Source organism: Peromyscus leucopus, chromosome X (assembly GCF_004664715.2).
Source record: "Peromyscus leucopus breed LL Stock chromosome X, UCI_PerLeu_2.1, whole genome shotgun sequence".
Taxonomy (NCBI): Eukaryota; Metazoa; Chordata; class Mammalia; order Rodentia; family Cricetidae; genus Peromyscus; species Peromyscus leucopus.
In genome coordinates, this window is record NC_051083.1 from 66305136 (window position 1) to 66371920 (window position 66785).

General features: G+C 37.1%; 1 protein-coding gene across 4 annotated transcripts; it reads left to right on the forward strand.

Annotated features, from left to right (window-relative positions):
- Nucleotides 1-41177: 41177 nt before the first annotated feature.
- On the forward strand, nucleotides 41178-59991 carry P2ry10 (P2Y receptor family member 10). 4 transcript variants are annotated; one of them, XM_037198999.1, is made up of 5 exons: nucleotides 41178-41254; nucleotides 43538-43580; nucleotides 45246-45342; nucleotides 45471-45646; nucleotides 56013-59991. In XM_037198999.1, the coding sequence occupies exon 5, from the start codon at nucleotides 56062-56064 to the stop codon at nucleotides 57046-57048; it is 987 nt and encodes a 328-aa protein (XP_037054894.1). In that variant the 5' UTR covers nucleotides 41178-41254; nucleotides 43538-43580; nucleotides 45246-45342; nucleotides 45471-45646; nucleotides 56013-56061; the 3' UTR covers nucleotides 57049-59991. The 4 variants fall into 4 exon arrangements, with proteins under 4 accessions (XP_037054894.1, XP_028742240.1, XP_037054896.1 ...); XM_028886407.2 differs by lacking the exon at nucleotides 45471-45646; XM_037199001.1 differs by lacking the exons at nucleotides 41178-41254; nucleotides 43538-43580; nucleotides 45471-45646 and having other exon boundaries at nucleotides 45188-45342.
- Nucleotides 59992-66785: the final 6794 nt, after the last annotated feature.

A 66785-nucleotide genomic window follows, 5' to 3' on the forward strand; every position in this document is an offset into this window, starting at 1 on the left:
TGGCTGTTGTATATTATTATGCCATAAGAACATGAATGTAGGTGCCTCTTTGATTTTAAGAAATCACTATATTGTTGTTTATACTGTCAATAATAATTTATATCCCCACAGTGGATGGTAGTTTTCTTCTTTCTATATCTTCTCCAGAAGTAGGGAAATCTCATTGGGCCTCACTCCTAGATAAAGAACTATAGGCAATTAACAATAGTGGCTGAGAGATGGAAAATTAGTGTTCTTCAAGGATGAGACTCCTATTGATTATCCAATACCAAATGGCCAGCTCTGAAACCATATATATATATGGTTTATATATATATATAAAAGCATCAGTAAGTAAACTCAGCACTTTGTATATATCTAATGATTCAAAGATAGCATCCATATATGAGAGAAAACATTTGGCATTTATCTTTCTGAGTCTGGGTTATCTTTACTTCGAATGATTATATCCACCTTCATCCATTTACATCATTTTTCTTGATAGGTGGATAAAATTCCATTGTGTATATATAATCATCTTTTCATTGCTATCAACTGATGAGTGATAATGAAAAGGTAATTTAGATATTCTTTTCTGGGTAAATACTTTGTGAAAATTTCTCCTATTTTATAGTTTATCTCTTCACTTGTTTTCTTTGCAATACAGAAGTTTTTATTTGGCTATAGTTCAATTTTTCTATTTTCAGCCCATGCTTTAGGAGGTTTCATCCAAAGAAGAGCTTGTTCATATTGATGTTGTGAAGGTTGATAGAGACTGTCAATTTCATATGACTTCAATCCACATGAGAGGCAAATCTCATGGCTTGTGTGAGCATTAACTTAATTAGGTTAATTGATGTAAGAATACCCATTCTTTTTTTTTCTTTTTTAAAATTATTTTATTTTACAATACTATTCAGTTCTACATAACAGCCACAGATTCCCTTGTTCTCCCCCTTCCTGCCCTCCTCCCCTTCCCCCCAGCCCACCCTCCATTCCCACCTCCTCCAGAGCAAGGCGTCCTCCAGGACTGAGATCGACCTGGTAGACTCAGTCCAGGCAGGTCCAGTCCCCTCCTCCCAGATTGAGCCAAGCGTCCCTGCATAAGTCCCAGGTTTCAAACAGCTAACTCATGCAATGAGCCCAGGACCTGGTACTACTGCCTAGATGCCTCCCAAACAGATCAAGCCAATCAACTGAGAAGACCCATTCTTAAAGTGGATCTTGGACTGAATAAAAAAAAGAGAAGGCCCCATGCATGTCCCCCAGCTGACAGGCCAGAGTCCACAAGCTCCCATCAGCTTGGTTCAGCTGTCTCTGTGGTTTTCCCCATCATGATCTTGACCTCACTTGCTCCTGTGGTCCCTCCTCCCTCTCTTCAACTGAATTCTAGGAGCTCTGCCCAGTGCTTGGTTGTGGATCACTGCATCTGCTTCCATCAGTTACTGGATGTAGGTTCTATGATGACAAATAGGGTAGTCACTATATGGATTTCTGGAGCCCATTCCCTATGGTGAGATACCTTGCTCAGCCTTGACACAGGAGGGAGGGGCTTGGTCCTGCCTCCACTTAGTATGCCAGACTTTTGTTGACTCCCCAAGGGAGGCCTTACCCACTCTGAGGAATGGATAGGGGTAGGATTGACAGAGGAGGGGAGGCAGAAGAAGGGAATTGGAACTGGGATTGGTATGCAAAGTGAAAAAAAACTTAAAAAAATAAATTAAAAAAAAGAGAAGGTTAATTGGACATCAAAACTCCTCTCTTTGTATCCTGTCTGTAGATATAATTTGACTAGCTGCTTCAAGTTCTTACTGCAGCAATGTCCCTTCTGTGAGGAACTTTCCCTTGAACTTTAAGCCAAAATAAACCCATTCTCAAGTTACTTTGTTAGATATTTTGTCATAGTAACAAGTAACTAAGGCAGTGTGTAGAAGTAGTCTCTTTTTTCCTGGTAATTTCATTGTTTTGTATAGCTAGAGTTTTCCTGCCTTGCCCACAGTCAGGACAAATCTTTGTCACCCGCTAGTCCCACAGCCGCTGCTCAGACCCAACAAGTAAACACAGAAACTTTTTTTTTTTTTTTTTTTTTTTTCGAGACAGGGTTTCTCTGTGTAGCTTTGCGCCTTTTCTGGAACTCACTTGGTAGCCCAGGCTGGCCTCGAACTCACAGAGATCCGCCTGGCTCTGCCTCCCGAGTGCTGGGATTAGAGGCGTACGCCACCACCACCTGGCTCACTTTAAGCCTTTTTAGATGGGAAATGATTGAAGGTGTCTAAGAGGGGAGTTGGCTGTGAGGATAATACTGGCAGCAAGATAAAGTGGTGAGATCCTGAACTAGATGAAAAGGGGATCTGGAGATGACATGTTACAGAGAATGAAGCTATGAATTTTGTGGTGACTTACTAGACAGTAACAGTGACAAAGATGGAGAAATTCAAGTAGTAATTCACTGCATTGAGAAACCTCAGAGTATTTCTATGGTGTGGTGGAGTTTGAATTTAGAAGTGCAAGAGACTAGAAGAAGGAAAGCAAGAGTTCAGTTTTCGACTTGCTTGTAATTGCTTGTAGGACATCCAGGTGGAGAGCACCAATAGACAGAAACAAGGGCTTGAAGCTCAACCGGGAGATGGGGCTGCAGATAAATATTTGCTAATCCTCAGCATCTAGGTGGTAGCCAAAGCTGTGTGTGTGATGAGATCACCCACTAAGAAGATACAGAGAAGTGCAGCGAGTTGAAGGGCTGACTTAGGATTCCAGTAACAGGGCTCTGAGAACCTATTACCTATGTAGCAATGCTCCCTGAAACCAAACAACCAGCTTAAATACTTTGGTTCTCACCCCTAGACTCTATCTCTGGAACTAAAATAAAAGACAAACTAAAAGCCATGCAAAACATAAGTAATTGCTCAGGTTTTCAATAATACTTTAACGTTTCCTCAGCACTTTCATACTTGTTATCTCGTTATCGCTATAACATTCCTGTGGAGATAGTCAAGGCAGGAACTTCTCTTTCATCCATTTTAATGATGACTGTGTATCTTTAAATAGAGTCAACTTCTGTTGTTTCTTGACTCGTTTCGGGGTCACATATTAGATGTCCTGAATATCAGATATTTACATTGTGATTCATAATGATGGTAAAATTACAGTTATGAAGTAGCAGTGAAATAATTTTGTGATTGGGGGTCACCACCACATGAGGTACTGTATTAAAGGATTGAGACATTAGGAAGATTGAGCACCACTGGGCTACACTCTTAAGAAAACCAGTTCAGGGGCTGGGAGATGGCTCAGAGGTTAAGTGCACTGGCAGCTATTTCAGAGGTCCTGAGTTCAATTCCCAGCAACCACAGGGTGACTCACAGAAGGGGCATGCAGACACACATGCAGTCAGAACACTATATACATAATAAATAATTTTAGAAAAAGAAAAGAAAACCAGTTCAGAAGTAGGACGGCTTATGGTGATCTTACCTTATATTAATAACACTCTTTGTGTTTCATTTTGATTTAAAATAGTGACCCATTAATTAGTAATTATTTTTAAGTTAATAACCAAGCTACCATGTTTCATTATGGCATTTTTATACATAGATGTCATTTTCCTTGTTTTCTACTGCCTTCTCTTTAAAAAATTGTCTTTTGCCCAACCCATCCCGCTTGGGAAGATGTGACAGAGGTGGTTGTGGTGATGTATTGTATTCCCAGTATACTGTGTCTCAAATAAAATTTACCTGAGGATTACAGGAAAAAGCCAGCCACTACATTAACATAGAAGTCAGGCAATGATAGCACACTCCTTTAATCCTATCACTGGGGAGGCAGAGATCTGTCTGGATCTCTGTGAGTTCAAGGCCAACTGGGAACAGAGCCAGGCATGGTGATATACGCCTTTAATCCCAGCACTAATCATAGAGGTCTGAAGATCTGTACAGACAGACAGGAAGTGACAGACCTGGGCAGGAAGAGGAAGTGATGTAGCTGGGCTGAGAGAGCAAATGAGAGAACAGAACAGAAAGGCATATAGGTGTGGGCAGACAGGAAGTAGCTCACTTTGGAAGCTGTGGAGTTATTGAGGTGAGGTTAGCTGTGGCTTTTTCTATTCTGATCTCTCTCAGCTTTAACTCCAATTTCTGGCTCCGAGTTTTTTTTTTATTAATAAGACTGTTTAGCAATTCATCTACAGGTGGTTATGCTGCAACTGAGGTCCAGATATATAAGACATCTTCCTGAGGATACATTCTTTGGTTTAAACAATTAGCACTATAATAAGGGCTTATCAAGTTCTCACATCACCGCCTTTTTTTTTTTTTTTTTTTTTTTTTTTTTTGGTTTTTGGAGACAGGGTTTCTCTGTGTAGCTTTGTGCCTTTCCTGGAGCTCACTTGGTAGCCCAGGCTGGCCTCGAACTCACAGAGATCCGCCTGGCTCTGCCTCCCGAGTGCTGGGATTAAAGGCGTGCGCCACCAACGCCCAGCCTCACCGCCTTTTTTACTGAACTATCTGCTAATAGATGAGGAAAATAGAGCACTATGATGAGATAGCTTTATTGTTGTTTATTCAAAAAGATTTTTTTTTTAAAAAACACGAAAAAGTTACATTCAGAAAATACTTAGTCACATTTCATTCATCTTTATTGAAAAGAAAATAACACAAACAGGTTTTAAGATAAAGAAAAGACAGAAAAGAACTGACATCTCAGTTCCAATTCTAAATCCACTGTCAAATGTATACAAATATTTCTCTTTTAAAAAATTTAATTTGTTCTTTGAACATTTTGTACATATTTTGAACATATCCACCCATCCCCTACTCTTCCCCGAGTCACTTCCCTTTCCCTACCCACCCAAAATTTGTGTTCTGTTTTTAAAAATTAATCCTTCATGACCAAGTTATGCTGCCCAAATATTCTTGAATATGTGCTCTTCCACTGGAGAGTGGTCAATTTAGCGGAGGCTACACTGGTGATTCTCAACTTCTGGAGTCATATATCAAATATCCTGAATACTTAAATTATGATTCATAATGGTGGCAAAATTACAGTTATAAAGTAGCAGCAAAATGATGTTATGGTTGGGGGTCAGCACACCATGAAGAACTATATTAAAGGGTCGAGGCATTAGGAAGGTTGAGAACCACTGGGCTACACTCTTAAGAAAACTGTATGTCCTTCTCTCAGCAGCTAACAATTGCCAATAATGTCATGGCTTCAGGTGGGATTGTGTGCCTAGCTCCCCTCTCAGGGCTATCACTTGGTCTACCTTGGGCTTGCACAGGTTTTGTGCATGCTGTTCCAACTGCTGCGAGTTAATCTGTGCAGCTGCCTTGTTGTGTCCCAAAGATAATGTTTTCTCGTGGGTGTTTACTGCCTCTGGTTCTTACACTCTTTCTCCCTATCAACCTCAATGATCCTGGAGCTTTGAGAGGGTGCTTTTAGGGTTGAATATTATGCATTCCCTTACTCTCTTCATCTTGGCCTGTAATGGGTCTTAATCTCCACCTTACTTTATGGTTAGTGTTGCTTATCTTGATGTGAGTGGAAGAAGGTTCCTTTTAAGAAGACAAGGAGGCTGGGGAATTGATTTTGACTCCTGGCATCCAGTGTAAAAGATCTGGGTATGGTAGGATATGCAGGACGTAGAGAAAGGGCGCTCCTTGGGGCTTGATGACTAGTCATCCTAGGCTAGTCAGTGAGTTCCAGGCCAGTGAGAGATCCTTTCTCAACAAGAAAGGTGGATGTCTCCTGAGCAAAAATACTCTAAGTTTACCCGAGGATGCACGAGAAGGTGAGGGAATAGTTCTCCATTGTATTTTGATGTGAAGAGGCTGGGTAAACTTTCACAGTATTGTGTTCTGATGTAAAGGCTAGACTTGGGTAAACTTTCATTGCATGTGAAACTGACCTTTGCTATTCTCTAGCTTTCTGTCCTTTCTCTTCTCTCCCAGCCTCAGCATGGAGGAACCTAGTATTTTTAAACTGCTTAGAACTCTCCATAGAGTGACATAGAGTGACGTGTAGGGGTAGAAGGAAAATAGAGGCCCTCTGTCCACACCTGAAGTTTATATAGTCAGGAATTCCTCCTGCCCTTCTTACTTTCAGGATTTCTCTTGCTGTTCCTTTACTTTCTGCCCTCAGGAGGCAGGTCTCAGTGAGGAGGTAGTTTTGGAGGAAAGCAGTGTGAGTTAATGCATTCAGAATTGCAAGTAAATGATGGCTGGCTGGTGCCTGGACCTTCTCAGAGGTAACTGCAAGGGAGTGCTTTGTTAGATCATGTGAATTTCCATTTGGTAGACTTTCTGACCGTGTGACAAAGTGAAGTGAAAACAACAACAACAATGGAGCAGCTTGAGAGAAGCTATTTTTAGTTCAGAGTGTCACCAGAAGCAGTTCTGCCTGGGAGTGGGCCCCAGTCAACTCCCTTAAGTTGTTCCTGCTTTTCACACTTTCTTCCTTTCTTTTTTTCACATCTTGAACTTAGAAACCTATAGATTTTTTTTTCAAAACAACCAGATTAAAAATACAATAGAAGGGAGGAGGCCTCCCGTGGGATGGTGAGAAGCTAGGTTAACTGATTTAAAGCTTTGTACTTATTTATCTAAATCAGGGTCTTTGGGAAGGGGTGTGTGTGTGAAAAGTATGGACTACTACAGAGTCCTAGAAACTATTTATTTCTGCATAACTGGATTAGATGGCTAAGACTGAGTTGAGCGTCCCAGAAAGTCATTCTAGAGGTGGAGTTGTTACAAGGCTTATTTTCTTTAAGAGTGACAGCTAACTTCTCTAAAATAACCATGGGACTTTTCACATGAGCAGTGACAGATCTCTCTGTATTGGCCCATCAGCAGTCTGCAGGATTTCATACCCTGACTACCCAGAGGAAAAGCAGCAGCAAGGTGTGTTGGGATGGATAAATGGTGTCTTTTTCTAGTGAAATCACCTCATAGCAACACATTGAGGCCATCATTCTGCTTCCATATCTGACAGAAGCGTAAAGTCAGAGATCCTCAGGCTGCAGTGATGGAAATGTTTCTGATCATGCTTCACCTGTAAAAACAAAGCAGCTCATCAGGATCTGTCCGTGGTGCATGACCAGGCTTTTTGGAGTCCACTACCTATGGTGGGACGCCTTGCACAGCCTTGATGCGGAGAGGGGCTTAGACCTGCCTCAACTGAATGTACCAGGCTCTGCTGACTCCCCATTGGGAGGACTTACCCTTTTGGAAGAAGGGATGAGTGATGGGTCTGGGGAAAACTTGGCAGGGAGCAGGAGGAGGGATGAGAGGGGGATTTGCGATTGGTATGTAAAATGAGTAACTTTTTTAATTAAAAAAATTAAAAAAAAAAAACAACAGAAAAGCTCTCCAACTTCTTCACAGGATTGATGGCTAGCTGTTTGTGGGTGAATGGATGTAGTCTACTTAAGAAGATCACGCCATGGCCTATTGGTCAATAAGTCCATAATTTGTTTAGGAATAGAGATCATTGTGTTTATGATTTATAAGGCCAGTGTTTAGCATCATTTTAGTCTCCATACTTTCAAGAGTCTTGTCTATTTATTTGAGAATAGCATCCACCTAGTGTACTGGTTGGAAGACTGAGCTGCATTTCAAAAGACCTTGGTTTTTTATTCTAGATTTATTCACAGCAGTAAAAACCTGGTGGTAGTAGTAATAACTGTTATAATTAAATTATTTTTATACTATTTCAGAATATACAGTCTTTTATCCACATGCCTTTAGATAAGCTACTTTTCTTCTTTGGGTTTTAATTTTCTTTCTAAATGGAGATGGGTAGGAGTAAAAATATGTGTGAATATGACCTAGGACCTGCATATTTACATACTCTAGTTATTCTTGTTTTATGGCATGAATTTATGGACAAATGCTAAAAAAAAATCTGCATTTTAATGTGAGATGCCAGAATTTTTTTTTTTTTTTCGAGGCAGGGTTTCTCTGTGTAGTTTTAGTGCCTTTCCTGGAACTCACTCTGTAGCCCAGGCTGGCCTCGAACTCACAGAGATCCTCCTGCCTCTGTCTCCCTAGTGCTGGGATTAAAGGAGTGCACCACCACCAGCACCACCAGCACCACCAGCACCACCAGCACCACCAGCACCACCAGCACCACCAGCACCACCACAGCCGCCTGGCTGAGATGCCAGAAAATTTAAGTTATTTCTAGGTAAAACTATCTAGAATATTATCACACAACATCACAACAACTGTGATGTTGATTGCTTTGATAAAGACATTTGATATTTTAGGATAGGCAACCTATACAGAGCTCTTTAGACCAAAATTTATAGATTTCCATTTTTTGTTTCTGCATAAGGACTGGCTCTGACTGATAATAAAGGCACAGACAAGTTTGTCATTTACTCATTCATTCACAATTACTATATGTTTTTTGAACTGCTACTGTGACATTATTATGCATGCACCAAGGGTAGAGAGATGAATAGATAGTAAGCATCACCTCAAACAATTCAGAACTTAGTCCTATTTCTACTTCTATCAGATCAGCAAACTGAAGCTTCTGTTAACTGTTGAGACATGTAATTATTTGTTAATTATTTTGAGAAGTTGCTAATCTAACAATGGACAATTATCCTACTTGCTTTGCTTAAGGTGCTTAAATCTATTGACAGTTTTCTATCCAGTTTCTCTGAATGTCAGTAAACATCCACAAAGGAAAAATAAAGGCAAGATATGATCCCAAATCTTTAGTATAGTCATTGTTACTATGAGCTTAATGTTTCCATAAACTTAGCATGTTTTTCTAAACATTAAATATTTCCATTCATATGGAACCAAATTCGTTCCAACAGCCACAGATGAATGATACTCTGATTTTGGATGCTATTCTTCACTCCATACCACAATGTATCAATTCAGGCTACTTATCTTGCTCATAGTTTCCTATTGCATAAAATCACCTGAGGATTCTTTGACTGCCCTTTGTGAAAAAATAGCTTATGTTTGTAGCAGGAATATTAAAAGTTCTTATTAATAAAATCAAACCTGAGGCCAGTTATTGGGGTCCATGCTGGTAGATCAGAGAGACAAAACAAGCCACAGCTATCTCACCTTGGCAATTCCTCAGCTGGTCTTGTTTCCTCAGACTGGAAGCCTCTGAGTCCTCATCCCAATAGCTCTCAGCTGAACTGTGTTGCTCCAAAGCCTGAATGCTTAATCAGCCACATGCTTAACCAGCCACATGCTTAACCAGCCAAAAACCTCTAGTTTCTGGTCCTCACGCCTTATATATCTTTCTGCTTTCTACCACCACTCCCTGGGATTAAAGGCTGGCTTTCTGGGATTAAAGGCGTGTGTCACCACGCTTGGCTATTTACAATGTGGCCTTGAACTCACAGAGATCCAGAGGTATTTTTATCTCTGGAGTGCTAGGATTAAAGGTGTGAGTGCCACCATTTTCTAGCCTTTGTATCTAGTGGCTGTCTGTTCTCTGACCCCAGATAAATTTATTAGAGTACACAATATTTTGGGGAATACAATACCACCACATATGTTGGTTCATTGGAACTAAGAAATTCTCTATGGCTTGGTACTGACTAGAATTATCTGTAGTCTGGTAGTGGCCTGTGTCCCGCTCCTCTTCAGAGGACATCAGTATTTTCACTGTCATTGCTCTGAGTCTTGTGGGTAGGCTGCAGTGTGTTTACATAACATGCTAATGTGTATCAAAAACTGCTTTTGAAAACTTTGAGGACAAATAAGGGCCTCTGCAAATATGGCAGAATGAGCTGAATCAAGAAGTACAGGAACACAGGCACCAAAGAAATGACAGTAGGTTTATGGAAATTCCCTTTTTAATATTATGTAGAGTAGATTGCATGAAATTCATGGATGCAGATTAACTGGGCTGGGAGTTACTTGAACTAGCGTGATGTGATTATTGTAGGCAAGAAGAGAGATTTGGGAGGCATCTAGAAGGCAATATCAAAGGTATTTATTGATAGATTTCATACAGAGGTGAAAGAGGTGGAAGAGTTAAAGTTTATACCTGGAGCAATTGAGTAAATTATGATGCAGCCAAGCTAGTTAGATGAACTAGCTTATGGAGACATTTGTGTTTTTATGGGAGTTTACTGAAGGTACTTGAGAGTTAGAATTTTAGGTAGGAAAGGAGGTCAGTTGATGGAGTCCTTTTTCTCATTTTATGGTTGATTATGCTCAAAGAGAAGATTCAAGTACCACTCATATCATATGCAGTGAGACCTATAAGGTTGGAAATGTTCAATGAAGCTTCTGACTCAAGTCATTGTTTATCAAATTGTGCTTTGAGGAGCACTACCTCAAAGCACAATTTGGGGATGCTACCAAGGTACCTCAAGGCTGTTATGTAGACCAGTAAGAAGTAAGTGGATGAGACTCTGCATTTGCTACAGCTGCAGCCGGGGTATATATCAGTTATATACACCTGATTTGCACGTAATATTTTTTTAAATCAGTTTTCTGTTAGCATCAAGTTTGAAAATTACTGGATTCAGCCATTTAATTTTGGATCATGGTCATCACTCATTTCAGCAGTAGTTTCTAAAGTTCCTCATGTCAACAACTGTGACAGATTATACTGTTGAGAAGAAATCTTTCCAGTTTCACCCTAGAGAAGCTTTCATAAGGCATGTACATGAAAAATCATGTAATACAAGGGAAAGGATAACTTTCCTTTGTATATAAGTCAAATATAGATACCTTGCTGGGGGAGTCCCTGAGGGAAGGAGGAAAGCAACAGAAGGAGAAAAGGGGGGATCTCATTTTACATCTAGCTTATATAGGATGTATGAAAACAGAAGATGTTATGTAGATGATGACAGCAGAGCTCATTTGACATCAATAAGCACAGAATCTGCATGCACAGAAACAGAGCTGGAAGGGTAGTTGAGATTTTGGACAGAGGGAATAGCCTAATTAAAAAAATAGTGGAATAACTTTGGAGAATGTGTAGAACATTTTTTTTGTTTGTTTTCATGACAGTGTTTCTCTGTGTAGTTTTGATACCTGTCCTGGATCTCACTCTGTAGACCAGGCTGGCCTCCATCTCACAGAGATCCATCTGCCTCTGCCTCCCAAGTGCTGGGATTAAAGACATGCACCACTACCACTGAGCCATAGAATACATTTTATATTTCTGTTTGTGTACAAGATTGGAAGATGCAGCAGGAGGCAAGATGTGGGAGCAGATTGTGAAGGTACTCAGTTTCAAGACTTAAAACAATGATGCACAAGGACACTGAATAGTTTTGAGCAGAAGAGTGACATTGACTAGAGAAATTACATTCATAATGTAATTTCAACTGCATGAGGAACAATTCTGTGCTGTATAAAGTGGACCTTGGAGTATATGCAAGCCATAATCTCATCCTGCCATTACATGTTAGTGCGGTTGAATGAAAACCTTTCCCTGGAAGAAATATTTGCAATGTATTCCCACACTCACCCAAGCATATCATATTGATTTCCATAAAATCGTTGCCGTAGAAATGCATATTTGTTGTGTAGTTTTGTCAAGGGTTGAGTGGAAGGAGATGACCCAGGTGGAAAAATCTGATTTAGGAAACAGGGGAGAATAGCAACAATCAGCTAGCAATCAGGAAACTTAAAAAAAAAAAAAATAAAGTAGACCTCCTTTTAAACAGTGAGCTTTTGAAATGTCCTCCGAAGTATTCCTCCAGGAATTGCCCACAATGGCAAAGATCCAAGAAGGGTAATTAACACACCTGCATTTCACTTAGAAAATGTGCCAAGTGTTCCTTACTGCCTGAGCCATATGGTTCTAATTGAGTCTTCTTGGACTGACTTGCGATTCTCTTTGACATATGCAATGAATTACTATACTGAGAAACATTATAAAGAGTGTCCTTTCATATGAATTCCCAGAAGTTGGATAGTCTTTTTTTTCTGGGCATGCAAACCTAGTGCTCCACTTAAGCCAAAAAAATGAGTGGGCGAGCATCTGCTTATTTTAAGATGGGGCACCAATAATGTCCTTTACTTCTCTTATGTACACCTGCTTTTCTGTGACTGGAGACTGATTTTGAGCCTCTGGGCATCCAGTTCTAGCTGCTTTCCTTTGATATTTGACTATGTTTTTCTCTGGGAAAACCGAAGCCATCTGCTGTGAGCGTCTTCATTGGCTGCCCTTTGGATGGAAACTGGCTTTGAAAATAACCCTAGAAATTTCTCTTTCCCTTCTATATAGCTCCTCTTCTTCAAGGATCATCTGCTGTACATTTTAAATCTCATCTGCTATTTAACTCTATTGCTCACCTAGATGCAATTTTCTTGGCCTCTAGTCTCCATGTGTGTTTAGTTATTCTACCTTCTAAACTTATTTTTGCTTTTCTTACTTCTGTCTCCTCTCTTGATAGATTCATTATATTTTGCAGATTTATTGAGGTGTGACTAATATGCAAATAAATTGCACATAGTTAATGCATATAATTGGGTAAATTTGGATAGTAATTATAACACTTTCCTATCAAAGTAAGAAATATATTCATTGCTTGCAAAAGTTTTATTTTCCTTTGCTCGCTTGTTTTCTTCACTCTATCTTATTGGTTCCGTTTCCTCACAGCCTATGCAGTAATCTTAGCTAATGTTTACTGAGTACCTTATATAATTTAACTCTATGAATTCTCAGAATAACCTCATGGAGTAAGCACTGTTTATTGTTACCATGATTTTAGAATGAAGAAACAGCCATGAAGGTCAGGAACCTTGTCCAAGGTCATATAGGCAGTCAACAGCAAAGGCTGGATTCAAATGTAGGCACTGTTTCCAGAATTGGGTCCATTTACCACCATGCTACCCCATCTCCCATGAACAACTTTGAGATCAGTGATCTTCCACTGAAATCCATCAAGGACTATTTAGTTTTTCTTTGTCTCTTCCTGAAACTTTAGAAATCAGTTTCTGACCATGTTTCCATGACCTGTTCTGGAAATCTGTTTTTTTTAATATTTATATTATTGCCCTTTCTTAATCTTTTGTATAGATTCTTCTTCTATTTCTTTGGGTCTAGTTTGAAAACTATTTTCTCATTATATTTGCATGCAAATAAACTTTCACAGTTTGAGTACCATGTGAAGAATCCTCAAATGTATGTGTCTTATCCTTTATAAAGTCAGCAACAATCACTACTGGAAAGACTATCTCAAGTATCATTGAAACAACCACCAGGAACGCTAAAGACACTACTGCACTCACAGATCAACATTTTGAAAGAGGGACTAGTTACTTTTTCCATGCTTCTGATTCCCTTCTCATGATTTCTATGGTTTGGATGATGGTATTTGTTTTCATTAAAACTCAAAGTTTGAAACAATTCTCTAACATACTGTGCTTCTCAATTCTTAGAGATTTGGTCAGACAGTAAACACTTGGTAGGGATTCAGTCAACATCTACTATGTAGCAGGCTTTGTGCTAAGCATTGAGGATTCAACCAGTATCATGATTTTGTATATTCATAAAGCTTAAACTTTACTTAACACTATGTGGTTGACTCTTTACCAACACCCCTTTTCAAGTTACAGTGGTTTCAAGAGTAACTGCATTCCATGCTCTCAAAATTATGTTAATTAATACTGTGGTTTATATAGACCATTCTTCTTTCATGAATTAGTCTTTAATAAATATTAATTGAACATTTTCTGTGTGCCACATGGTGATTTAGGTGATATAGCTCTGAACAAAATTGAAAAAGCCTTATCCTTCAAGGTACTTATAGTGGGGTTATACATCTTTCCCATTGTCTGCCATTCAATTTTTATTTTTTCCATTATAAAAACATCCAATAACTAGCTATAGAAAACAGCAATAACATTGGGTAACTAATTAGTGCTACACTAAGAGGGAACACCAGTGGATTCAGATTGGATATAACTATGAAATAAAATGCATTTCTTTTGTTGTTTAAACCTGTCTTAATTTATTGGGAGTGAATGTGCAATAGATAGCCTTATGTTGTTTATACTTATCAATCTATAGCAACAGACCAGATGAAGGAATTTTTAAAAATGCTAAATAAGGCTGCCATTATTGTTTGATGGCATCTGAGAGAAAGAGCACATGGGCAGTGCTCATAGCTTTGGCCACTCCTAGGGAAAGTTATGACATTGGTTACATTCTGTTTTTTAATAACTTTTGCTTCTCCTCTTCATCTTGTTTACTTTCTCTTTTAAAACAATTCTAAACTTGCAGTTAGCCCCAGACTTTTGTCCCTAAGTCTTATGAAGTTACTTATAAATGAGTTACAGAACATATATAAATATAAATATCTCAGGATGCTTGAGACAGCCTGCTCGCCCCAAGATCCTCACTGGCCCCTGTAATACTTCTTTTCCAAGGACATTTAGATAGACTACATGCTTCTAACTCACTCTGTGTCCTCATCTCATAATGGAATATTGTACTGAAATGCAATGTAGTAGATGTGTTAAAGTATGAACTTAGACACGAGTCTGTTCCTGATGCTGTCACTAAGTAGATGTATAATTTGGATAAACTACTTCCTTTTTGTGGCTTTAATTCCTCAACTATAAAATAAGGGGTTTGAACAAGCTATTCCTTCCATCTCCTTTCCAATTTAGCATTCCAGGATTCTAGTGAGATGGATCAGTGATAGAATCTGGCTTGGCTTGGCGTCATTGTATATCAGTTTTCCATGGTGACAAAATGCACACAAATGATAGGGATAAGCTGCTGCATTTTTTAGAGATTAGGAGTTTCTTTAATACTTTCGAAGGCATTCTGGTTCTTGTGGGCCAGAATTTAAAGTATGGAGTTAATGAGGACAAGGTCAAAAGGGCCATTTACCACATGAAACAATTTGTTTCCTGGGTATAGTCTATACATTAACAGCTACCGTCTACCCTCGAGTCATTCTACCAATATAACTTTCAAGGCAAGACTCAGCATGATTGTCTGTGCACTTAACTGCTCATTCTCAAAGCCAGGAAAAGAGCTTAACTGACTTTTAGGAAACAGAATTTTTGAGAGATGAAGGTAGCATGATCATAATCAGCAGAGGTCACCATGACTTGTGGAGGTGACTCTCTGTCTTACATCAGCCATAAAGCCCATGACAAGAACAGCCAGCAAAAGACCAGCCAGAGAAATTATCCAAACGCCTCTGCTTTGTCAGTCAGAGGTAGTACCTCTGACAACCATGAGCCTAATTATGGCCTGGAGAAGTGAAGATGAGAGAACTGTTTGTAGTGAAAGTCATCTGGGTTTTGTTTCTAGTTTTGAACACAAAACATAACATTCCCAGGCATTTTCAATGGTTCTGCCAGATGCTTGAGACTCCTCTTTATATTTTTTTTATGTAAAATAGCTGAACATGGACGAGGAATGGAACCTTAGTTCTCTGTGCTGTGAGAATACATTTGGTCACTTAACAGGGGAAGTCTAGCACTCTGTGGGTGCCATTTCATTATCAGTGACAGTGTGGTACAAACCAGTGACTTTCATGTGTGGCCAGTGTGGCTAGCTGAGGTCATCAATGATCCACATTGTGAATGGGGTTTGTTTCTTACCCTTGAAAATTAATGGTTTGGCTAAGCAACTCTTTATAGCTAAAGTGGATGTATGAGTAAGGATGTCCCAGGCAGCTAGGCTTTTTAGCAGAGACTTATCCAAAACAAGGTAAATGAAGATGGGGGAAGCAAAAATAAGGTCATCAGAACACCAGTATGCACCTCTAGGGAATAGTATGGCCAAGGCTAGAAATGCCATAGAGAAGGTGCCATTGAATGCCCATTGAACATGGAAAATTGGGGAAAAAGAACTCTTAGCCCAGATAGTGCAGCTTAGAGTTCAAACATACATGAATTGGAATTGTGTACCTGTCATTTCCTGCTTATTTGGTCTTAGGAAGATCACTTAGGTATATTGAGGCCTTGTTTTCTCGTCTGAGTAATAGAAATAGTAACAAGAATTAACACAAAAATGATAGATAGCTCCCTCTGATTTTGGCTCTAAAGGTTTAGGATCACATGAAGTTTTCTTTGTTCCAAATCTACTCACTCTGTCTCCAGGCCTGTAATACAAATCACACTGGAGACATCCCATGCATACACATTGAAGCTAAGGAATTTTAAAACTAACTCTTGTTTTCAACTGGGTATGAATCTTAGTTCTTGTTTCTTCATAACAGTAGTTGTACTCAAGGAAGGCACATCCCTATGAAGAAATCATTTATTTAAGTATTGTGAAAGGATCTTTGGATGTTAGTGCTTCAAACTCCTAAGTCTTACTAAATAAGGTATAGCATGACTGCACTACACACTAGAAAATGGAGCTCTAGGAAGGAAATGATCAATAATATTATCTCAATAATCAAGAGATGAATAAAAAAAATGTCTGCGGATTCAGCCACAACTTACCAGAAGAGTTTTGATGGTAAAACATTCCTTCATGATAGAATGTCTTTTATCCATGAAATACGTCAGCTTTTCTATAGAAAGAAGACTCCTTGGGATGTAGGATGTCTTTACTGACTCCCATCCGAATGAAGAAGAAAAACAGTAAAGAACCCCATTTGGCACTGACTTTCTAGGTAAATCTGGAGACTATATGGTTTCAAAGGCATTTTTTGTACTTTTAGATACTGTAAGTACTCTGATACAGTCCAGTGATTTAAGGAGTTTCTGTGAGCGCAGATGGTTTGTGAGCAGAAGAATGAAGGGAGAAGGGTGAAGGGGTATTGGTAAAAAGAAGGCTTGGGATGGCCAGGACAGGAAATAAAAGCCCAAGTATGTAAAATTAGAACAGCTGAGAAGCGGGAGAATAGGAAGCTGAAGTGCATGGACAGATAGCTGAACAGGCAATTGCATTAAACAGCTTCTGACTTTGGAAAGGTCACCTCCCCAATAAAGAGGCTGAAAGGTGTGTTCTCTGTACAGACCTTAGATTCTGAGTTTTATTTTCTCTTCTTTTATCATTGCACTGCCACCTAGTGCATATAAAGGACACAGAGGTGCAGCTACCAAGAAGCAATACAGAGCAACCAGTTTATAGAACAAATTTTTGCTGACAAACGTGGCTGTGGAAAACAAAGTGCAGTGACAACTTGATTGTAACTTCGATTGTCCAGACTGCCTTTCTACCCAAGGTGTATTTTTCCTTTCTTGAATACTGTCTTGCTTTCCTCGGGCACCGATTCTAGTCAAGAAGAGCCCAATTTTATCAGAGTGAATTCATTTTGTATCCTTTTTTCAGAAGGGAAGAGAATTCTTAATGCTTACCTACCAATGAATAATGTTAAAAAGAAAACAAAAAAGGACTGGATAGGCTCTGGTAAAGAGATATTAGAAACTTTGACGAGAATAGGTTAGAAATTGGGGTGGAATTGTGGAGAAAATGTCAGATTGTGGGAAATGAGAAAGGAAAGTGATGATTAGATAGCAAAATGTTTGTGAATTGTGAATCTTATTGAATGAATTTTACTGGGAGAAGAAGTGAGAAACTGATTAAAAATTCCAGCAGAGAATTGTTGTTAGATAACTATATATTAGACAATGGGACCATAAAACTGTTTAAAACAAAAAGCATAGGAAGAAAGATGGAGGGTACCAGGGAAAGGAGGGTCATACATTGGTAGGGATATTTTAGTATTCAGACACCTTGCAAAAACAAACAGTACTTTAATCCCCAACAACAAAGCCAAATGATGAAACTTCAGGGAGTAGAACAATCAGTTTGACAATGTGAGAGCCATTGGAAAGTAGCAATCCACTTCACTATGGACTTTCTGGAAATTGGGCTAAAATGAGGATGATGATTTGCAGTTTTTACATACATTTCTAGTGCCAGGATCCTTACGAATTGCCCCATTAGCAATAAAGCAGAGATTTTTATTGCTAGTAACATGACAGTTTTAAAAATGAACAAAGATTCATTTTTTAAAAGTTTACTTGGCTGTACAAATATCAGATTCAGTCAATGAGTTCCCAAAACAGTGGATCTCTAACCTGTGGGTCACGACGCCTTTGGGATCACATTATCAGATATCCTGCATATCAGCTATTTTACATTACGATTCATAACAGCAGCAAAATTACAGTTCTTATGTAGCAACAAAATAATTTTATAGTTGGAGGGGGTCACCACAACCTGAGGAACTGTATATATTAAAGGGTTGCAGCATTAGGAAGGTTGAGAATCACTGTCCTAACAGATCACAGTCTGTACCCACAGGAAAAAAACTACATAGCTTGACTTTCTCTTCTTTAATACTCTCTCTTTGAGCCTTATATTAGCCTTTCTCTAAGTCTGTCACCCAAGAGGAATGCAGTTCATTGAAGGCTGGTGACAGGATTAGATCCTCCTTTGAAAAGAAGGCACAGCACACTCTGATAAGTTTCTACTTGCCTAGATGGTTAAACAGCTTGAAAGCCAATTCTTTCTTCAGAACAATAATTCTCCTTTCAAAGCTTAAAAATGTTGAGAATACTCCATTTTAACATCAGGTTTTGTGTGTACTGATTATATACCCAAGCTAGTAGGGACATTGAGCTTTTCCATTTGCAAGAAGTGAATTGATAGTAGGTAGGTAATCTGACTTGAGATCATATTACTGTTCAGTGTGGGTTGTTACTTGGAGTATGGCTGAATTTTTCACTATCATTCTTAAAAACTCCATCTGGCCGGGCGGTGGTGGCGCACGCCTTTAATCCCAGCACTCGGGAGGCAGAGCCAGGTGGATCTCTGTGAGTTCAAGGCCAGCCTGGGCTACCAAGTGAGTTCCAGGAAAGGTGCAAAGCTACACAGAGAAACCCTGTCTCGAAAAACCAAACAAACAAACAAACAAAAAAAACCCAAAAAACAAAAAACAACAACAACAACAACAACAAAAAAAAACTCCATCTGATGGCTTAAGTATTTATCCACTTATGATGGTTCCTTTTATGTAGCAATTTGGCTAGGCTTCAGTAATCAGATATTTAGTGAATGTTATTCTGGATATTTCTATGAAAGTGGATTTTGAGTAAAGCAAATTCTATTTCATGGTGGATTCTAAATTTAGTTAAAGATATTGGACATTTTTTCAAATATCATTGGCCATTTGCATTTCTTCCTTTGAGAACTAACTATTCAATTCATAAGCACATTTATTGATTGAATTTTTTTCTGTGTGTGTTTAACTGCTAGAATTATTTGTGGTCATGATCAGTTGCTTTCATTATTTGTGTTTGCATGGGGTAGATTCTTCACCTTGCCCTCCATTGCTGATATTTGCTTGATAAATGTCTATTTTGTGCACATGCACACGCTCGCATATGTGTGTGTGTGTGTGTGTGTGTGTGTGTGTGTGTGTGTGTGTACGTATGTGCGTATGTGGTTTTTCCAGACAAGGTTTCTCTGTGTAGCCTTTGCTGTCCATTCAAAGAATTCAAAACAAACTGCAGTAACAGCACAATCATCAAACTATACAGATACAGAAATAAACTTAAATAGAGCCATTAACATATCACTAATTGACCACAAGCTAGCAAATATGACAACTAATATAGAATGCTAAAAATGATTTAGGATAAATGAAGAAACAATAAATCAATGATATAAAGGATAGAAAGAAGGGTAAAAGAAAAATAGAGACAAGATTAAATAAACTAAAAGCAAAAGAAAAAAGTGGAAATAATTTGTTATGGACAGAAAGAGAAAAGATCAAGAGCTTAGAAAAGATAAAAAAAAGAAAAAAAAAAACAGGAAGAAAAAGCAAAATATATTTCCCAATAATTAGAAGTCTGGAAACAAAACTTAGGTAAATGTATGAAGGAGAATAAAAATAATAAGGTTTTAAAAACGAAGCAGTGCAAAGGGAAAAATAAAAAAGGAGGAGAAAACTCAACAAGATAGTCAAAATACTGTCAAAAATGTAGCACTGTGGATGACAGTTAATTCAGAAACTCTCAAGTGATCCAAGTAAAGAGAATGTCAGTGGAGTGCTCATCCTTAATGGGACATCTGTATCCTGCCTCACTGCCCTGGCTCAGGGACTATTACAGAAGAAGGGGTGGAAAGATTGTTAATAGCCAGAGGCCCAAGAGGATAGGAGCAAAATAGTGTCTTCTGGACATAGCAGCTGCACTCATGAACTCATAGCAGCTGTGGCTGTACAAGATTAAGTTAATTACTATTCTAATATGGAAACAAAGGGCCTCAAGACCCCACCCCTCAAATGAAACTATCGATAGTTAGTGGATTCTGGGTAGAGAGACACGTTTTTTTAAAGGTCAAGCATGCTCTGGTGGATGGCCCTGTACGTTGGAGTGTATGATGAGCTCGATCTCTGGAGGAATGCAAGTGTTCTCCAGGCCCACTCCAAGGCTGGAATAGGTGTGGCCTAAAGGGCTATCTTACAGGCACACAGTTCTCATCTGATAATAGTGTTGATCTAAAGATTGCCCCACACCTGGTTTTCATACCGGGGCTTCCGTTTTTTCCATGTTCTTGGTCTTTATACAGCATGCCTGTTACTAGACTGAATTTAAGTTCCTTCTGCTAGCTTTTATGGCCTTCTCTCTAGCAGCCAGTGTCTTGCTTCCTGTTTCCTTCTGCACTGCCTGAAATTGGAGAAGGGATGGTGGAAGCAGTTAGCCATCTGGCCTAATGCTACTTTTCTGATCAGTTCCCAGGTATTGGCTTGGTGGCTGGGACCCTATGACTCTGATTAGAACAGGGTTTCACGTGGCTGACTTGGTATTAGGCATCAAGCCTGAACTTAATTCTCTCACGATCCCCGAAGTGGGAGGCACCTCTCTCCATGCTGGGATATTTGAAACTAGGGGAGAAGAGGTATGTGATTTTTTTCTTTTCTGTCTCGTTCAATTTGTCTTTTCATTTTGCTATACTAAAAGCAGATACTAGGGTCTCTCATTTGATTTCTTTACATCTTGTGTTAGTATTTTCGTGTGTGAACTAGCTGTTCAACTAACTTCCTGTGTCTGTGGGATCTTACTCATCATCTTGCCTCACTCCATCACATTGTAATTTTCATTTGCATATTTCTAACAGTTATGGATACTGAGCAGTGTTTCATAATTCACTATATACAAATTTCAGCATTATGTATGCATATTATGCATATATAATTGCTTTAAAATTATTTAAATTAATTTGTTAAATTTTCTATGCATTTGTATGTGCTTGTGAGTGAGTGAGTGTGTGTGTGTGTATGTGTGTGTGTGTGTGTATGTACATCACAGCAGATGTGTGGACGTCAGGGGACAACCTAGGAGAGTTATTTCTTTTTCTTCTACTATGTGGAAACCAAGTATTGAACTCAGATCATCAGGTTTCAAAACAAATACTTTTACTAACTGAACCATCTCAATGATCCTTAAGTCTTTTTTGGAGAGCATATTGGTACAAGAAGAGTTGTATCCAAAGCATTTTCCATAAAGGATCTCAGGATGATGCTTGCCTCAAGGAAGGGAGGGTATATAAAATATTTTGACTGATCTTATTCAGTTCCTGTTGATGGGAAAAGAGATAGCATGATACAAAATGAAACATAGTCTAAATATCAGTTAGACTTCACTTTGTTATGCTCTCTTTGTACATTTTTTGGTGTGATTAAAACAGAGGAATTAGTCTATGTTAGTTCCATTTTTCTAATTTGTTGGTTTAAGTATCATTATTTCAGTTAATGTAGTCAATTGCTTGCTAATAAGTATTACATGTGGTTAGATAATGATTTCTGTCATTACACCTGAGATAAAATCCCTTGTTACTATTATCTTTCAATTTTACTGTCTGGACGTTAGGTCCCTGTAGGCCTTTGAGGTAGATGATTGGCATACAGTGTATGGAGAAAGGACTCAGCCAATTATCTAGAATTCTTTAGCTAATGGAGTAATTCTGAGATAAAGGAAGGCTACAAGTTCACAAGTTTATGCTCTTTCCCTATGATATATAGAGCTGGGAAGATGACAGATCCTCAGTAAAATCTTATGTGACAAAGAATAGCAAAGAACTGGATATTTAAAATGAGAAGAGGTCTAGTGAGTTGAAGACTACAACTTACCTCGCAGAAGGCAGATGGAAGTTATTTCTAGCTTGCATTTGGCTTATTATTGCTCTTCAGAAATTCATGAGATGATTTACATCCTTTCCTCTGGACAGATGACTCTGTTATGGACCCAAGTATTCCAGTTACTATTTATTGGCTATATTATTGTAGTTCTTGGAAGCATGAGCTATAGCTTTGAAAAGACCATGTGTACAGAGACACTTAGTAACAGGCCTCTGTGTTACTTCGTTTCTTTCTTAGAGCAATACTTCTCTTGGACAGTACATGCCACAAACTCCTCTAATTTCTCTCCTACAAAATGAAGTGTTATAAAAACTTGAACTAGAAACTCTTCCTAGTGCAAATAAAGTGATTTTGTCAGCCATACTAAAAATTAAAGAATTCTCTAACGATATAGTTCAATTCAATTTTGTTATTGTAATAACCAGAGCCCTTACACAGTCAAATTATTCAAAGAAGGGGGATTCCATTTCTTTCTTGGTAATTTTAACAGTTAATATTCGCTGAAGGTGCTTTCTGTCTTACAGTATACATATTAGTCAGTCAAAGTTTTCAGTGCTGTGACTAATACTGTAGAGAAAAAAATGACTCCCAATTTCAGACATTTTAGTACATGATTGGCTTGCTCCATTGCTCTTTCCTCTGCAAAGTTTCTCACCTCATGGCTGTCAGGAAGCAGTGAGAAGTGACAAAAATAGGCTGGGGAAAAGGTATGTCTTTATTTGGCATACCCCAGTGTATTGGATATTGCCAGCTACCTTTAGGGCTTTCCTATATGTTAGTCCCTTCAGAAACCACCCTCACAGAAACATGCAGAAGAACATTTTTCTAATCACCTAAGCATCTCTTAATTGACTGTCAAGATTAACCATTACAATACATTCATGTTAACAGAGCCCTGGAGAATTGTTTGGGGGGGTCTTCATATTCTTCTTTTTTTTTTTTTTTTTTTTTTTTTTGGTTTTTCGAGACAGGGTTTCTCTGTAGCTTTGCGCCTTTCCTGGAGCTCACTTGGTAGCCCAGGCTGGCCTCGAACTCACAGAGATCCGCCTGGCTCTGCCTCCCGAGTGCTGGGATTAAAGGCGTGCGCCACCACTGCCCGGCCCATATTCTTCTTTTATAGTTAAGGCAAGGTCAGAAACCACCTTGCCAGTTTATGAGGCTTTGGTCTTTTAGATGATACCTGGCAAAAGCCCTGAGGACTTTTCTATAGATCTGAGATAAAATAGTACCCAGCTCTTAGCTCTAAAGAAGGTTAATTTGAGGGACACTGGAAGACTTTCCACTATCACAGTGAAAACCCTGGACAGTTGCCCATGGTTATGGAAGTTTTATGGTCCAGTGATATATGCTTAGGTATCCGTGTTGTAGTGTGTATGAGTTCTGAGCCATCTAACTCCCTTACCTAGAAGTGGTCTGAAGAAACTAGTCAAGCAAGACACAGGTAAGCAGAGTTACCGAGTTTATCCTTTCGTTGTTCCCTTCTTTACTTTCTCCTCTTCTCTTCATTATTATATTTGTAAAACTGTTTCTCTCCCTTCCACTCTCTTTCTATCTTTCCTTTATGACAACTAGCATAGGATCCTCCACCATATTCTTCGACTAAGTGTTACCGATAACTATGCCCTTGAGAACACAGTAGCAGGCAGCCCTAACCCTAAAGGTGAATCAATTCATCATCATTTTGTGCTAGAGTTTCATAGACCAAATTTCATTTAAGGGATGGCTATTACTCACCCCTTTTATCCCATATGTAAATAAGTTGCAGTAGAAGAGAATTTCATAGGATCTCAGTGTCATGCTGAATACAATCATTAGCCCAGTAGTGGAGAATATGAAGAACAAGTCTATTATTCAATGATTGGGTGGATGGGAGCTTCAGAAGTATTAGTTTTTTTTTTTAAATAATTATCTATAAGACAAATATTCCAAACACAGGACTTTTCTGTCACTTCAGTGAATAAAATTCTAGTGTGTCTAATAAAGGAAGTGAAAAATGGTGTCTGAAACAGTAAGGCTGGTTTAAAGCCACTAAAACCTCTTTCAATTTATGGTCTATGGTAGCTAGTTCACTGTGGTTGCTCAGATTAAGGGACAATATTTTATGATTAAAGAGGTCATCCTGAAGGGACAGACCTCATTGCTTTTTCTGTTCTGAAGAGATTTAAAATAAAAGACCCCAGCATGAAATCAAAGTACAGTTTATAAGCTTATTTTGATAAGTGCTGACCAAGCAATACTCTGTTCTAACATTTCTTTTCCTGGCCTACTGTGGCTTTTGATAGGAGACTGATGACCTCCTTCTGACTTTCACCCAAACTCTTCATGTTAACATTGGACTGGCCACTTGGCTTTGATCCTTTTGGAGCATTGATTCTACTAGCTGCCTGTCCCAGCACCTGACCCTCATTAGGCAGCCATTTCTGTCTGGAGACCATGCTGTGGAACTCCCCCACATTGGCATGAACTTTGTTTATACTTTGGAAAGCACCCAAAGACTTAACTCTGGGAGATGATCTTCTTAGAGCTCAGTATTAAAAGGAAAATCTGTGAACTGCTTCTTCATTTTCCAGTGAACTACTTCTCTGATTCCTAGCCACTGATTCATAGCAGTACAGAATTGCTTGATTTTCAACTTGTAAATTCTCTAAGTCTGGCAGCTAGTACAACTTGCAACTAGTTCCACAAAGAAAGGATATTTAGTGATTCTAGTCCAAAAAGGAAAGAGACAAATGCTTAAGAACTTTTGTTTTCTGGCTTTATAATTTTAATTAAAATATAATTACATCACTTCCCAACCCCTCCTACTACAGATCCTCCCATGACCCCCACTTCCTTTCAAATTGATGGCCTCTTTTTTCACTGATTATTATTGTTACACATACAGAAATACACACGTGCACACATGTATGTACATAAATATACGTATTTAGTCTGATGAGTCTGTTTTGTGTTGCTTGTGTATATATGATTTCAGGGATGGCCACTTTTTCTCCCATGATTCCATAAATCTTTTACCATTAACTTTTGTTTTCTTAATCTGACTTTCAGAGCCTGTTTGGAACTGGTAAGTATTTGATAGACACAGAGAAAATACAAAACAACAACAACAAAAACAACAACAAAAAAAACCCAACCCCCCCCCCATAAAAACCATGATAGTTCAATCTAGACTTCAAAAACTATGGGCTCTTTTCTTGGGGATACCATACACTTGTGAATCCAAGTATCATTATGAAACCATACCAGAAATCATGTAACAATATGGCATCTGGTGGGGTTAACAGGAAACTCTGAGGTAAATTTTATGCACAGATATTGATGTTTTCTTTTGTCTTTCCAAAGATGCTACAGCACTGGGGTCCTCTGACTGGTATCCCTGAAAATGCCCTGCACAAATACTTCTCCATCCCCAGATTTCCAAGCAACAAGAGTTATTGCATTCTTTAATTCATTCATATACCTGTTAGTCATGCATTCATGTGGGTGAAGAAGTTTGCTTCTACAACTAGAGCACATAGATCAAATCAAATTTTTATGTGTATTCCACATGATTTAAGATTCAGTATACACAAAGCTTAAATGCAAAGTGTACTTGCACACACCTGTGGTGTTCTAAGTCTTCTAGATTTATTAATAAATTTACCTAGAAAAAGTTGAATTTTCCTTTTTCTTTTTTAACAATAAATTTATTTATTTATTTATTTATTTATTTATTTTATTTTACATACATCCTGGCTGAAGTTTCCCCTCCCTCCATTCCTCCTAGTCCCTCCCTCACTCCCCTCTGTTCTCACCCCAAAATCCATTCCCCTTCTGTTTCTGTTCAGGAAAGGGCAGGTCTCCCATGAGTATCAATAAAACATGGTGTATCGAGTTGCAGTAAGGCTAAGCATCCCTTCTTTTTTAAATATGAGATTTCCAAAGGCTCAAAGTAAATAAAATGAAAAACAATCTTTTTTTTTTTTTTTTTTTTTTTTTCGAGACAGGGTTTCTCTGTGTAGCTTTGCACCTTTCCTGGGACTCACATGGTAGCCCAGGCTGGCCTCGAACTCACAGAGATCCGCCTGGCTCTGCCTCACGAGTGCTGGGATTAAAGGTGTGCGCCACCACGGCCTGGCTGAAAAACAGTCTTAATTACTGAAATAAAATTCATATCCTTCAGAATATCTTCTCTTTATCTTAATTATTGAGCTCATAGTGTAAGCCCTTTAAAATCCCATCCAAAAGCATGCTTGAAAACTGAGTTCTTTGGCATAATTGGGGAAAGGCAAGAATTAATCTGGAAAGTAAGGACAACGTCAGAATAGTAAGAAAACTCAAAGTCAGCTTAGAGAACGTATATCTGAGTAAAAATCAAAAGGCAAACTACTAAAGCATTTCTAATGAGAAGAGTAACTTTATTTTTTAGCATTGGAGGGGACACAAATATTAAGGAAGCTATGGAAAAATAAAGAAAAAGTGAAAATATAACGGTGAGAGTAGAAGAAAAGATGAATGTCAGAGACATTTTAAAATCAGAGTCACCAAAATGTAAGAGGTTGTTTTGATTTGGTGGGTGAAGAAGATAACATCATTAAAGTACAATTCTAAAGTTCTGATTTTACACATACATACATTCAGAGTGGAAGGGGAGTGATAATGGTATGATTCTCTATTGGTTACCTACTGTGTTTTATTTTATTTTATTTCTTTGCTTTATTTAATTTTCACAATTTTTTCCTTATTTAAACATTGTTTTTCATACAATATATTTTGACAATATTCTTTCCCTTTCTCCCATCCAACATCATACCCCCCAAAGAAACAAAGAAACAAAAAACCCAATAAAACAAAAGATGCCCAAAACAAAAAGCAAGTGAGCAAGCAAACAAAATAACACTGAGTCTATTTTGTATTGGCTAACTACCCCTGGACATGGGGGGGGGTCTACCCTGGAGTGTTGTTGATGTTGATATACCAATGGACTCTCTATTGGAAAAAACTGATTTTCCTTTTGCCAGTCAATATTAATGGCAGATAGCTTTTGGCTAGTGGTGGGAACCCATGTCTACTTCTCCTTCTCAGTTCTGGGATTTTTTTCTGGTTTGAACCAACAGGTCTTGTGTACTGTCATAGTGTCTGTGAGTTTATGTGTTTATCAGTCCCGTTGTGTCTGGAATACAGTCTCTTTGGAGTCATCTACCACCTCTGGCTCTTATATTCTTTCTGCATAGATCTCTGAGCCTCGTTTGGAGGGGACTGATAAAGACATCCCATTTAGAGCTAAATGCTTCGAAGTCTCTCACTCTACATTGTGCAGTGGTGGGTCTCTATGTTAATTATCATCTGCTACAAGAAGAAGTTTCTCTGCTGTGGGTTGAGTGATGCACTGATCTGACTCCCACCCTAGTGTGTTGGCTCTATTTTCAGTCTTCTAAATTAAGTGTTTATTCTTAATCTCCATATCATATAAAAAGAAAATAGCCTCAATGAAGTTAAGTAATCTGCCTAAAACAACAGGGATTGCTTTTAGCTAATACATTATTTTGTGTGTGAAATGGCAGTACATATAAAGCTTCTCATTATAAAATCCAAGAGGAAACAAATATCAATGCATAAATGACTTTTAGGATCAGTTGGTCCATATCCATCAAGACTAATGAAAATATATCGCCTTAAATACTTATATAAAAAACTCTCAGCTCTTGGCCAAAAGTAATTTGCATTTAAAGCTCTGTAAAGCCTTATCTCAATCAAAAATTATGGTGGCTGTTCTGAAAATAATGGGATACCCTGAGAAGAGACATATGGTTTTATTCTAGGAAACAAGTGTCTCCTAAGTTTCAACCAATTCAGAAAGAAATGCATGATTGTCTAAGCTGAATCACTGGGAAGGAGCAGGCAGTTTGGATTCATGTGGAATAAGTGTGCCAATTGGTCAATCCAAATTAATCAAATTAATGGCTTCTTTTGAGTTTCTATGAAATGCATGTTAAAATCAGTTTTTCTGTCCTCACACAGTTGTACCCATGGCTCAAGACTGCTAGATTAATACCAAAGTTTAGGTGAGGATATTTGTTGTTTGATATGGCCATATATACTACAATATAGGTCCTCATTGTAGCCGGAGATGAAACACTAAGGTAGGAGTTAAAACTGAACAGGCAATGTAGGTCTAAATTATATATAATTTTTCAAGCAATGCTAATAAACATAGGCTTAATTTATACAAAATGGTAACCAATGAAGTGTCACTCATGAATTTGCTTGGATTCACTCTGATGATAGCCAAAATGTTATCATACAGGCTGAATGATGATCCAAAGTAGATTGATATTAGTGAACACAGAGAATAATCAGTAAATTAAAGAGAATGTTCAGAGATAAAATGGTCAAGGGAGGGACTAGGGAGATGTCTCAGTGGGTAAGAGTGCTTGTTCTACAACCACAAGAACCTGAGGTTGAAGCCCTAGCAACCATGTACAAAGCCAGACATAGCTGCTGACTCCTGAAGCCCCAACACCAGTGTTCTGATAGTGAACTTATGATTCAGTGAGAGACCCTGTTACAAAGCAGTAGTGGAGGGAGGGGAGGAGAGAGGGAGGAAGGGAGGAAGGGAAAGAAAGTATAGTGATAGAAGATATTCAGTGTTCTTCTGTGACCTCATGTGAATACAACACACACACACACACACACACACACACACACACACACACACACTCACATGTACATGCATACACATACACACAGAAATTATTAGAAATAGATTAAATATTGGACTAAAATTAGGAGAGGAATAGTGACATTTAAATTCCTGATACAGAAGTGTCTTTAAACACAAGAGAAGGAAGAGGGATTAAGGGGAAGCTGTTAACTTCAATTTCAGATATATGGCATTTGAGTGTGTGTCTGAAACAATAAAGAAGACAGTCAGCGAGACTGTGGAATAACAGTTTTGGTATTAGAAAAATATTCTTTTCTGGAGATACAAATTTAAGAGCACTTACTCTGTAATGAATCTTTCTTATTACAACAATTTCAGGGTTCTTGGCATGTCCAGTTTCCTGAACATATTTGATCATATTTGAGATACTCAAATAGGACCAGTTTACATAGTCAAAAATAGTGTTATGTATGGTGGAGTAAAAAGGGAACTAGATCTTTCATGAAATGTTCTGTGTTATAATGGAGAAATCAGAACTCTGGTTATCTGTTTTTTTCATCAAACAGAAAAAAGGAAATGTTTTCTCTTTTGAGATTTATTATTTTTTATTTTATTTATATGAGTGTTTTGCCTGCATGTATGTCTGGGTATTATGTGCATACAGTGCTTTGGAGGCAAGAAGAGGGTGTAGGGTTCCCTGGAACTGGAGTTACAGATGGTTTTTAGTTGCCATGTGGGTCCTGGAATCAAATCTGGGTTGTCTGGAAGAGCAACCCGTGCTCCTAAATGCTGAGACATCTCTCCAGCTCCAGGAAGCTATCTTTTCCTTTCCTAATTCCTCTTCCTGTATAATTAGGTAGTTGCTAGATTTAAATATATTAATAGTTGTAAAGTGTGTAAAACTCTTGCTGTGCTGTACTAGTAGTTTCAATAAATTGGATTCCCACTACTTATATACTGTGTGATTTAATGTTACTGCAGTTGTCTCAGGATAAGTTCAAAATAATGGGACACCATCTCATTATCTGCTCATTGCTATGCTTATGAAAACTTCCGTGAGAATTTTACAAAATTTGAATAGCTGTGTCAGTGGCTGTATGGGTTTAAATTGTTTCTAGACATTGTCTAATTATTCTTTAAAACATTGAGTATAGATGATTCCCTATATTCCTTGTGAATATTAAATATTAGTGGTAGAATCTTTGCTCATTTTATAAGTTGTTTTCTGCTTCACAAAATAAAACAACTTTTCTAGGAAGACAGCTGTAGGCAGAATATTTTGTCTCACCAGCCAGCTCCCACATAACCACACAGAGATTTATTACTAATTATAAATGCTTGGCCAAGCTTAGACTTGTCTCTAACTAGCTCTTATAATTTAAATTAACCCATTTCTATTAATTTACTTCCTGCCACTTGACTCATGGCTTGTTACCTCATCTTATACATGTGCTGCTTTGGCTGTGTCTGGCTGGTGACTCTGCCCTTCTTCATCCCAGCAAGCTCTCTCCCCATCTGAAAGTCCTGCCTAGCCTCTTGATGCCTAGCTATTGACCATTTAGCTCTTATTGAATCAATGAGAGCAACACACCTTCACAGTGTACAAAAAGATTGTTCCACAACAGACAGGAGATTATGATGACTCTGTTAAAAATGTGACTAGATAATGCTTCTGTTCTGAAACCTACATAGGGTTGGAAAAAGTGCTTCTCTGTTGAATGTCACTTTCAAACCCTCACAAAATGTCTTTACCCTCTCTGTGACTTTCAAAGGTTCTGGATAAATGTGGAATGCTCCATATTTTGTACACAAAACTTCTTTTATAAGGGTGATGAGATAAATGATTGAATTAGAGAAAAACACTAAGATGTTGCCAGATTCTATGGTAACTTCTTGAATCAGCACGCACATTTTCCCCCATGAGAATCTGGTATAAGTTACCACACAGCTGCAAGAGATCTGATCAAGGAAAAGGACCAAGGATGACTTCAGCAAAAGCATTACTGGCTTCCTGTTTCTGTATACTCTAAAATATCATTAGACTGAAATGCAAAGAGCAAGGGAAAACACTTGGAATAAATCTGAATCCAGATTTGACAAGCCAGGCTGATTTTTGGAAGGTTATTCACTTAGCAATTGAATTGTTTAGCCTTGTTTATTTTTGGTTGCTAAGATGACTTGATCAAATCAACTGTTCTGGGATCTATACATTTTTCTTCAACCAAGGAAAAAAAGTAAGACTTTCATACGACTTAATCTAGTTATGTTTTTAATGCATTGTGCTGATCTAATATTTTCATTAAAGATCAGTTAAGCATGTAACAATACCTGACTTCATTGTCTTATTTTTCTCTATTTCAAAAGCATTTACTTCACATGTATTCTTGCCCTTAGTTCTTGCAAAAATTCTCTGAGGCAAGGATTTTTATCTACATTTTACAGCAGAGCCGGAACTGAAGGCCAGCTTATTTATCTCTTGTTCTTTCCTCTTGACAGATAGAGGAAATCTCTCATGAATAGAGAGGTATGACAATTACTTTAAGAATGTAAAAACAAGCTTAAGATAATTTGACTAAAAAATAGAAAAGAATCACAGAATTTTTAAAGATGATTTTGAGAACTTGGACATTTCAATGATATCAGTTGTGTTCAATTCATACCAAAATTTTCCAATAAATTGGACTGATTGTAGCAACATATGTGAGTATTTAATTTGACAAGTAAAATATCCTTATTAGAGATAAAGATTTTATAATATATATATACATATACATACTAGTTTTTTGATTTCTAAGATGACTTAATGAGATCAAGAATATTTATGTGGTTCCTAACTTGATCACAAGATTCAATTCAACTGAGCTTAGTTTATTGCAATAAAATAACTGAGCATTTCTCTCTCTCTCTTACACAATATATATATGTGTATATATATATATATATATATCTTACACATATATACACACATAAATACAAGAATACATACATATGACTTGTACTTGCAATCTAGAGGTTGAAGGGACATACTAAAAGAAACAAGTAGACACAGAACTAAAATCCCAAATAAAATGTAAATGATTACACATTCTTGGATGTTCAAAAAGTATAAAGATCTTCTCCAACATAGTAAGAAAGATGTGAAATTTGAACAAAACGTTGACAGAAATCTGGGTAAAAATTTAACTGGCAGAAGGTAGAACTAGAGACCATACAGATAAATAAATCCATACAAAGGCTTGGAGATAAGAAAGTCTACTGTGTTTGGAGATTGATGTGAGTAGTTTGCTTGAAGCACTGTGTACTAGTTGAGGGCAGAGAAGAAAATAGAAAACTAGGAGAAAATGAAATTTGTAGGGCTTTTAGATTCATGTAAGGGTGTACCACAGAAATAGTGCATTATCATGGGTTACTGAAAATTTCAAGCAAGATAATCGACATGATTAGAGCAGACCATTAAGCAGATGAAGCTGATAGCTACATTTAGGAAATGTACCCATGTGATTAATGGAGATACTATTGCAGTACTTGAACTGTGATGTGAAAATGGCACAAAATAAAAATTTACTGAATATTCTTGAGTGATGTCTATCTCTATTTTGCTGCTACAATTGAACAGCTGATGAGTTGCAACAGAGACTGTGACCCATAAAGTAAAAACCAAACAAAAAACCAAACAACAACAACACACCAACAAAATAAACAATAAAATAAACTAAAACCCTACCTTGCTCTCTGTCTCTTTATAAAAACATTTTCTGACCAGGCGGTGGTGCACACCTTTAATCCCAGCACTGGGGGTGGGGGTAGGGTGGGCAGAGGCAGGTGGATCTCTGTGAGTTTGAGGACTACAGAGTGAGTTTCAGGAAAGGCGCAAAGCTAAATGGAGAAATCTTGTCTCAAAATAAAAATAAAAATAAAAAGAATAAACAAACAAAACCTTTGCTGACCAGGTATTACAGAATCTTCTTTATGTAACTGATACAGCCAGTAATTTTTCACTGACTACTAGTTTGAGGGCTGAGTTTACTCCTTACATTTAAATTTCAAACTTTTTGTGGTCTTCAGAGTGATGCATCTAGAGAATTAATTTTGAAATATCAAACATACACTCCCAATAAAACACTTTGGGTTATCTGAGCTGTGTGAATCCAGATACTACTGTAATTTTCTCTTCATTTTCAACATAGAGTGGAAAGGCCACTTTACTTTTCAGTCAAGAAGTCCTGGGTTCAAACTAAATCAGGAAAATAAAAATAGAATATTTTCTGAAGTGGTTCAAATTAATTAAACACAACCATGGTGTGAAAACAACCTAAGTATCTGTTGACAGAAGAATGGATGTGTTGCGGTAACGCCCGTGTTACAGATACCGGTTCACCATGTCCAAGCGAGGGGCTGCAGATGAAAAAATAAGAGACAAGAGACAGCGGGTCATTCGCCACGGCTGAATGCCGAATGCCAAATGCCGTTTATTGAAAGAGGGAGGAAACCTTAAATACAGGCTTATGGCACAAATGGAGGATCCCCGGAGGGCAGAAGTTCGATACCGAACATTCTTGCATCTAAGCTGTTAACGCCCAATATGCAGGATACACAAACAAGAAACTTCCTTTAAGCATTCAGAAGGGTGGATACTGGCAGGGAATTTTCATAGGGAGGACATCTGGTCAAGGTTGGCAAGCAGGCAATGGCTTTACTCAATATGGGAGGAGACCAGGGCCCTACATGGATGGAGAAAATGTAATTGGTATTTGTTTGTGTATATAATGAAATATTATTTATCCTTTAAAATAAATGATCTTCTTCAACAGGCACAAATCATTGCATCGCTTTTCTCCCAACTGTGCTGGAAAATGGTTCAGAGTTCCCTCAATAGGGCTTAGGATGTAATTTTGCAACAAAATGGATTAACATGGAGGGTATTATGCTAGGTGAAATAAGCCAAAAACAAGTGTTTCATTGTCTCACTTAAGTACAGCATCTAAAAATCAGACTCAGAAACCAGGGCATAGAATGATGATGGGCAGAGGCTGAGGATAGAGAAAGTAAAAAGATAGTCATAGAAGAGTACCAATTCAGTTATAAGATGACTACATCCTTGAAATGTAATGTACAACATGATAACTGTACTAATATTAATTTATTATAGACTATGAGTACAATGAAGTGATAGTACTCATATTTAGCACGTGGAAAGCCCTCTATTTGATCCTTAGTACAAAACAAGTACAAAATTATTTTTTAATTTCAAATTAGATTATAATAATTCATGTATATATCTTTCTCACAAGAATGGTGACTATGAGATGTCATAGCTGTATAATAAGCGAGATTATTATTTTAAAATGTAAATAGGCATTAAACTGTGACATTGTATCTCTCAAATGTAAAATTTTTATTTATTTTTTACACCTCTGTAGAACTTAAAATGAAGCCAGAGATCCTTCAGTGTTACTATATATAATATGTTATAGAGTAGACTATTGTTTGAAAATAAAATAAATGACCTATTGACATATACAGCTCCTCACAAACTTCTGGGAAAATATTCTGAATGAAAAACCTAAACTTCAAAGACTACATAATATGTAGCTCTATTTGTATGGTATTTTTACAATGACCAAATTACAAACATGGTTAATATATTAAGGGACAATTGTTTAATAGAGAGTGCATAGTGGGAAAGATTTGTGTCTATAAAAGGTCAAAACAAAAAATCTTCATAAGTGGAAACATTCTGTACCTTGATGATATAAATATCATGTTTGTAATGGTTTACATATTTAAAAAATGCTTCCATTTGGATAATAAGGTATGACATAAGTATCTTTGTAGTACTTGTTCTTACATGTGAATTGAAAGAAATGTTCCAAATAAAAATTTTGATCAAAGTATCTAAAAACTGTGCTGGAGAGATGGTTCAGTGGTTGAGTTCTGGCTATTCTTGAAGAGTACCAGGATTCAGTTCTTATGATCTACATGGTAGCTGACGACAATTTGTAGCTCTAGTTTCAGGAAATCCAATGCCCTCTTCTGGTATCTCCATAGACACTAGACACATATACAGTACACAGACATGCATGCTGGCAAAACACCCATGAACATAAAATAAATAAATAACAATAAATATTTAAAATGTCTTAAATGTACAAAATCCCCACCAAAGCCTCAAACATCCACTGTTATAGAATATTATTTTAAGATGTGTTACTTTTGTTTATGCTGTGGAACATTTGCTTAATGATGCAAAGATGTGTTGCATTCTTTTATGTTGCATTTTATAGGTGTTGTTTCCTGTCCCATAGCTACTCTAATATAATCACTTAATATAAACTATAAATGCTTGACCGATAGCTCAGGCTTGTTCCTAACTAACTCTTACAACTTAACCTATTTCTGTTCATCTGTGTGCTGTCCCGAGGCTCTTGGCTTTTACCACTATCCCATTTTGTGTATCTGACTCATTCTCCGTCTGGTTGGTATCTCCCCTGACTCTGCCCTTCCTTATCCCATCATTCTCAGTTTGGTTTTCCTGCCTAACTTCATACTGTTCAGGTACTGGCCAGTCAGCTTGTTTATTAAACCAGTCATAGCAACATATATTTATACAGTGTACAGAAGGATTATTCCACAGCAGCATTTGTTTAACTCTGTGAAGCTGTGTTACTTTGCCTGTCTAAAATACCTGATTGGTCTAATAATGTGCTGAATGGCCAATGGCTGGGTAGGAGAAAGGATAAGTGGGGCTGGCAGGCAGAGAGAATAAATAAGAGGAGAACTATGGGAGAAAAAAGTCTAGGAGCAAGAGAAGGTAGAGGACTCCAGGGGCCAGCCACCCAGCTGCACAGCAAGCCATAGAGTAAGAAGAAAGTTACATAAGGTAAAGATAAAAGCCCAGAGGCAAAAGATAAATGGGATAATTTAAGAAAAGCTGACTAGAAATAAGACAAGCTAAGACAGGGCATTCATAAGAAAGAATAAGAGTCAGTGTGTGTATTTATCTGGGAGCTGGATTAGGGGCCCCCAATAGAGTAAGAGTCAAAAGAGTAAAGAGTAAAAACAACCAACAACCATCAACCTCAACCTAAAAAACAAAACAAATTAAAACAAAAAACAAACTCTCAAAAGAAATACATAGCACACACAAACAACAAAAAGAAGCTCTTTTAATGTATGATATAACAATTTCTTCCTCTGCACTGCTATGGGCTTCTCATGTAATGTGTTTTATTAGAATTATTTTATGTAAGACTAAGGATCTTTCAGTCATTCTTTAATAATGATTATTGATCATGGGAGTGAGAACAATATCTCCACATTTTCATGTTGCTTTTATCTTTATTTATTGGAGCAAAAATAACAATTAAAAGCATAGACTTGTCATGAATTACTTCTTGTCTTAGGTGTGAGGACTCAAAATAATTCCATTATATCATTAAAATGATGTACTTTGTGTGTGAATGAATATATTATATATTATTATATTATATGTCATTTAAAAATAAATATGTACTTCAAATACATTAATACCTAGAAAATAAGTGGGTTAAACTTTTTCAAATCCACAAAATTAAACAAATTCAGACACCCAATAATAGAAGCAATGAATGTTTTACTTTTCAACATCATTCAATCTAGAGCAAAGGTATTTCCTTAAATTTTTCATTAGACCTTCTAACAGAACCTTAAATATCATGTATCTCTTCTAACAGCTGTTTACTGAAATGTTTATGATACTCCAATAATAGGTGTTTTCCTTCTCAGAACCTAGTACCAAATCTGAACTGGAAAATTAAAAATATGTTCTTGGTAGTCATTGGCTGGAATTCATTGACAGAAATGAAGCAATGACAAAGATTTCACAAAGGCCCCACTGATATTCCATCCTCATACCCTTTCCATCCTCGTACCCTTTCCATCCTTGTACTTTTAGATGATGATGTGTATTTCTTAGATGCAACAGTGAGATGGATTTGTTTTCTAATTTTATTGGGGAATTGAGACCAGTAATATTGAGGGATATTAATGAGCAGCATTTATTAATTTACATTATTTTGTTGTACAAACTTCTTTTGAGTAACTGATCTGAGATTACTCTTTGATGTAGTTAACCTGCCCTTCAGACTGAAAATTTCCTTCTAGTTAGTGCCTTCTATAAAGCTGAATTGGTGAACAGAAATTGTTTAAATTTGTTTTACCATGAAAGCTATTGTGTCATATTTTGATCACATTCTGACAATAAAGTTTTCTTTAAATCAGAGGGTAAAGCTAGCCACTAGCTGGCCAAAATTAACCATGGAGGTTTTAGAGGACTGAGAACAGAGAGAGAGAGACAGGAAGTAGTAGGGTGTGGCTTAGAGAGGATCTCAGTCCTTTTGGATGGAGAAAATGGAAGTGATAGAAGGTTGCTTGTGTGTTCTCCACCACTTCTCTGATCATTTAGGTTCTTATCCCAATATCTGACTCCCAATTTTTTATTGATAAAGAATAATTAGATAAATGCCAACATGGGGCTCAAACAAACAACCTTGAGATTAAGAGTCTCATGCTCTACTGACTTGATACCTACATTCCCAAGAGGTGGGGTAGATTGCTTTTTTTTGTTCAGTGAGTTATGGATGTTTATCATTGTTTAGGGGAGTTGGTTGCAAGTTGTTACTGGTCATGGTAAGGGAGGTAACTAAGCAAATGTGGTTGGATTAAAGGATCTCTTTCTGAACAGAAAAAGTGGATATATAGGAATGATAGGATAAAAGGGTAGATTATTGAATCTACTTTTAATTTAAAGAGCACCAATTAATCTCAAATATTTTACATTGGTATGGATTTTTGTATATTGGTACAAATTTAAGGTTATTTTTACTGCAACATATTGTATATTTGTTTCTACTCTGGTTTAATGTATTGTACCTATGAAGCTCATTTAAAAATGTAATGTATAATTAAGAAACACAGGTTAGTAGTTAGTTATCTATAATAATCAAATATGTAGTCATGGAGGTATATTTTAAAGGTTAAATAGATATATTTTATGTAGACAGATAGTCTTCAAATACTTCAGATATCTATAGAATATGCAATTTAAGATGTTTTATAACATAAGGCTTTTCATGACAGTGAGATATGTCTGCTCCTGGCAGCACCAATCTACTTCAAAAAAAGATGACAGACATTGAAGAAACTCCATATGGAGTTTGCTTTCATTGTGGCAAATTTAGCCATTGGGCAAGAAACTGCCCTTGCCTCAACTGCTGATAGTACGCTGTCCAAATTGAACAAATAGGACACAAAAGAAGGTGACTGCCAAACTTTGCCAAGACAAGTTAGGACAGTCCTTCAAAATTCCTCCTTCACAGAAAAGTACGTCAAATATTCTAGGCCTGCAGTCCAAAAAGGAATGTCCCAATGTTGCAGAGGAACCTTGAGTCCAGGCAGCCAGCAGTTTCTCTCATTTCTGTGTTTTAGAAGTTGTTTGCTCTGCATTTCCTGTTTACTCAGGTAATATTATATCTATCTCAGGTCTCTGATGAAGTTATAGTTACAGTTTTTCTTGTTAAAAATGAAACTCACGAAAGAGGTCTAAAGTGTATAAGGTGGAGAGACCAAAAAGGATAGTTTTGGATTGGTAATAAAAGTTACAATAAAAAGTGAATTAGGTACAAAACTTTGGAGTCACCAAGATAGGATAGATAATGGAGTATTTTCTCTGAATTTGCCAAAGGAAAATGGATTGCACATAGTGAATGTAATTCTTACCTGATAATTGTTCTTAGTGTACATAGTTTTAATATGTCATAGTTAAAACTTTCCTTTTCTAGTTAGACAAAAAGGGAGAAATGTGTAATATTTTGATCACTTTCTGACAATAAAGTTTGCTTTGAATCAGAGGGCAGGGCTAACCACTAGATGACCAAAATTAACTATAGAGGCTTTGGAGGACTGAGGACAGATAGACAGGAAGTAGTAATGCAGAGCTTAGAGAGGATCTAAGTCCTTTTGGATGGAGGAACAGAAGAGATAGAAGATCATTTGTGACTTGGCTGCTTCTCTGATCATTTCAGTACTTACTGCATATCTGACTGCTGATTTTTTATGAATAAAGAATAATTAAATAAATGCATCAGAGAGCCACAAAGAAATGGATATAGGCCAGAAGGAAAGACTGAAAGGTGCCTCCAGGAAGAACTAGGCGACCCTGGGCCCGCACCAAAAGGCTTAGTCTCTAGGGCATGGGTGTGAGATGGAAGGAAGGCTTACTGCAGGTAGTTAAGTCTGGAGAGACAGGAATGAAGGAAAGGAAGGGAGAAAAACATCCCCTACCTGAATCCTAGCCTCATACAGAAGCTTGGAAAGGCTGAAAGGGGCCATTAGGAAGAACTAGGGGGACCCTGAGTCCTCATCAAGTGGCAGAGTGCCCTTAACTCAGTTTCTTATCTGCCTTCTCTTAGCATAACAAAATATATGAAGCTGGTAATTTATAAAGAAGTAAACTTTGGTTCATGATTTGCTTGAAAGTACAAGAACATCTGTTCAACTTCCAGTGAGAGCTATGTGCTGCTTCAACTTGTGGAAGAAAGAAGAAAAACAAACACAATGCTTGGAAGAAAAAAGAGGGAGGCTATAAGTTATTTAATTAAAAAGGCATTGGTCCAATAATGAGGGCTCTGCCCTCATGAATAAAGCACCTTACACTAAGCTGCACTTCACACACACACTGCCTCATGGGAAAGAAAATTCAGGTCCTGACAGATGAACTTTTGGAGGATACAATTTATCCACTTCTTTAGCCAATAATCTTCTGGAGACTAATTCATATTATTAATGTGTCACTAGAGAGTCATTCAAAGAAGAGCTACACCAGTGGATTTTAAAGAAACACAGTAGAAATATTCCTCTGGTATTTTTAGGACACTTCTTACAATTATTATATAAAATGATTTTATTTGTCTACTTTTGAACTTTAATGTATCTTTATAGAGCAATTATGGATTCTGATTCTGGATTCGTGGATTCTGAAAAAATACCACAGAGCCTTTTCTATTTTATATACAATTTTTAACATTTATTGTTGTATCTTGTTCTGTGGATGGATCTCTTAGTGGCACATTAATAAACTGAATTTATCTACAGGAAATTATTGCTTAAGAAAGTATACATTGTGTCCTCCAAAATTTCATGTGTCAGAATCTTTACATTTCATAGAAAAAGGGAGTAGCAGATTAATTACTTTTCTGTTACAAAGAGAGCTCATGAAATGAAATTCCTTTACAGAATAAGGCATATTCTTTCACATCTTTGTAAGCCTCTCTAATGTCTCACTTAACAGAAGACAGATTATCATGTTTTTGCCTTCAGTCTGCTGTTTTTGCTGTAAACTTAAGAAATATTGGCCATATCTCATTTCAAAAAATATATTATTAGCATGATATATTTATTATTTTGAGTGGATTAATGACTGTTTAATGCTGAATATTGTAAATACCAAAAGATAGAATACAAACAGCTGAACGACTTATTTAGATCCCAAATATTTTTGTTTGTTTTGAAATGGGGGTCTCTATTTGTAACCCTAGCTGTGCTGGAACTTACTATGTAGACCAGGCTGGCCTCAGACTCACAGATATCTATTTGCCTCTGCCTCCCACATGCTGGGATTAAAGGTTGGTGGCACCACCTAGCCTTGGATCCTAAATAATTTTTAAGAGTACAAAATAATGTAAATTCAAAAAAGTTTACTGGCATAAATAAATCAAGAAATGCTGATTTGAGGAATTTCCTGCCACTTCTAGGTAACTGAAATTCTGGACACTTGGAATCTACACCCATGTGATGTTGATGCCATTTCTAAAACTCCTTCTTTTAGTGTGAAAGATCTACTGAGGCCATTTATATTTTTATTATTCTAATACCATATATTAATTACCCCAAAATAATGAATTTCACATTTTTATACATGTGGTTTGTTCTTAGGAAATAACAAAGCATTTTAAAAATGTAGATGTCACAAAAAAGGCAAAGCATGCTCTCTATCTTTGCATGTAAAACAATATTCTTTTAAAATAACAGGAACAAAGGGGAAAAATGTCGAATCATCTAAAAGAAAACTAAACCAAACTATTCATAATTGAAGGTGATGAACAAATACAGTCTGTATTGTAATCTTCCCAACTATCAGTTTTATTGCCAAATGAATGCTTTTCTATAAAATAAGAAAGTGGGACAAAATATAGTCTTGTTTTCCTTATCCCTTGGCATTTTAGTCATTGTCCATGACATTGGATGATTGGAAACCAAAGACATCATCAAGAATCTAGTGAAACTGCATCATTCTGGGTGATTTATAATGAATATACTGAACTGGTCAGTTGTTTGTCTTAATGAAATAGATTTTTTAAGATTTCATATCCAGTGAAACTACTTCACTTCTTATGACAGGAGGTTCCTCATAGAGGGCCTTAAGAAGTGGCCCTGGGCTGATAAATGACTTCAAACTAAGCCTCTGGGATTCAGGAAAATGAATCTCTCTTCCAGCTATAAATTATGTTTTTCTTCCTGAAAGAAGATACTTCAAGGTACAATTCAAAACTTTTAATGGAAAATATGCAAAATTGGCTCCCTTCAAAGACTGATTTATTCTTATTCATGAAGGTTCATTTCCTCTTTCATTTTACTGATTACAGCTTTAAGAGCCCTTTAGAGAGATATAATTCTTTTGAAATTACTCTTCCATCTTCATTTATACTGTTGTTGCCCTAATCCACATTCTTATTACTTCATACTTAAGTTACTAATATATCCTCCAAAAGGGTTTTCATCATCCAGTTTTGCCTTCTAAATAATCTTTTAGGGAGGTGTATAGGCAAATATTGTTGGATGAGAATCTTGCCTCTCCTATTCACTTGCTTTTCCATCTTAAGAAGTTAATTACTTTTCTGCTTCAATTCAGCATTGGACGAGACAGGAAGGGTTCAATGAGATGATGAGTACAAATTGTCTACAATATTGACAGTACACAAAAAGTATTCATAAAATAATTTTCATTCCCCTGCCTTGCTTCTGTTTAAAACCCATGTCATAGCTTCCTAAATCTAATTGCTTGCCTGCTCTAAGAGTTTGTTTGCATGCATCTACTGAAAAGTATCACCCTGTTTTTCAACATGGACTGTGCTTCAGAAAAGTTTTATACTCAATATCCCTCAAATACAGGTAAGTCTACTTTCTACTTGTGTACTTGATAATAATTTCTCTTTCCTAGAATTACTTGCCCATTTCCTTCTTATTAAATTTGCTACACTTCAGCAATGCTGAAGTTTTGCTATATCTGCTTACACTCAATACATTTGTGCTTGTATTTCAGTATGTTTATATAATCACAGTTTTCAAACATTGTTTTTTGAGATTATAATATAATTGTATAATTTTCTCTTTCTCTTTCCTCCCTCCAAATCTTCCCATACATATGTATATATATGAACAATTAAAGAAATAGAGTTCTGAGGCCATGAATTTGAGAGAGAGAGAGCAAGGGTTGTCACGTGGAAGGGGTTAGAGAGAGAAAAGGGAAAGGGGCAAATTATGTGTTCATATATTAATTTAAAAATAATAATAAAATTTCAAGTTAAACAGAAAACAACTTAGCTACCTACCATAACTTTATGTAAAGAAATAGTTCTCATGTATTCACTAATTTATTTTGTTACATTTAAAATCTTCTAGAAATACATGTTCTACTCTTTGGGAAACACAACTTAATGTAAATTGGTCTATTGAGCATCCAGGACTTACATACTTTCCCAAACACATTCATGCTATTGTCAATTAATAATCTTATCTCCCACAAAACTTAATAGCAAATTATATACTATGCTATGCTTTTTAGTTATTTTTATGAATGATTAACCTGTCATAACCTGACTCCTGAATAACCAAAGTTATATTTTATGCTTCTGAATCCCATCACCTTCACTCAGAACTGCAAAAAGCTGATCATTATTATATTCATTAAGTATTTGTTGGTTAATTAATTTTAAAATAGTTCACAGTGATATTCTATGGATATAGAGATAGAAATCAGAGGGCTTAAAATGACTTATCCAAAACAGTTTGTATTGACTGGTTCTAATACAAAAATATTTGAAGTCACAATTCGCCTTGTGTTGTAATTTTTACTTATTAGTTGAGAAAATATTGATGTTAGGTTTAGGATGTGTACTATGGTATGTTACTACAAACTACAAATAAATGTAAAATAGAGTCACAAAAATCATTAATTTAAAATGACACATTGTAAAAAGATTTCTTCCATTAACTACCAATAGAGTTAAAACTGGCCCCACCTTTTTCAGTAAACTATGAATAAAAAGAATATATATATATCCTTAATAATTCAATCATGCTGGTTGCTTAAGACAAATGGAGTTTTCCTAATCCTAATTTCAGGTAGATTCTCTTAGAAAATAAATAAGAAGATAATGATTATATCCTCAATCATAGCTATTATTACTCATCTAATTGCTACTTTTTTTGAAACACTATATTGTAAACTTTCTCCAGCCTAGGAAATAGATGAAATGGTAAGCAAGAAAAAAAGAAGCATACAGATTGATGGGTAAGATGAAACAACTTCACTAAATTTAGGTTATTATGGCTGAGATATCAACACCCCAACCACCAACTGCACCCAGCAACTAGAAAACTTCAATATGAATCTTAGGTAGAAAAGATTGTTAAGTTATCAAGCTCTTTTTGTTTCTCCACAGCTTTGTTCCTTCTAGATGGCCTACAGATTTACTGGAATTAAATTGTTTTTGCCTGAATTGGGTCACTAACTTCTGATCTGTTCTTCCCCTTGTTAGAGCCAATGACAGGTGAGGCTACTGAATACAAGAGAGACCTGAGGTAAGTAGCCAGGATTTCTTCTAGCAACATGTAGAAGTTGTATGGGAAATAAATGTAGTATGTGGGGACACTGGTCACTTGTCAGGAAAGGGTTTCTTTCTCCCTCTAGCCCAGGCTTCAGCTTCTAAGTTCAACAGGTCTGGAACTATGATTTTTTTTTCAGAGAAGGATAATAACCTAGAAAACTGGCTCACACTGCTCAAATTCACAAGGGACAAATTTGTATCATGACGCCAATTTAATAATTTATAGTAAAGAAGAGAACTGCCAAATGGACTGAGATGTGTGTTGGCCTGTCAGCTTAGTCTCTTTTCAGTAGGGATGCCAAGTCAAAAAACTAAATTAACAACAGATTGGAGCTGGATAAATCTATGAAATCAGAATTAAGAAGAGGACTGTAAGGTCAAGCTTGTTTCATTTACATAGTTCAGCCAGGAAGAATACCCCATCCCTTTGCCAGTCCTCACAAGTCATGGTCCTATCATCAATCAGGCCAGGCTCTTAGTTTCCAAAGTTAAATCCATTGCTTTTCCATAGCTTGATGCCCCTGTGATTTTTATTGGACATCCCTGAGTGCTGGGCCTAGTTCCACCTAAGTCTCTAACGGTTTTGGTTTTATAAGATGTGTTCGTTGCAAAATGAGCTGCTGCAGATCCAGGTTGCCCTCCTACAAAAATATGGTCTTCAATTTCCTTCTTTAATCAGTCTTATCTGTGAATCAAAATGCTACACTTTGACCTAGCCCACAAGTATTATTGTTTTTCTTCTTTACTATGGTTATTACCCAGAAAGGTCTTTGCAGCTCTGGGCTGCAAATTCTGAGTGTGGCTCTTTTACATGCCTGTAGAGGTTTGAACTACTTTGTAAGCCTTGTTTTTCAGAATTATTCTGAAACTTAGCTGAAAGTTTTGTTTCTAAGTGTGTGGTATTTACTTGCATATTTCTGAAGATCCCATAGACACTGTGCAGAATCATCAGACTCATTACACTCATTACACTCATACACAGATTCATTGCAGACTCTGCAATCAATAGTGCTTTTCATTGATTTACTTGTGCATCCTTTGGGCATTCATTTATTTACCCCTTTCCTCAGTTTTCATTCAAACAACATTCTTGAAAATGCTTTGTTTGGAACACAGAAATAATCTGAATCTAGACTTTGCTCTCAGTATAGTACAGCTTTCAGTATAGTAAAGGTGCAATAAATACACAAAACAAACTACATATTAAAATGTGAACTGATGGATCGAGATGAGGAGAATCTAGATTTAGTGGAAAGTTTAAACAAAGGTTGTCCTGTTGTTATTTTTCACATGTTTTTTGAAGTTTCCTCGGTCTGTGCCTCCTGGAATTGAAAGAGCAGCAGCTTTCCAGTTCTTAGGTAAACTTCTTCATATTTGGCTTAGAAATCTTATCTTGACACAAAACCTACTGGAATATAGTAAGAAAAACATCTGGGTTGTGGTGGAAGGAAATAAGGTGGGTAACAGTTAAGAAGGCAAGGATGTATTTGTTGTTTGTTCAGCACCAATGACAGAAAGAAGAAATCAAACTTGACTAGCGTCATCTGCTAAAGGGACTTACCTTCGTTCTGTGCAAGTAAGGTTTCTGTGGTGAGACATCAATGTGCTCAACTTCCTCTTTCAACACTAATTTTTTCAGTTATCAGCAGGATATGTGCGTGCTGCCCAGAGTTGTGCTTTTCTACTCCCATCTCCTTGCAAAGATACAAGAGTGCTTATCCCGGCTCAGCATCAGGGTAAGTTTTAGTCCAGCACCTGTAAGTTTGTTTTTCCACTTGGGGGGATTGGTGGAGACAGGAAGATCAGGACAAGGACGGATGTGAAGCCAGTGTTTTGAATGAAATGGTCACTGGTTTCTCCTCAGGATTCTTACCGGAAAAACAAATGTGATTGCCTTTGAGTCTAGCCAGAGTTCAAAGTGAAGTTGAATGCTGTCAGCCTCTACTGTTACAACAGCAGTATTGTCGTATATGATATAACTCCCTCCTTGCTAAAGGGGCTTTCTGTAGAGTGGGCAAGGAATGGTGTATGACATAAAAGGTAAGTACAGTGTTGTATTTTGTCTCATTTGGAACAATTCAACATATTTAGCCAAAAAAGAGGATATGAACTTCTGCTGTATATAATTTATCTAGTTACATAGGATATATATATTTAAGGCTCCTAATGGTAAGCTTAGCTTGGATAGATACTGAGACAAGTAGTATATTCTTCTAGGATAAAAGAAGAATGACAAATGACATGTTTCAGAACTAAGAAGCCTGTCCAGATATAAGTCACTCACAATATAGTTGGATTATCCGAGAGTCAGTGAGATGAAATCACTTAAGACCATTCAGATAATTAGTGGCAGAACTACAGCTAGGGACTCAGCCTTAAAACTCATCTTATTTCCCTCCAGAAGACTGTGACTTTCAGAAATACTATAAATCTACCTATGGCCCTTTTGAGTTTCATATTGGAAAAATAATATATCAGATGATTTTTGAGTTTATTCAGAGGTATTCCTTGATTCTCTAAGAGGAAATTGTTGTCCTAACTTCAGTCCTTCTAGACAGCAGAGTCCAAATGCAGGACATTTATCTTTTCAGTGATCACTCTTAGGAGTGGAGCTGGGACTAGTGAGTCAAAAGCACGCTATCTGGGGAGTCCTTCAAGACAGATTGTGTGCTTAGATGATTCCAGAAGTAGTCTAGGTACAATGATAATGACTTTGCACTGGTTTCTTTGGGACGTGATAGTCTCAATTCTTTGAATTCTCAAATGAGGATATTGTTACTTTGCTTGCATAAATAGATGCAGAGAGTCATTGTTATTTCTATTAGGGAATTTCTGCAACTAAAATATGGTACACAGCTAGGTGATATGCAGATATACCTAGAATGCTGATTGTCTAAACTATACTGATAATCAAGTCATAGATTTAAGACAGTTGCTTTTTGTAATGGTTCCTATTGAATACAGTCCCTTCTTTGGTCAAACACAGTTCTTTTTAGGGCCTAACTGATAAGTTATTTAGTTCAAATAATATGGACTACTAAATCCTAGTAGTGGAGAAGCAAAGAACTCCAAGTGACTGAGCACATTTTTTTGAGAAGTTTGGGGTGGTGCTTGGTGGCTATTTGTGTTTGAGATAAGTGAGTTGGCATCCCACGAAGCCCTGTGTCATGGTTCTAAAACAGAACATAGAAATGTTTGCTGTGAAACCACGTTATGGACAATTTTCATCATCAGGGCAATGGTTGGGTGGGGAGTTCTACATTTTATTTTATTTTTAAATTATTTACTTATTTTTATTTTTTTCTGTAAATTGTTGCTTTGCTTGCACATATATCTGTGTGAGGGTGTTGGATCCCCTGGAACGGAAGTCACAGACACTAGTGAGCTGCCATGTAGGTGCTGGGAATTGAACCTGGGTCCTCTGGAAGAGCAGTCAGTGCTCTTACTCACTAAGTCATCTCTCCAGGCCCTGTACATTTTATTTTAATTAAATAATTCAAAAAGTTACTTATGGTTCAGATTAGAATTTTAAAGCCATTGTTTCCTTCATGAAACATTAAAAAAAATTAATGTAGGGTTGCTGTTGATTATAGGAACCAATTCTTAGATGCAGATCAATCTATCTCATTGCACTGGTACTTTCCAACTATTGTGTATGCAGTCACCAAGAAGAATGTGGAGAGATGTACTTATAGCAGTTTTATTAGAGGGACAGTGATTTTGTTTCTTCACCTGTATCTAGTTCTTTTTCTTTTTAAATTTCTCTTCCTCCAAGACGACAAGCCTACAGACTACCTGCACTATCAAGAAAAATAGAAATAATTTCGATAAGCATGTCTCTTCAATTGTGCTGGTTACTTAATGATAAGAGCTTAAAAAGAGAAGGAGAACTGACATGGTGGAGACTCATAGAGCTGGTACTTAAGGAACAAACTGTCATCTTAATCCTAGAACTGAATTTCCATACTCTTGAGTCCAGAGCTTAAACTTCAGGGAAATGGAATTACTTATTTGAGTGCTAATATCTCCAACTTTCAGTTAAATTATATTTTATGATACAATCATTTGTAATATATCATTCAATAATGATTTTTCACACACACACACACACACACACACACACACACACACACACACACACACACAAAAATGCTCTAAGTATATTCAGGGGTAGTGGCTGATAAGGACCAGGCAGGGAGGACTAGTGTTAGGGGTAGTGCCCATACAGACAAACTAAGCTAGAGCTAGAAAAGAGGTAAGGATCATTGAGTTCAATTGTCTTATTTTAATAAGAAAGAAAACGAAAGTGGCAGAAAGGAAGGGTCTTATTTCAGCAACATAAAGAGTTGTTATTTGATTAGTAGAATCCATGTCTCTTTGATCCAAATCTAGTATTTTTAAAAATATGGTCTACTGTTTTGAGTCTTCCCTAACCTATAAGTCTTGCTCAACTCAGCACTTCTGTTATCAAAACTGAAATTAAAATGTCCCAGATTTTCTATCTGCAATCTACTATGATTTGAGTCCAAAAGTCAAACTTCATAAAGATCCTTGATTCTGATATGACACTACCCTGACACCTGGAGGGACTACTCTGACACCTGGTGGGAAGCCATTTGCCATATAGCCATAGTGCATATAGATAAAAGTGCTAGAACTAGATCCAAGAATGGCAGTGTCTTTATCTTTAAGGAGAGTATATTCCATATAAATACCATCTTAAAATATTTTTCTTCCATGCAAGAACTTGTTTGGAAATGGAGAGTTTCATCTTTCTCTAGTTTTATAAAGAATCTTATTACAAATCAAATGGCAATACCTCTTGGACTTTTGGAAAGAAACTTAATCCTGGTGAGAGTTAATTTCCCGATCGGTGAAAGTTATGATAAAAAAAACCTCTAAATTCCTACAAGATTGATTGATATGCATAAGAATAGCATTGAGTAACTGATAGAAAACATAGGGAATTGGATTTAGTATTTTACTTTGAGTTAAGGACAAAACCTGAATCATAATTATATAGGAACGCATGAGTTGTCTCTTTGTGAAAACTGGACATTAATGTAGTTTGTTAGGAAGGGAAGCTGCTTTTTTGGTACCTATTAAAATCTTGGACTCAGCATTAGTGAATCAGACTCAAAAGCCTGATACAAATATGTATTTTGAAACAAGACTTATTTCTACCAAAATACAATGCTAGATGATCAAATTCTAATTAAGCATGTGAGATTCTGGTTGGAAATAGGAAGCTGGAATTATAGACTTTGAATTTCTTAAGTGTCCTGATTTCTGAAAGTCTGACCTCATTTATCTCAGGAGCAGAGGGCAAACTACGGCTGTTGACTGGGAAAGTAGCTCCTGGGATAGAAGCAAGAAGTCACTTAAGTGTTTGCTAACATATGCCTACACTACATACTCTGCCTGTATAAATTCCTACTGCTTGTCTAGACCTTTGCTAAATAGACTAAATTGTATATAAAGGCCTAAGATACAGAATCTTCCCATACAGAAAATGCATTTTCTTAGTTAAATCTGTAAATATAGTAAGAGTTTGAAGAAGAAGAAGGCCAAAGTACAGGTGTCAGAAAAAATGAGGGTTGAAGTAGGGCCCCTGAGACAGAGGAAATGATTGCCCTCCAAGATGAGATCTAAAGAAAGGTTTTAATCATGGGGAGTATATATTTTTGATATATCTTGCACAAGTTAGCATGGCACATTTTAGAGTGGAGTTTAGTGTTTGTGTTGGAGAGAAAAGTCCCTGGAAAAGAGGAATTGATTAACCTTGACAGAGAGTGCAAATTTCAAAGGTACCAGTATAAGAAAGGTAAATTTTGTAACATTTTATAATAAAAATTGTCTTTGACTTTCAGGACCTAACCAATATCTTATCTGGCTTTGACTTGAAATTATAAATTTCATTTCTTACCAAGTTTAGAGCCTTTTCTTTATCACCTCAACTGCTGTAGTAGTCAGGAGGAGCAGTTCTGTTGTTGACTTGGTCTTTTGTGGTTTGAGTACTGAATATAGAACGTTCCATACATTGCTGGCAAGCCTGAACTGTTGATCAACCTACTTACACCAAAATGACTTGGACTTCCTGTGGACCATCTTTCCAAACTAATTTCCACACTGTTGCTAGAGGGATCACTCTGAACTTCAAGTAAAATTATATCAAAATTCTTACCAGACTATTTCAAGGATTCTATCTTCCCCTCAAATGCCTTCAAAACTTTTCATGGTATGGTACCATCTGCCTCAATCATCTTTCCCTTAAACTAGCTTCTCCTATTCCATACTTTTCACAATCTTATCCCATCCACCAGCTTGGGTAGAATGGCTATTATCTCATTTTCATACCTTGGGAATTATGAATATTATTCATTTTCACGAAATCCCCTTCAAGTCCTCTCTTCTCTTACATCATGCTTACTTTCAAAACTGATTGTTGAAATTGCCTCATTTTTATGTTTCCATTATAGATCTCTTCTATCCAGGCTTTCATCTCTTTATATAGAAATACCTTCAATACATCTTTCATGGCATGTTTTTAAAATTTATTATGGTGAATTACTCTATGTTCTCTCCCACATGACTACAAACTTCTTTTTTAAAGATTTATTTATTGCTTTTTTTGCACATGCATGTCTGTGTATCATATGCATTCCTGGTACATGTGGAGATCAGAAGAAGAACATTAGATCCCCTGGAATGGAAGTAATGTATGATTGTTAGCCTCCATGTGGGTACTGGGAATCAAACTCAGGATCTCTGCAAGAGCAAGTGCTCTTAACCATTGAGCCTTCTCTCCAGTCCAATTATGCAAACTTCTTGAGAATATCTGCCAAGTAAATTCTTCTCCAGAATTTATTATTCAACTCCTATATCCTCAGTAATTAGCATATATAAATAAATATACACATAAAGAAATATATACTTGCTAGATTAAATTGCAAATTAATTCCCAGATGAATGTCATTAATAATAATTAGTGCATACCAGCATGCTTATGGAAGTCTTTGTTGAAAAGATAGAAATAGAACCTCAGTTTTGAAAGGTTGCCACAATATAAATAGAATAGTCAACAATTAAGGCAAACTAAGTTTAACTTTCTGCAGTTACAACCTCAATTTTTCTCCCCAACCCTGTCCTTATAGAGACCAATATGAGAGTGTAAACATCTTGGCACAAGTACCATCTTCCCTAAGTTAAGATACTGTGTATTACAGAATTTTCATAGAACCAGGGTAACATGGCACACAGATCAGTAAGAGGCCTATATACCTGATTTCTGATTCTAGTTCTAGCATAAAATAACCTTATGACCTTGAACAAGGCACTATTTTTTTTTTTTATACATCAGCTAGAACTATGGTACTTACCTGACAGGAATAAAGAGTCCTTGTCACCATGCCCTTCACTTAGTCATGTGATACACTGGTTTTATTGATAGTTTAGATAGATTCGTTTTTTCATGATTTCTTTAAAAGAGTCCTCTAATGAGCTTTATAGGGATAAAATTTGTGAAGTTTCTGTGTTTTACACAAATGTATCACAGGATTCATAGGATTGGATTCTGCCATAGTCCTCAAAAGTCCATTGGGGGGAAAGTTAAATACATAAGATCATTTCCCTTTTATACTTTCTAAGTGTCAAGAGCTTCAGGATCTGAAGATCCAATCTCCTCACTGCCATTCAGAGTCTAAGTGCAGAGAAGAAGCCATTTGCTAATAAAATGAGGCAGATATATTTATCTGTGATACCTTTATAATGTTCAATGATAATTAATAAAATAAAAGTATAAGACACCATGAGAAGCATTTTACAAGGATTGTCTTTTTCTTGAGATCCTGCTGACAGTGGATAGTCTGAGACCTTGGGATATACTAACTTTTACTAAAGGATGTGTGTTATCACCTGTGATTTCTAAATTGTTTTGTTTCCTCCTCTTCTAAGCCTCTACAACCATGACGTTCCTGAGCAGTAAAGGGTACATACTGGGCAGTCTAATAATCCAAATGAGAAGACGGGTTTTAGGGAAGCAACAGGTAACAAAAGTGTACTAGTTGATACCTCAAGGTTTTCATTTTTGCAAAATGCACGGAGATGGGAGCTTTGAACGATTCACATACAAATTTTTTGAATGCTTAGTAGCTACATAGCAATGAACAAAACATCTTTTTTTTGTGGCACAAATGAAGTTAATAACAGTGAACTATGTGGTGAATAAATGATTAAGTGAGCCTTTACATTTCCTGTGTTGATGCTACAAAGATTAAGAATAAAGAACATGTAATGGTAAATAGGATTACCTTGAAAGATCAACTGGTGAAAGCTTTGCTAACTTGCAAACCAAGACTAGCTAGATGTATAAAGATGGGGGGGAGGGGGAGGGCATTCTACAGGAGGAGCAACAGATGCAAAAAGGGAAGCACACATTCAGGAATGAATCATGCATTTCACATCTCTTCATGAGACAGGAACCAAAAATATATCTAGATTAAAGGAGAGCAATGTTGGCAACTTAAGTAAGAAAAACTACTCAGAAATAGAGAGAACAAAAGACAATGAGAGACCCAGGGCTAGAGAGGCACAGAAAAAGCTAGGGAAACTGCCATGATAGAGAAGAGTAGTAAAGACAGCCAAGGAGGAAACACATTCGAACACTCGACATTTTCATCTTAGTAGATTTTTAGATTGCTTTTATTTCTTAAATTTCAGAGTGAAACAAATTCTTCACAACAAGCTAAGAGTTCCTGTTCCAAGGTATTATATTTCTTTTGAACCAAAAAATGAGTTCCCCGTGTCTCCCAGCATGGAGATTTTACACTTAATTTTCACTGAGGAGATTGAGGGAAAACTCTTCCTATTTACTTCTCTGTTTGGAGAAGAGAAGTTCGGTAACCAGGTCATGCGAATCACTAAATTTGTGACTAATCGTGCCAGATTCGGGGGCACAGAAACCTGTGAGCTCTGTTGTTTAACCAGAGGTGTGGGGAGAACTTGCTGTTAGGAAGTGCGACCAACTGCACCAGTGAAGCAAAAACAAAGAGCCACGTTTGTTACTGCAAAAGCGGAAGTGGGGACTCGACTGGGCGTGAGCTGTTCTGAGTTCTTGAAATTGTGTGCTGGTAGCTTCCTGACAGCCTCTGCATGGGTACCTGGTGGTAACAGAAGCAATGCCAACGTTGAAGTCAGAGTGGTTATTGGGAAGGATTTGTTTTTACTTATTTCACCATGGCAGAGGGCTTTTACCATGGTGGATGGAAAAGAGACACAGCTCGTCGCTAGTGAACCACCACATCGTTAAGTTAGGCCTCACCTCCTAAAATTTCTGGAGCACCACCAGCTAAGAACCAATCAGGAGCATTTCCTATTGAATCTGTGAAATGGTGGATAAGCTAGCTACATTTTAAAGTCACACCTAGTTACAGGGAGGCAAGTAAAAAATTGAAAGTATCTTAAGACTTAGAATAACCCTGTAAAATGGTATGATTAGCTTTGTTACCTCTGTGGTGGTTTGAATGAGAAAGGCCACCCCCATTTAGTCACAAAGTGTGGAAGTGTTTGGGAAGGAGTTGTTGGAGTAGGTGTGACCTTGTTGGAGGTGGTGTGTCACTGGAAGTGAGCATTAAGATTTCAAAAGCCTATACCAGACCCAATTTCCCTCTCTCTCCCTCCTCCCCTCCCCACCCCAACTGGTTACTTGTGGATCAGGATGTAAGACTCTCAGCTAGTGCTCCAGTTCCATGCCTGTCTATTTCCCATTATGATGACCATTTACTAAGCCTTTAAAACTGTATGCAATTCTCCAATTGAACGATTTCTTTTACAAGAGTTGCCTTAATAATGGTGTCGCTTCACAGAAATAGAACACTAACAAAACCTCTAAATTCACTAAATCACTCTGAACATCAGTCTCCCCATCTGTACTACTACTACTACTACTACTACTACTACTACTACTAATTTATAATAATAATAATAATCAACAACAGTAGTTTATACAAGTAAATTAGATCAAACATATGACTACTTTTTTGCTGATTTTGATGTACATCTTTGATGGTTGAAAGATGACTTCTTCCCTTTCACCCTTGAATTCCTTTCTACTCTAAGTCATCCATTCACACACAGGATGACTACATTACTCTTTATGACACATCACAGATGATAAACCAGTTAGATTTATATGTGAAAGAGAAGAGGTAGCAAAGTGAAAGTACTTGAATTATTTTCTGTCTGTGAAATCATCACTTCGGGTTCTGTTGTTTTATTCCATCTCTCTGTATTGCAATGGGACTGAAAATGGTATCAGATGTCATTCCTTCACAAATAAAGAGAACTTAAAACTACATCATTCCATTGTAGTAAATATACTCAACACACAACAGAATAAAAATAAAAATGTAACAAGCTATATTATGTCAAAAACAAGCCCGGGGCATGCTTACTTGATTTCCTTCTTTCTTATGATAATTACTTTAATGAATACAAAATTTAATTTGAAGTTGTTTTCCAAAGGTAGTTCGGATGGCCTGTTTTACTGTTGCTAGGGCAATGTTCACTGAAACTGTTGGATAATATGTCCACTGCTGATGTTGTGCTAGTATTGGAGTCTTTTAAATTAAAAAAAAATGTTTGAGATTATAATATGATTATATCATTTTCCCTTTTACCTTTCTTTCCTTCAACCCCTCCTATGTACCCACCTTACTTTCTCTCATGATCTTTCTGTTGTTCGGTGTGTGTGTGTGTGTGTGTGTGTGTGTGTGTGTGTGTGTGTGTTTTCAGGACTAACCATTTGGCATTGGATAATCAATTAGTATTGTTCTTCCCTGAAAGAGGACTATTTCTCCCACTCTCAGAATTCCTTAGTTGCCTATAGTTCTTTGTCTGGTATTAAGGCCTTATGAGTTTGTCCCCATCCACATTAGCATGTCTATTGGTGGTGTATTTTTTCAGCTCATATTTAGGTAGTCATGTTGATGATACTTCATGGGTATAGATAGATTCTCTGACGTTTCTAAGAGATACAATCTCACAGCACACTTCCTGTTCCTATGGCTCTTATAATCTTTTCACCCTGTTTATCAATAATCTCTGAGCCTTAAGAGCAGGAGTTGTATTGTAGATGTATCCCTTAGAATTGGGTCCACAACTCTATATTTTTGTTGGTTGTGCTTTTAACAGTCTCTGTTTATTGCAAAGAGAGGTTTCCTTGATTCTGTAGGTGGAATAAATATTTAAAATGTAGTTAGGGATTATGCTGGTTTAGTGAAATGTCAGCTATAGGTTCTCCTCTAAGATTTGTGACTTTACTAGCCTGGGGTTAGTTGACTAGGTTTCCAGTACCAGGTAAGATTTCCCTCTTGTTGAATGGGCCTTAAGTCCAAGTTAGGGAGCTGTTGGTTACTGGCAAGGTGTGCATGCCAGTATTGTACCCTTGGGATTGTCATGTCATGATGGTTGTTGCTGGGATTCATAGGCATCATAGCAATCAGTTGCTCTCTTCCTTTAGAAGTTTACATGGTGCCTTTTGGTACCATGAAAGCTAGTCCTGAAGGAGAAGGAATTCAGATCAAATACAGCTCGTGTTCTCTAGGGCCTGTGTCCAGAGTGCATGGTGCCTTCAGTAATGTGAACCTACCTTCCCCCTCTGTTAAGCAAGAGCAACAGCAATACTCTATGTTTTGGAAGTCTATTGGACAACCCCGACCAACAACCTCAAAAGAGGCTTCTCATGCCTGGCATTGGAGTTTTGCTAGATAGTCTATGGCTCTTGGGGGTAGTATTTTCAACCTGGATAGGAATATTTCATTTAAAGTATATATGTATATGTATACAGCTTACAAGTATAATGGTACAGGATTCTTCAGAGAGGGAGACTTGAACATTATATTTCCAAGATTACTAGGAAGTAATCATAATTTAATATCTAAAATCAAACGGAATTGAAGTGTTTCATGTAAACTGAGAATGGAATACAAGCCCAGAGAGAGAGAGAGACCAACTTCATCAGGACCCCAGAGTAGCAAGGTGATAAAATAATGAGAACTTTATATTCCCAGATTCTCCAAAGTCAGCCATATCAGTGGCAATGCAAATTCAAGGATGCAAGGCCATTTTTTTAGTGCTGAAGAACCAATTTAAGGAATATATTGATTGCCACAATGTCTCTGCTATGGTAAGAACAATATAATAAACATATCAAGGCACTTTTCCATTACTTCTTAACTGATTTACTGTTCCATATAGGGTCAGTGATGCATCATCTTTGAGCCTCCACTTACATATCTGTGAGTTGTCTCTAATTGGAATATTCTATATCTCAGTGTAAAAGAGAGCCCTAAATATGCATTAAAAATATTACTTAACCCACTGTGCTTTTTAATTTTTCTTTGGACAGGAACCATAATTCCACAATTTACCTTGATGAACATACTGAGATATTCAAGATGGGCAGCAATAGTACCAGCACTGCTGAGAGTAATTGCAGTGATACACATCTGACATTTCAGCACTCTCTGTATGCAACCACCTATATCTTAATATTCATCCCTGGTCTCCTGGCTAACAGTGCAGCCCTGTGGGTTCTGTGCCGCTTCATCAGCAAGAAGAATAAGGCCATCATTTTCATGATCAACCTCTCAGTGGCGGATCTCGCTCATGTCCTGTCCTTACCTCTACGGATTTACTATTACATCAACCATCACTGGCCATTCCAGAGGGCCCTTTGCCTGCTCTGCTTCTATCTGAAATATCTCAACATGTATGCCAGCATTTTCTTCTTGACATGCATCAGTCTTCAGCGGTGCTTTTTTCTCCTGAAGCCATTCAGAGCCAGAAACTGGAAGCGTAGGTACGACGTGGGCATCAGTGCTGCCATCTGGGTCATCGTGGGGACTGCCTGTTTGCCATTTCCTATCCTGAGAAGCACTGGCTTAGCCAACAGCAGTGAATCCTGCTTTGCTGATCTTGGGTACAAACAGATGAACGCAGTGGTTATGGTCACCATGGTTACAATGGCGGAGCTGGCTGGATTTGTGATTCCAGTGATCACCATCGCATGTTGTACCTGGAAAACAACTATATCCTTGAAACAGCCACCAATTGCTTTTCAAGGGATTAGTGAGAGGAAGAAAGCACTGCGGATGGTTTTCATGTGTGCTGCTGTCTTTGTTATTTGCTTCACTCCTTATCACATTAACTTCATTTTTTACACCATGGCAAAGGAAAACATCATTACTAGTTGTCCCATTGTCAAAAGTACACAGTATTTCCATCCTTTTTGCTTGTGCCTTGCAAGTTTCTGCTGCCTTTTGGACCCAATTCTTTATTATTTCATGGCTTCAGAGTTTCGTGACCAGCTATCACGCCATAGCAGCTCCGTTACCCGTTCTCGTCTCATGAGCAGGGAGAGTGGCTCATCCATGGTTAGTTAAAATGAAATAATTCTTCAATTATTATTTTCTTTACCTTTGCTGTTTGAACTGCTCCAAAGGTAGGAATTGCCAGGCAAAAAATTCTTTAATTGAACATTGGAAATAGCAGAAATAAATTTTATTGTGTGATAGTTGTAGTCTCAGTATTGTGCCTCCACAGATGATGGAGGTACAACATGAAAAAATGTGGGAAAAGAAATGAAAAGGGGATCCATCTGCTTCTAATTTAAAATTCATGGCATTTTATTAGTTAAAAGTCCCAGCTCAAGTTTTTACAGATGTTTCCAACCAGAAATTGAATGTGTGTATTTAAAATTGTCTTCTGTAAATAGAAAAGTATTGAGATGCAACATACAGATTAATCTTTACAGAAAAGCAAATGTCTTTCATGGAATAATTTTATTTCTGAGTGGAGTAAAAATTTCAAGTCTTTCTAAGACATAAAACACAGACGAAGTGACACGAAAATCAAAGCATTCAGTCAACACTGGAAGCCTGCTACTGAATTAGGGCATGAAAAGCTACTCCTTGAACATTTATAGATGTCTATCATTTTCTGAGCTGGTACTTTCCTATGTATTTTACATATATCATCTTACTTTCTAATAGAAGTGACAAAAATGTGGAAATGCAAATACAAAGACCTAAATGTAATATCAGAGAGGTTAATTAACTTGCCTCAGGATTAACAGTTAAGTGTACATGGCATATGACTATTTTATTTATTCCCTCTGCTTATATTTTTATATGTATTAGGTCAATATTAAGTTTGAGTTGAATGCTGGAGATACAAACTGAAGATAAGAACAGGAGATAAAGATCATTTGAACACAATTTTCTTAGACTCATGGAAAAAGCCATAGGTTTGAAATTAGCATGATTCTGACTACAGAGTCTTCTATGAAAAATATATTGTCCTAATACTGTAAGGATCTGCATAATCTTGATGAGAAGTCCAACAGTTCATTATTTCAAAGCCAATTTTATTGCTTAATGCAAGCCATACAAATCCCATACGTAGAAAACTGAGCCACATTTTAGGAAATGTAGGTGCCTTTTAAAAAATTCACCCATTTTTTAATTCTTAAATATTACTACGTTGCCAAACAAAATCTCAAGGTGTTTTCAGATATCATAACTCACAGAATTGCATTAGAAAGAGAGAAATATCATCACATTGTGAATAAATATGACAGGAATATGTGAATTTCTTTTATTTTTCTGAACGTTATGGATATTAGTTTAAGTATTCTTGTAGAGAATTTAAATATATGGGACTCCTCAGCTTCTCAGATTGACATTTCACTGGTATTTTAGGTTTGAAATTTACATATACAGTTGGTGTACATGCAAAAGAAGGAAGTGGTAGTTCTTATAACATGCTTTTGTGTAGACTAACTAAGGAAGAGGAAGGGACCACCAAAAGGAGGAATTAAAAAGAACATTTCTTGGTTTCTTGGGCATGTGATAGTTCTGTAATCATAAAGTAATAAAGTGGTTTTTTTAAATTTGTAACTACGTGTGTTTTATTAACCAGAGTCTGTAGACACTGCTTACAGAGAGGGTTTTCAGTGTGTTTGGGATTAATGGTAGCATCATCACAATCACTGTATCAACCATCTCAGTTTGAAGAGATGACTTTCAAGAAATTCACTTGGAACCACATATCCTCCTATAGTCTTGTGGAGAAAAGAAACATCAGCTCTCATAGTTTGCATTTTGTATGTCTCCTTGCAAGTGTTTGGGAGAACAGTAGTGCTTTCTGCACAGTTAGTTGAATAGCATATAAGTTAAACTACATAGCTTCCATTTTGGCCTTCATTGAAAAGGAATTTTTGGACTTTTTTTTCAGTTGTGAATCTCTAATGTGGTCATAGAGAAAAAATGAGGATGTCTAAGCAAGCGATGGTTGGTTTTAAATTTCAAAGGCTGGGCAACCTCACATAATGTCAAGGAGGAAGGTGATGGTGATTGTAATGACGAGACTGTTTTACCAAAACAAGATGCCCATAGTTAGGAATCCTATTCACCTTTCCAAGTTCAAATAAAAAGCAATTAGCAAGGTTATTTTAAGGCCTCAGAGTGTATAGTAACTATGATAGTTACAATTATGTTTTTCAGAGAGATGTGAGGCCAGAAGAAGGGCACAGCAAGTCATACAGCCTGGAATTGGCCCTCTAAAAACTCAATTCTAGCTGTAACTGCCTTACAGTATCCCCAAATCTCTGTAAGATAACTTAAAATCCACTTACAAACCACATTGAATCCTATATACTGACTACTTCTGATAGTTTTTGAAAAAATAAAAAAATTATAACTCATAACAATTTATATATATTTAAACGCAGTTTATATACAATTAGGTATACTGTTTACTTTTTTAGGAGAAAGGGATTTTATTTGTTTGGAGCATTGTTTACTTTTATTTTCTTTATGGAATAGTAAATGCAACAAAAGCATACAGGTATAATATTTTTCACTTCAGTATGCAAGAACATCATTTTTGTCAATGTCCTCCTATTCCAATGTTGAAAAAAGTAACTAACACAGAATATTATAGTTTTGTTAGAAATTATAAAAGGAGTAATTAATAAGTTTTAAAATTAAAGATTTAGAATAAGGAGGCCTCAAATGCTAGGCATAGCATTTGGAATTTTAAGTGATGGAGCGATACAAGGTTGATAATTAGACCTGTGGAAGTATGAAAAATGATTGGAACCACCACACCTGGCAAGTGTTCATATTTTAAAAGTAATGTTGATTTTATTCGAAAAGCCACACAATTAGAATGTTATACTTTTGTTGCAGCTTCTTTACAAAATCATTAAAGTTCTTCTTCTTCATTCTGTCTTTCATTAGAAAACAAACAGGCTTCTATGGGATAATAATAGAATAAAGTAAGGTACAACAAAAACTAACACATTGAAATAGGAAAAAAAAAAAACAAATGAATGGAAGGGAAAAAGCCCCCCAAAAGGCACAAGAAACAGTTATAGAAGCAGAGACCCACTTGTTAGCACACTCGATCATAAGTTTTCTGCACCCTGAAGGCTTCTCTGCAGTCGCAACAAACCAAATCATATTGAATTATAAAGCCCAGGTTTAATGGTTAAAACATTCCCCGGCGATTCCCGACCTTAGAGAGGAGATGGGGATGAGAGACCCGAAGAACCACTTATCTGTTTTCAGGATGCCCCTTATATACCCTGTGGGAGGGGTCTTGAGGCTCTCTGGGGGAGGAGCTGTGTTTGGCAGGCTTTGAAGGGGCGGGTTTAGGGAAAGAGATGGGGAGGGGAGTTGAGGTGGATCTTCCAGTAGACTCCCTCCAAACACTCAGAAATACCATAAAACACAAAACTTGAAGCCACAGCATATGAGCAAAGGACCTGCAGGACAAAAAGAGAGTAAAAACTATAAATTAAATTAAACAAAATAAAAATAAAATAAAATTAGAAATAAAAGGAAAAATCGCTGACATGGCATTATGGGACAAGGAACTTTCAAGGATACTGTTGAGTTTATTTTCTGTTGGCCATCTATTGCTGGGCATGCAGCCTACCCTTAAGAGTAGTTTGCATCCCCTGGGAGACTCCCTTGGAGGAAACAAAGTTTTCATTTGAAAGTGGTTATCAATTGGAGATTGCTCCTAGGTTAGAGAGGCATGTGTCCACTTCTTTAAGCTCTAGGACCCCATCTTATGAAGCTGTTACAGGCCCAGTGCATGCTGCCTTGGTCTCTGTGAGTTCATTTGTGCATGATCACGTTTATTTAGAGGACCTTGTTTTCATGGTGATCTCCTTCCCTTCTGGATCTTACACTATTTCTGCTTCCTCCTCTGTAGGGTTTCCTGAGCTCTGAGGGGAGGTAATTGACAGAGAAGTCCTACTTAGGGCTAAGTGTTCCAAGGTCTCTCTCTCTGCCTAATGTCTGGCTGTGGGTCTCAATATTTGTTTCCATCTGCTGTAGGAGGAAGTTTTCTGATGATGATTGGGCAAGGCACTGATCTATAAGTACATGAAAATGTCACTGGAATCATTCTATTGTGATGCAATTAATAATATTTTTTAGAACAGTAGTATTTGGTTTTACCTTAAGTCTCTGGGCTATCTAGTTTTAGATTCTTGGTCATCTAAACAGTGTCAGGTATGGGTTTGATCTCATGGAGTAGGCCTTCAGTCAAATCAGATACTGGTTGATTACTATGACAAGCTTTGTGCCACCCTCGCACTAGTACATCTTGCAGGCAGGACACCATTGTAGATCAAAAGGTTTACGGCTGGGTTGAAGTTCATATTTCTCCTTTGGTAGCATGAAGAGTATTTTCCTGTACCAAATCATAGCATGTAAGGGTGAAGGCTCTATAAAGGTGCCAGTTCAGCTTCTCCATGCTCAATGATTTGTATAGATGTTGTCTTCAGCAACTAGACCTTGCTGCCAGTTTGTGAAGAGCAATTTACAGTCTTGGTAATAGTCTGGGTTACTTGGGAGTTCCCATGGGACCCTTTTGGCCAACAACTCAATTACATGTAACCCAATCCCAGTACTGGAAACTTTGTCTGGTGACAAGAGATGGCCAGTTGAGAATCTGTCTTCCCTGCTATTTGGTGATTTCATTTAGGTCACCATCATTTATTTTAGGAAGTCTCTACTGTGTAAGGCTTTCATATTACACCTCAAATGGCCATCTCCATCCATCCATAACTATCTATTCTATGTCCTCTTCCCAGGTAGATCTATCTGCCATCTCAGTCCCTTACTCTGTACTTAATCTCTATGGTTCTATAGATTGTAGTTTGGTTATCATTGACTTAACAGCTAATCTCCACATATAGGCAGATACATACCGTATTTACGTTTTTGACTCTGAGTTCTATCCATTTACTTGCAAATTTTGTGATTTCGGGGCTGGAGAGATGGCTCAGAGGTTAAGAGCACTGACTGCTCTTCCAGAGGTCCTGAGTTCAATTCCCAGCAACCACATGGTGGCTCACAACCATCTGTAATGAGATCTGGCACCCTCTTCTGTATACATAATAAATAAATAAATCTTAAAAAAAAATTGTGATTTCATTTTTAAATGGCTGAAAAATATTCCATTATGTAAATGTACCACATTTTCTTCATTCATCTGTTGAGGGACATCTACGTTGTTTCCAGTTTATGAATATTATGAATAGAGTAGCAATGAACATGATGGAGAAAACATTCTTTATGGTTGCATGAAGCATCCTTTGGGTATATGACAAAGAGTGGTATGGCTGGATATTGAGGCAGATCAATTTCCATCTACCTGAGGAACTATCACACTGATTGCCACAGTGATTTCTATAGTGGCTGTACAAGTTTCCACTTCCACCAGCAATGGATGAGTGGTCCCCTTATTCCACATCCTTGTTAGAATGAGCCATCATTTGTTTTATTGATATTAGCCATTCTGGTGGGTAAAAGATGAAATCTCAAAGCAGTTTTGACTTGCATTTCCCTGATGACTAAGAATGTTGAACATTTCGTTAAGTGTTTTTCAGCCATTTGAGTTTCCTCTTTTAAGAATTCCCTATTTAGGTCTGTACTCAGTTTTTAGTTGAGTCATTTAATTGGGTTAATTTGGTTTCTTGATATCTAGTTTTTGAGTTCTATATATATATATATATATTGGGTCTTAGCCCTCTATTGGATATGCAGTTGATAAAATCATTTCTCATTTTGTGGGCTGCCATTTTCAAATATTGACATGTTACTTATTGGGAGGATCTGTTTATAATTATAATTATTTTTGATATAATGTTTCCAAAATTTTCAGAATTTATTTAATGAAAATATTATATTTATTTATTTTTGATCAGGGTTTTACTGTGCAGCACAGACTGACTTCAAATTCAAGATCCTCCTGCATTTAGTCTTCCGAGTGCTGAGATTACAGATTATTACAAGTATTTTATTTTGTATATGTGTATTTTCTTAAATAAACAAATTTAACCTGTTCAGTCTGTATACTCTTATGTGTATACTCTGTTACTCCTATGTGTTTTCATTGCTGATAATTTGGTACTGGATAATCAATTGGTATTTTCTTTCCTGGGGAAGACTATTTCTTCCTCTCTTAGTGTTCCTTAGGTGTCTGTAGTTCTTTGTGTAAGGGTGAGGCCCCCCACCTCCCCAAGTCCACATTAGTATGTCTATTGTTGTCATTATGCAGCTTACGTTTGGCAGTCAGTTTGGTGAGACTGTAAGGGTGTAGCTTTAGACATACCTAGGAGACATAATCTCCCAACAAACTCTCTGTTCTTCTGGCTCTTACAATCTTTCTGCTGCTTCTTCTGCAATCATCTCTGAACCTTTGGTGCAAGAGTTGTATTATAGATGTATCCCTTGGGACTGTGCTCAATAACTCTGCATTTTGAATAGTTGTATTTTTCTGTAGTGATCTCTGTCTGTTGCAAAGAGTTTTCTGAAGGAGGGGTTAAAACTACACTTATGTGTGTGTATAAGGACAAATATTTAGAATGTAGTTAGGGATTATTCTGGTTTACTAAAAGGATAGGTGTAGATTCTCCTCTAAGATCCATGACGTCACTAGCCTTGTGTAGTTGACCAGGTTTCCAGGACCAGGCATGGTTTCTTTCTTGTTGAGTGAGTCTTACATCCAGTTAGAGCCCTTCTGATTACCACCAAGGTATGTGCGTGTGCTATTATTGAACCCTTAGGGCGATTGTGCCGTGTTGGTAGAAAATAGTAATTAATATGGGAAATTACGTACATAAAGGGAAAAACAAGTGTTTTAAAGCACAATGTTTAGGAGCAGAGTGAAGCACTATAAAGTCCAAACCAGATTGGTGGACATTAAATTACATAAAATGTGATTGTGAGTTTTGAAGTTTCTATGGACTGTTGTTAATAGTCTATTATGCACTAGATTATAAAGAAAACATCAAACTCAAACTGTAGCAATTATTCATTTGATATTGTGTGACTAAAATTAGAATTATCAAGAACATAAATAGAAAAAAATGACAGAATAATGAAGGTAAGTTTAAAATGCCCTGGTAAGTCATTTAGGTTAGCATACTGCTTCAATCCTGGCTACTCAGGAGATTTTGGCAAGAAATCACAGACTCAAGGCCAACCTGGGCTATGCAGTGAGTTTGAGGCTATCTTAGGTAAGAATATTTGATACCCTGCCTCAAAAATAAATGTAGAAAACAATGTTGTGTAATAGCTTAGTGGTAGAGTAGTTTTGGAATATGTGAATGATGCTGGGTACAATTTAATTCCCTGCTGCTGAAAAACAAAACAAAGAAACCAGATTCATAATTATATATCCAATGCAAAAATATGAAAAATCTTTTCTCACTTTTCATTAGTTTTTTTTTTGAGAGTGTTGTACAATGTATTTTAATCACATTGTCCTCTCCTGTACTCCTCCCAAATGCATCTGCCATTCCTTGCCCACCCAACTTATGTCCTCTTTTTTTTTTTTTATCCGTCAAATAAGTTTGTGATGATCATATTCTCTTTGGCTTGTGGCTTTCATTGCAGTGTGGTCAATCCACTAAGGTCTACACCCTCAAGGAAAACTAACTCTCCCTCTCCTAGAAGCTACTAATTGTCAAGAGCTCCATGGCTAGTGCTGGGATTTCATAACAAACTGCAGTCTCCAGGCTGGAATTTTGTTGCCCTTGATCTTGTGAAGGTCTTGTGTAATCTGTCATAACTGCTGTCATACATGTACAACTGCCCTGCTGTACCTAGAGACCACTGCTTTCTTATAGTCATACACTGCTGAAAATCTTATTGGTACAGACGTTATATGGAAAAATTACCAAAATGAAACCGGGCAGTGGTGGCACATGCCTTTAATCCCAGCTCTTGGGAGGCAGAGGCAGGAGATCTCTGTGAGTTTGAGGCCAGCCTAGTCTACAAAATGAGTTCCAGGACAGCTAGGACTACACACAGAGAAACCCTGTCTCAATGCCTCCCCCCCAAAAAAAACCTACCAAGCTGAATCAAGAATAGATTAAAAATTAATTACATAAAATTATGAATATTTAGTACATTCCCACCAAGGGCAACTGGCTATGCCTGATGTATTTTCTTAAATTTCCAATGAGCCCATACTGTTAATATTTTTTATAATTTACAATACAAAACTTTTTCTCATTTTCTGCTAACTTAAACTTTTTTTATTCTTCTCCCATACAATACACCCTGACCTCAGCCTCCCCTCCCTTCACTTCTCCCAGTCTGCCTCCCCTCCCCTCTTCCCTGGATCCATTACTCCTCTGTTTCCTTTCAGAAAAGAGCAGGTCTCTCATTGATATCAGCTGAAGTCAGCATAACAAGATGCAATAAGACTAGACACAAATCCTCATATCAAGGCTGGACGAGGCAACCCAGGAGGAGGAAAAGGGTCCTAAAAGCAGGAAAAAGTGTCAGACGCACCTCCACTCCCACTGTATGAGTCCCATAAAAACCCCAAGCTAAACAACCACAGCAAGAATGTGAAAGACCTAATGCAGATCGATAGAGGCTCTGTTATTGCTGCTTCAGTCTCTGTGAACCTCCATGAGCCCTGGTTAGTTGATTCTGTGGGCTGTGTTCTCTGGGCGTCCTTGACTCCTCTGGCTCCTATAATCCTTCCTCTGTCTTCCGAGGGATTCCCTGAGCTCCACCTCTTAATTTTATTTTTAATTTTTTGTGTGGTTCCTAAAGTGCAGAAACAGAGGTGTCCTAAGTCATCCTGTAATTCAATGGTGTCCTTACTTTGCAATGCTAAAAATAAATCCCAGTTCTCTACAGAAAATATAGTAAGAATTCTAGATAAAATATTGACAAATACAATTCAATACATTAAAATCTGAATACTATTACATTTAGGTAGAATTTTAGGACAAAGCTTATTTGACTATAATATTAGCATACTGTTCAGACTATAAAAAGCTCAATAAAAATCCATTCAATTACAAATAAACCTAACAAATCAATTTGCTCTTCCTTTTCTCCCCCTACCCCCAAAAGTGAAATTGAGTTTAATTGCCTTCAGTCTGTGAGGAATGGACCAGTAAAGCTGTCTAATTGACAGCTATTAAATAGCACATGTAAGCCATTTGATTATTAACATTTGTTCAAAACAGAAATTTGCTCGTGAGTTTGACTGTTTAAGTTCTAGAGTAACCTGAAGTTTAGAATATTTCTAGGCACTTGTTTGACTCATTAACAATAGAACACAGTTTAGAAAGCATGTGGTCTGTCTTACCTATGCTTGAGAAAGAAGAAATGTTTGCTAACCATCTCTATGGACAGTATCTGTCTAAAGGCAAGAAAATTATGTACATCCAGACAGGCAAAATATAGGTAAGACATTTAAAAATGAGCCAAATTGCATTTGGGGGCATCTGCAAAAAATTTTTAATGAAGAACTGTATTTTCTGGGAGAATAACTATAAAGATTTTCATAATACAATGAGTAGGGCATAAAGAAAGACAAGCTCTCATTTCATTGCATTTAAAAAAAATGTTTTTTTTTCCTAGCTATTCAAGAAACATGAAGTGTCTGAGAGAGAGGAATTTAGTCTTTGTTTTTCTTTGGAAAATCAAACTTTAACCAAGAATTACTGAACTTCATTCTATGTAGTCTGCAAGCCACAGCACTGAATCACCAGTTCCTGATACACAGTGTGGCTACATTTGGATTTTTGATATGTATCTAAAGATGCCATAGACACAGATTCCTTCCAACC

What these genes read in the sequence shown, in the direction of transcription:
- P2ry10 (XM_037198999.1), top strand. Translation starts at nt 56,062, where the DNA reads ATGGGCAGCAATAGTACCAGCACTGCTGAGAGTAATTGCAGTGATACA.